Below are 67,483 nucleotides of genomic sequence, written 5' to 3'. Positions count from 1 at the left end.
TATCAGACAACAGCCCAAGGCGGTTAGCTCATCCAGTGCTTTGTCGCTGGATGAAAATCTTATCTGCGAATGCATTAAGCGCTTAAAACCATCCTTATCATGTGGGCCAGATGGCATCCCCTCCGCCATACTAAAAGCTTATGGTAGCATATTTGTCCCAGTACTAACTACGATATTTAATAACTGCCTGGACACTTCCACATTTCCAAGCATGTGGAAAACTGCTCGTGTTTTTCCAGTATTTAAGTCGGGCTCTAAAACAGATGCTTCTAATTATCGCCCGATTTCTCTACTATGTGCCACATCAAAGATCTTCGAGCTGGCTCTTCACAAAATATTGTCTTTTAGTGTGAAAAACTCATTGATTCCTAATCAACATGGTTTTCTCGCTGGCCGCTCAACTACCACAAATCTTGCTAGTTTCATGACGCAGATCTCCACACCTATTTCTCAGAGAGGACAGGTTGACGTAATTTACTGTGACCTGAGCAAGGCTTTTGACGTAGTCAGCCACACGCTGATTATGGTTAAACTTGCGCACTTTGATGTTGACTTGTCAGTTGTGAATCTCCTGCAGAGCTATCTGCTCAATAGATATTGTTATGTTGCCGTAAATGGCCAAACGTCTTCTTTGTATAAAGTGACTAGTGGGGTCCCTCAAGGGTCGGTATTAGGCCCACTCCTATTTTTAATTTACGTTAATGATGTTTATTTTGCCATTCGTAATTCTTCTTTCCTCTTGTATGCCGATGACATCAAGATTTTTAAGGAAATTCATTCAGTTAACGACTGTCGCTTGCTGCAGTCAGACTTGCGCTCTTTTTCCGAATGGTGCGACGGTAATAACCTTTCTCTGAATACCTCGAAGACAAAATTCATGTCTATCACTCGCAAAACATCTAGCGTGTCATTTCAATACTCTGTCAATTCTGTGCCGTTATGCAGGGTTTATGAAATCAGTGATCTTGGTGTTGTTGTTGACAGCGCGTTAAACTTTTCTTCTCACGTTAAGCGTGCTGCTATGCGGGGCCTTCGTTCTCTCGGATGTGTTTGTAGAATATCTCGAGAATTCAGGTCTCCCATGGCCCGACACAAATTGTACACGGCAATATGTCTTCCGCAACTTGAGTATGCGTCCGTGATATGGAATGGCATTGCTCAATCCAGCGGTAACACCATTGAACGAGTCCAGAAAAAATTCCTCAGCATATATAACCATCGCTTTGCTAAAAATGACTCTGGATCTCGTTCAAGTACTGCTGAATTATTATCACTGCCATCACTTCACTGCCGACGAAATCGTTCTGATCTCTTGTTTCTTTACAAGCTAGTCCACGGTATCATATCCTGCCCTGTACTTCTCAATTGTGTAAATTTTCGAATTCCGCGTAAGTTAACCAGAGAGAACAGACCGTTTCATGTACCCGCCTGCTTCTTCCAACACTCTACCGTTCACAGAATACAAAGTCTCTATAATGTTAATTTTCTTGATCTTGACGTTTTTCATAGCCCACAATCATTGTTTTTATCCGAGCGTTGCACTGTTTTGACATAGTGTGGCACAATGTACAAAGTCTTCCCTTCTCAGTCTTTCCACATAGTTGTATATATGCAATCTAATTTTTTATGCCCCGTCAATATTTCTCGTGTTGTCTTATTTTACTCCTCCCCTTTTGTGTTCATTTCTCTTTGTCTACGTGTTTTGCTCTTTTTATTTCTGAAAACTTTCTGTATTGTATTGTTTATTTTTATTGTTTTTTTTTTTGCGTGCGCCAGCACAAAGACCTTACGGTTGTTCCTGGGCACGTTAAATAAATCATTGATTGATTGATTGATTATTATTATTATTATTATTATTATTATTATTATTATTATTATTATTATTATTATTATTATTATTATTATTATTATTATTATTATTATTATTATCATCAAAATTTGCGCGATACACGCCGCACGATGTCGAGTACGCGGCACATGACAGTGGCTAAGAGCAAGTGTCGCGGCATTGGCGCAACTAAAAGGAAAAGAAATCGAGAAAACAAAGGGTACGTGGGCAGGGAGTAGACGTCCGCGTGCTTGTCTTCCTGATATTCTACCCTCACTGGATGAATCTGGCGTAAAAATAAAACAACGATACTGCCCTTAGACTTATTCAGATGGCTTAGTGGCACCAGTACCAGCTTGAGAAGCGGAGCTTGGCCAACGATTACTGTTTCGCACGGTTGTGTTGCGATAGAAGTATCTTGTATCTTAAGATACACGATACATTATCGAATGTATCGGAAATACAGATGCAGATACTCGTATTTCGAGACGTATCGCGATACAGATACAAGATACCCATAGAGTATCGAAGATAGTATCTAAGATACATGTATCTTCGATACTGCCCAGCACTGTACACAGCGAAAAGACCGACAAAACAGTTAGGTTGTAGAGTTGCCAGATCACTAACAAACACATTAGGTGCTGGGTATAAAGTGACTAAAACGGCTAGTGGAGACCTTCTTCTCGAACTCCATGACAAGGTACAATTCGAAAAACTAAAAACCTCGCAACGTTTGGGGACATCCCCATAACTGTAACATCCCACAGGTCGATCAACTCTGCACGTGGAATCGTATCAGACACGGATCTCCTAGACTTAACCGAGACTGAACTCCTCGAAGGATGGAAGGATCAGAATGTCACAAACGTAAAACGAATTGTCATCCACAGAAACAATCAGGAAATCTCAACCGAACAATCGATACTACCCTTTGCCACTAGTGAACTTCCTCAAAGCATTGAAATTGGCTACACAAAGACACCTATCAGACCATACATCCCAAAACCTCGCCGATATTTTCAGTGTCAAAGATTTGGCCATGACTCATAGAGCTGCCGTGGTCGACCTACCTACCCAAAATGCGGTGTCCAAGGCCATGCGTCGGACACTTGTGATGAAACTCCACACTGTGTGAACTGCGATGGCGACCACGCTGCGTATTCACGTTCTTGCCCAAATTGGAAGAAGGAAAAAGACATAATTTCATTGAAGGTCCGAGAGAACATCTCATTTAAAGTAGCACAAAGAAGGTGTTCGGCCTTTCACGGTTCAACCTATGCTGATGTGGCGCATCAGCATAGGTCTCGGCCCACGCAAAGTGAGCCACAGGCCGTGGCGGCTGCCCCCGTGGTGGCAGCAGTCAAGACTGCTCCACCTACCAAGCCAGAGATCCCGGCGACTGCGGGGTCGTCGGGTCTCACGACCACGCCTCGCCAGGCGAGGTCGGACAAACGAACCAGCAGCTCGCCTACGCGGGCGTCCAGTGCCTCAAACGAGGAAATGGACACAACTCCGATGCCCTTGGTACCAGAGTTGTGCCGCTCTTTCGGTACCCCTGGTGCCGAAAGAGCGGCGTAGCTCCGTGGAGCGCGATAAGAAAACAAAGACACCGATAACGGGGCCCGACGACGGCCCTGCTACTTTATTTATTTATTATTTATTTATTTATTTATTTATTTATTTATTTATTTATTTATTTATTTAGACGATACTGCGGTCACTGAAGACCAGGCAGGTGGGGAACATTACAATAAACAAATATGCAAACATCGAGAAAAATTAAAAGGAATAGTCAACTTTGCAAGAATCCAAAATGGATGATACAACAAATATAACAACTTGAGCTCCAACTACAATTATACAATGGAACGTCAGAGGACTTTTTAGAAACCTCGACGATGTCCAAGAACTTTTACACAAACATTCACCAAAAGTGTTGTGTGTACAAGAAACACACTTAAAATCCAAACACACCTACTTTCTACGCAGTTACATTATTCTCCGAAAGGACCGGGATTATGCCATGGCGTCATCCGGTGGTGTAGCCGTTGTAGTTAATCAAGGAATAGCATGTACACACTTACCTCTTCAAACGTCCCTTAAGGCAGTGGCTGTTCGAGCGGTTCTTTTGAATAAACTCGTCTCCATTTGCTCTCTCCACATACCTCCGCACTACCACTTTAAAAAACATGAATTGCAGTCCTTAATAGATCAGCTTCCAGAATCTTATCTGGTAGTACTTGGGGACTTTAATGCACATAGTGGTCTATGGGGTGACTGTCGCTGCGATGCGCGAGGTCGTCTAATTGAACAGTTCCTTTTCTCTTCAGGCCCATGTCTCTTGAATCAGAAATAGCCTACATATTATAGCCTCGCCAACAATACGTACCCGTTCATAGACCTCAGTATTACATATCCATCACTTCTGCCCCTAGTTAAATGGAAAGTCATTAATAATCCTTACGGAAGTGACCACGTTCCTATAGTTATGAGCTCACCAATCGCGAATGAATGTCCTCCACAGGCTCCCAAATGGCCCATTGACAAAGCCGATTGGGAACAGTTTAGTAAAGTTGCTCTCTTAAGTTGGACTGGTATGTATAGTTTAAGCATGGATGCAGCCAAAAAGCCCTCCTTTCCCTGTATAATGTTGTTTGGTTTTACGGCGAGATCTCCTCGACCTGGAAAGAAGACATCATTATTCCGATTCTAAAATAGGGCAAGGCCCCATCCTCAGTTTCCAATTACAGGCCTATAGCCCTAACAAGTTGTCTGTGCAAGGTTTTTGAAAAGATGATAAATGGGCGGCTCCTACATTTCCTCGAAGCAAACAACTCACTTGACCCATACCAGTGCGGTTTTCGAGAGGGTAGATCTACCTCTGGCCACCTTGTACGCATCGAGGCACAAATTCGCGACGCTTTTGTCCACAAGCAATTCTTTCTTTCGGTGTTCCTGGATATGGAAAAGGCCTACGACACATCACGGCGCTTTGGAATATTAAGAGACCTGTCCCACTTAGGTGTACGCGGAAGAATGTTAAATATAATGGAAAGTTACTTGCCAAATCCAGCATTCCGTGTTCGAGTGGGCAATCTCTTGTCCCGAACATTTGTCCAAGAAAGAGGAGTGTCGCAAGGTTGCGTACTGAGTTGTACACTTTTTATTATCAAAATGAATTCCTTGTGTCTGTGCATTCCGCGTAACAAGTTTTATTGCACATAGGTCGATGACGTGCAAGTCGGTTTTAAATCTTGCAATCTTACAAAGTGCGAGCGGCAGGTTCAACTTGGTTTGAACAAGGTAACCAAATGGGCAGACGAGAACGGGTTCAGCCTTAACCCGCAGAAAAGTACTTGCGTCTTATTCTCATGAAAGAGAGGCCTCCATCCTGATCTGGACATTGACTTGCACGGTGAGCGGCTGCCTGTGAAAACGGAGCATAAATTCCTAGGCGTAATTCTAGACACACATAAAGTATATAAAGAACAAGTGCATAAAAACCATGAATATTCTAAAAGTATTATCACGTACTACGTAAGGGTAGTGACAAGAAGTACATGTCTGATAAATCTCCATAAAAGCCTCATACGCACGCGTCTAGATTATGGGGCGATAATTTATCAGTCTGCGACACCAAGCGCGTTTAAGATGCTTGACCCTGTCCACCACTCGGACATTCGTCTTTCTACGGGTGCTTTTCGCACCAGCTCCGTAGAAAGCCTCTACGTCGAATCAAACGAGCGGTCGCTCCCATAAGCGTGCGCAGGGTTCCCCTTCAGGGGGGGGGGGAGGCGAAGGCGGGCGAAGGTTCTTCGCAGCGCCCCCCTCCATATTAAGTCAAAGTATGGGGCAGACTATGCGCCCCCCCCCCCCCATCTTAGGTGACTAGGGGGGGGGGGGGCTCCCCTGCACACGCCTATGGTCGCTCCACCTGCAGAGATCTTACATGCCGTTTCTATATTATCTCAAAGTGAATGCAGACAAAGAACACCCCTCGCACCCCACAATTAATGATTTGTCCAGTTCTGCCCTTTTTGACAACCGTCCTTCGGTGAGACAGCCCTGCTCATTTTGTTTTATTTTTTTATTTTATTTAGTACATACTGCAGTCCGTAGACCAAACAGGAGGGGCGAAAAAAGGGAGCATAGCGAAAAAAATCGAACAAATTATACAGCAAGTTAGAATACACAATACTACTGAAAAGCAAGTCTTACTAACTAGGATGTTTAGTTATACATCTCTAGAAGAAAAGTGAACAAACTTCTCGAAACAGTTTCAAGCACAAAGAAGTAAAGCCACACAGCTGAAATAATAAGATGAGATAATGTAGCATTGCAATATCAACAGTGTTGATTACACAAATAGATGCATGCGTTTTTCGAAGTCAGGAATGCCACGTTCAGGAAAAACATTTGAAGGCAGTGTATTCTATTCGCTAATGGTTCCCGGAAAGAAGGAGTGTTTGAAAAGGTTAGTACGTGCAAAGTATGGCGTCAGATCATGATTGTGAGCATGTCTGGTTTTCCTGGAAGAAAAGGGAGAGATGTATTTACTGGGATCGATAATGAACTGCCGATTACGAAGCAGGAAAAGAAACTTGAGTCTGGCGATAGCTCTACGCTGTTTCAGGAGTGGAATGTTGTTAGTAGCCATAAGTGATGAAGGTGAATCAAGATTCTGATAGGCATTATAAATGAATCTTACCGCTCTCCTCTGGACCATTTCAAGTTTATGAACATCCTTTTTAAAATACGGGTCCCAGGCTACGCATGCGTACTCTAGACGGGGCCGAATAAGTGTATTATATGCAAGAAGTTTGATCTGAGATGGCGCGTTTTTTTGTGTCTAAGAAACCCTAGTTTTCTAGAGGCGGAGGAACAAGCGTCGTCAATATGTTTACTCCACGACAGTCGATTGGTAATATTGATTCCCAAGTATTTAAAACTGCACACTTCGATCAACGGATTATTATTTAAGGTGTAGCGTGATGTAAAAGGGGTAATTTTATTTGAGATACGCATAAACACTGATTTACTAATGTTAACTCCATCGACCAGGTATGACACCAATCGGAGAGAGAATTTAGGTTGTTCTGCAGGCACTCTTGGTCCCTATCACTTTTAATTGGCTTATAAAGAATGCAGTCATCTGCAAAAAGCTTTAGGCTTATGGCGGAGGTGTCAACTGATGAAACGATGTCATTGATAAAGATGAAAAACAAGACAGGGCCAAGGACACTTCCCTGTGGAACTCCCGAGGTTACAGGCAGAACCCCAGAGCTGCCGCCCTCGACCTGGACAAACTGTTTCCGGTTGCTAAGGTAGGAGCGGATCCAATTAATTACATTAATGGGTAGACCAATGTTTGAATAGTTTGGTGAGTAGTTTACCATGGCAGACACAGTCGCGTGAGGGGCCTAGCAGAGGAAACGGGTGTGCCACTTCTTGAACACTGTCTAATGGCTCCCGCTGCACATCTACCGCCGTGGCAGTGGCAGCTTATAGATTGCGATGTATCTTTCGTGGAAGTTGCAAAACACGCACCTATTGCACATATCCGTACATACTTTCTCGAACTCCAGCATAAATACACTTGTCCAGAATTCTTCACAGATGCCTCAAAGTCCAGTGCTTCTGCGTCCTACGCAGCGGTTGGCCCATCCTTTTCCGATGCCGGCTTTCTACATCCAAGTACAAGCATCTTTACAGCAGAGGCATACGCGATATTTGCGGCCGTCGAACATACCAAAGAATTAAAACTAGAAAGTGCAGTGGTGTACACCGATTCTCTAAGCTTTGAAAAGTCTGAAAAATCACAAAAACCCTGTCCTTGTCTCCCTCTGCTCACTCCTATGCATGGTCTACGCGCGCAAACAGCATGTCGTAGTGTGCTGGGTGCCAGGGCATCGCGAGATCCAAAGCAACGTGTTGGCGGACCAGCTAGCAGCATCCGCCCACGAAAATAGTCCCAATACATCCATAGCTATCCCTCCACTAGACCTGAAACCCCTCCTCAAAAGAAAGCTGAGAGCCTTTTGGTAGAGCACGTGGGATAGCCACACGTACGCAAAATAAACTGGACGTTATCAAGCCACAACTTGGTAATTGGCCGCCAGTATCAAAGTCACGCTGCACAGAAGTAACACTTACCAGGCTAAGAAAAGGACATACACACAGTACACATTCATACGTTTTGTCCGGTGGCGATCCACCTTTGTGTGAGAGATGCACTGTAAAGAATTAGACACGCTCAGAAAACAGCACTTTCCATTTCCCTACCGTCAACAAATACCATTTCACCCATCAATGTTCATCGGTAGGGAACCGGTTTTTAAACATCAGTCACTATTCGCGTTTTTGGAAGAAGTTCATAGCTTTCACGTCATTTACCAAGGCATTCCGTAGCACGGCCTCCTAACAGAGGCTGCTGCTGCGGTAATTGCACTTTAAGAAAGCACCTGCCTCGCAGCCCTTGGACTCAAGGGCGTTGACGAGGCAACCGTGCCCATGCCGTTTACCCGCAGTTTTATTATTAAGACCACTCGCCATTCATTCTCACTACACACACATTTCACGTCATTCTCATTATATAAATGCTTGTATGTTTTATCCGCCTTTTGCACGAGGAATTATAAGGCCCTTTTACAGCCACTTACCATAATCATTGTGACATTCGTTATCGTGTCCTGGCGCTCTTTGGCCATCAAATGGCACTTGCGCCATAAACATCATATTGCATCGTCATTATATATATCGAAGGAAGGAAATTTTCGAGGCTCGTTTCTTTGTTTGACACAACCTTAATGAAAACCAGCAGATAATGAAGCCAAGGAAGATATAGGGAACGTTAATTGTACTGTTTTAAGCATATTGTAATAATTGTGATATACGTGCGAAGAAAGTAAAGTGGACGAAAAGACAACTTGTCGCTGGCAGGGACCGAACTTGTCACGATTAATATGGACAGGGAGAAATAACACGTTTTCAGCTCAAGCGCGAAAAAAGCAAAATCGTATACAGAAGGCAACGCACCATGGCACAACGCTCGGAGTAGTTGTGTGGATCCAATGCGTGAAAATATGGGAGCAATATTGCGATCATCGTCATCTTACTTTTTTTTTCCTTCTGCTCAATAGCTTTTCTTTGTAACTTGTTAAATACCTTCTTCTGTAGAAGCTGTATAATAATGTTGGCTCATATGTGCTGTATTGTGTCCTTTATATTTGCTTTTATCTTTGCGATACTTGTAAATAATAGTTGTCATACAGTTATGTGCCTACGGTTAAACTTCACAAGATGGCGTTTTCCGCGTGCACTGACTCGTGTTTTTCAAAATTCTAGTTGCCGTAATCCACAGGTTTCACCTCCACGTTGTCTGATGGTTATGAATTGTGGCTGGTCGTTTAGAATCCTGCGGGCATAGCTGCAGTGTGTCCTAACCGAAAAATTGGCATAAAAAGGAACGGGTTGCAATGCACGCTGTGAAGATGGTCGGCTAGCGAAACTCGGGTATCACCTGATGCGATAGGCAAATGTAGCGTGTGTACACACACACACACACGCGCGCGCGCGCGCGTGCGTGTGTGCGTGTGTGTGTGTGTGTGTGTGTGTGTGTGTGTGTGTGTGTGTGTGTGTGTGTGTGTGTGTGTGTGTGTGTGTGTGTGTGTGTGTGTGTGTGTGTGTGTGTGTGTGTGTGTGTGTGCCCTTTTTGACATATGCTCCGTCAAACTTCCACTAAAGATGTATTGTTGTTATACCACTTACTATTTAAAGAAAACGCCATTTCATGCATTCAAGCACAACAACGACTGGAACGCCAATGTATTTAGCAGCACACTCTGTAAGCTGGTGTAATTTCATATCTAAACTGAAAATGACGTAAGACCGAAATACGGCCCCGCCACGGTGGTCTAGTGGTTATGGCGCTCGACTGCTGACCCGAAGGTCGCGGGATCGAATCCCGGCCGCGGCGGCTGCATTTTCGATGGAGGCGAAAATGTTTGAGGCCCGTGTACCTAGATTTAGGTGCACGTTAAGAACCCCAGGTGGTCGAAATTTCCGGAGCCCTCCACTACGGCGTCTCTCATAATCATATGGTGGTTTTGGGACGTTAAACCCCAGATATTATTATTATTATTATTAAGACCGAAATACGAGCTAGTTGGTACATGTATACATCTTAGAAACATCATATACATCTTTTCTGATACGGTCGCTCTGTTTAAATACCGTGATCGCACCACACGAGAACTTGCAGAGGCATTTCACATGCACATCAGGGGGTCATCTTGTATCAGTAACCCGTCATCAACGATTTCCAGCCAGGAAGTGTCGCTCCTAAAGGAAAGGGGTTAGTACGTAGATAGGGTGTGATAGTTTAGAATAACAGAGAGCTGAGCTAGTTGGTAAGTATTTATTCTAAAAAGACGGGGCGCGCAAACACGGACACAAGAAAGAAGTCAGGACACCACAAACCCCGGCTTTTGTGGTGTCCTGACTTCTTTCTTGTGTCCGTGTTCGCACACCCCGTCTTTTTAGGGCGATAGTGCCTGGTATTGCACATAGGACCGTGCGCATGTGCAGTGGGTGACGTGCTCCGGTTGGGTACATATGTTTGACCTTGCCTAATAAAGCTTTCAGTTGATAGTAGCGCTGGTGTCGTTCCCTCCCTCTTTGTCCCTGTCAAAGTTCGCGCTCGACGTTTCTAAGAAGCTGAAAACGATGTCATACTGAGAATTCGTTCAAACTGGATACGCTTTGCGAACTCACCGGATGTACTAGTCGTGAAATGCAGTGTGGACCGTAAAGTAATCAGCTGAAGACATAGCTTTTGAAGTTTTGTTAATTAATCGAATATCTATATAGATTTCCTGCGAAAGTAACGTCATCTTCTTCGAGTCATCTATAGTTTAAGGACTAGGATTGCGTTACGTGCTACGGGTCATTTTTTAATTCCGCTGCGCTTTAAACGAACATCAGTGTCGGTCGCGTGTAATAGCATTGCCCAATACATTCGCACGTGACCTGTATGACATATTGCGGTCACACTCTGAAGGGAGTCGAAGGGGAAGACCCATCCTCTCCACGAGCTACAGTGCTGCCGACCGGAAATCCCCTGTGTAAGGCGACGACTTACGGGGAGTGCTGGTGGCAGTGCAGCCACCTACGTAACTGAAGCTTCTCGATCGATGTGCGTCTAGCCATGACGGCTGCGCTTGTTTTGAGAAGCCAGCGAGCCCTTCATTGGCGAGCGCAAAACTGGTTGTCGCGTCTCGTAGCGGTTGTTCGTCGATCGAAGCCAACCGAACTGGCAGCGCTTCTCTCCACTTGCCCCGCAGGTCGGAACCGCTGCGCAGAGAAGCGCCGTCGTGCAAGGAGCATACGATCTTCGCCGTAAAAGCTGCACGCGGTACAAAGATCCATTGTGCGCCTGGGCGGATCATGGAAAGTGCGGTGCCCCCAGCGTGGTGCCCCATGAAGCGGGTCGCCCCGCAGACGGGAGGTGGAGTTGTCGAAATGACCCGGAGGCTATCGCGAAGCGCTGGGTCCCAGAACAGCGCGTCGTCGCCGTCGCATTTTCGGTCGCCGCCGATTACTCGACCATGGACGTCGGCTCCGTTGTGCGTGGAGGCCTGCATGCGGGGCCTCTCGCGGCCTTTTGCTTTCCATGCGAGCGCAGTTTCACCTCTGCACTTGGCCATGAATACATTAGGGATACATACTAAGCCGAGGACGTACATTTAAATCTACTGTAATCTCTCTGCGTATAGAAAACCACGTAGTCAGTGGTGAATAATGTAGGACTCCCTCTTCTTTCGTGCGCGGAGCTTCATTTATGGCGGGACGAAACAGGTGTACGGACGAGGAAACGAAGCTCTGAAACGAACAGGTGGAAAATTTATTTGGAGAGAGTAAAATGCCTGCGGGGGTAGAGGGGAGGGGGAGGGCATGGGTTTTACTCCTTTTCCTCTTGAAATTACGTCTAGACTTAACGCTCTCTTTACACTCATTGGGGCTCGCTACTTTCCTGTCAAGAATGCTACGTTAGAAATACAACCTTCATGCCATTCTTGACCTGGAAATACCCGGAACGCACTGTGCTAACGAAAAAAAAAAAAAAAAAGGCTCGAGTAATGAATGACTATTATTGGTCGGTGAGAAGAAAAACCCCTAAACGGCGCAAACCTAAACGCATGCGACAAGGCTTGACAGATGAGCAATGCAATGGCTGAATTCCTGAAAGCGGCGTAATTTGGCTAATGCATCAATGTCTGGCACGATATTTTCGACAACCTCCTACCACCATCTCCCACACATACTTCTTTTTATCGCAGTGCAAACAAATAATGATGTCCTCGAAAATGATAAACAAGATTGTTCTCCCCGAGAAAACTGTTGACAACGCCAGATGCCTGCTCCCTATCGTTCCGGGCCTGTGGCGCAACGGATAACGCGTCTGACTACGGATCAGAAGATTCCAGGTTCGAATCTTGGCAGGCTCGTTTTTTATTTTTTGTTATTTTTTTTTTTTAGTTTCTTTAACGTCAGCTTACCAGAAATGCCAGTCTGGCGACCATATGTATTTATTTCTCATTAGGAGCAAACAAAGTTTGACATAATACCGAGAACAATACGCGTTGCATTTGTACTTTTGTGGAGTGCTTTTCACACCTCCATGTCGCTGTGGGCAAATACTACCGTATTCCCTCGAATCTAGGCCGGCCCCGATTCTAAGCCGACCCCCGAAATTCGCAAAGCCAGAAAAAAAACAACTAATCATTGTAATCGAATGTAAGCCCCCCCCCCCCCTTCACTATCGCACATAGTTTTTTCGAAAAAAAAAAAAACAACGCCTTCGATTCGAATAAATACGGTAGCTCTACCGTATACGTCTTACCGGAAACTACACGTATTGGGTATAAGTGTTTTTCTTTTTTTTACCTACTGCTACGGGTGTACCGGCCGAGACCCAGTGCACACTCTGCGTATATAAGGCGGCCTGTACACGCGTATTACTAAAATCTCATTTTCTACTGTACTGCGGAGTGCGGACACTATCTGCGACACACACGGACAAGGCAATTTGCAATGACGTAATGCCGAGAACAATATCAACCAGACAGTGCCTTCTTCTGAAATCAACAACCCGGCACGCTGGCGAAGCCTGTCCCCGCATCGTCGATCGACGAGAACGGTAGCTAGAACGAGTACGCGTATGCGAACTATTTCACGTGGCTTTCACTCGGCAGCGATGTGTTTGAACTGGTTGTCCTACCGGTGCGAGCCGCTCTGCTCGATTTGGTGCACGTACGCATGTTTAGATAATTTCTTAGGCCACAGCATTTGAAACTAGGACTGGCAGCTTGTGAATATATGCTACACTGGCGTAGCCAGAGGAAAGGGGCGGGGGCGGTGGAGGAACATGCATAAAGTATGGTTGAACACCCCCCCCCCCTCCCCCCGAAAAAAATTTCTGGCTACGCTACTGATATGTTATATTTTTGGCACCTCCGTGCCATTCAAGGTGAGAGTATTTTTGACGTCCGTGGTGTTTACACCACGACTCCGCAGCACTGAAGACTTAATATGAGCTTCACTCACTTCTTGGCTCAGAGTCAGCTGCAGTCAGTGGCGTAACCATGCTGGGCATCCAAGGGACTGTGGAAGAGGGCGCAGCTCTCGTGATTGCCTCAATAACTGGCTCATGTCCGCGTGGGTGATTTACCACAGCGTCTAGTTCATAAAGATTGTATATAATAACAATTATTGTTGGGGTTTTACGTCCGAAAACCACGATATCATTATGAGGGACGCCGCAGTGGAGGGCTCCCGAAATTTTGACCATCTGATGTTCTTTAGCGCGCTCCTAAATTTAAGTATACGGGCATTTCGCCTCCATCGAGGTGCGGCCGCCGCGGCCGGGATTCGATCTCTCGACCCATAGGCGTGCGCACGGGGGGGGGGCTGGTCACCTAAGAAGAGGGGGGCGCAAACTCTGCCCCATACATTGAAATAATGTGGAGCGGGGGCGCCGCGATAAACCTTCTTCCCCCCCCCCCCCCCCCCCGGATGGGAACCCCTGCGCACAGTAGTAGAGCACCATAACCACTAGGCCATCTTGGCGGGTCTGAAAGACTGTATATAAACGAGTGACCAAAGGGAACAAGACTATCCCAGCTGAAATAATGAATCTTGGCGAACTCTCATGGGACTTGTTCAGAAAGGAACGGATAAAAAAAAGAATTCAAGCAGCTTCGCACTAGTGGTGCCAAGCCTGAAGGAAGAGTAGAGCTGGGCGGCCTTCCTTGTTTCTCATGCAAATTGAGCTAGGGTGAGCTCAACGAAGCATTTTGTAGAATTTATTGGCTATTGATCGATTATCGATTAATATGACTTGTAATTTCCATGCATTTTGAGCTAGGGTGAGCTCAACCAAGCATTTTCTAGAATTTATTGGCTATTGATTAATTATCAATTAGCTATCGATCGGCTATCGATTTTCCATTACACGGTATTGACCACGCATTTTGAGCTAGGCTAAGCTCAACGAAGCATTTTCTAGAATTTATTGGTTATTGACTTATTATCGATTAGCTATTGATTGGCTATTGACTGACTATCACAAAGTGTCGATTGCGAAACTTAACTAGTCTCAATCATGTTCAGTTACAATTAGGCAGGCTTAACTAATCTTGACTGAGACTATGTAGGCTATGCAAAGCCAGGCCGAGTTTTTGCGAACACCGCACGGACCAACGGCGAGGTTAAACAGCCCCGCTGTTAAAAAAAAAAAAAAAGAAAACAGAAAGGAAAAAAACCCCGCAGGGTCCCCCATGCATTCGCCTAAGACGACTCGAAGGCAAAGCCATCCGGTGTGGCTAGTTCACCGTGCACTTTATATCACGCGAACGCCGCTTACTTTTTAATAACGCGAACACGTATCGCAAAGACGAAGTGACCGTTCAGCTCGCATGCCTGGAGCCACGAGACGCGCGGCTGGGGTTTTTTTTTTGTGTGTGTGTGTGTGATTCATGTTATTTTTTGCACAACACGGCAGCTTTTCGCCACGTGACCCCTCTCATGAGGCACTTAAGGGTTTCGCCTTAAAATTTCAAATAATTGTACTATACAGTCGATAACACCAACACTACAACCTTGTTACAGAATGAAAAAAAAAATCTACAAAGTTACAAAATCAAGCAAAATACACAGACAAGACGCAATACAAAATACATTAAGCAAATGAAAAATAAAGAAAAATATAAAGTTGGCTGATAAGACATAAATTGAAGGAACTAAATAGCTACAATTCATATACGAGGAAAATATGTAAAACGAGGTCTTGCTCGGAAACTACGCAAGTTCGCACTAAATAAATGAAACATGTAAATAGAACTGTGCAGTGTGCGCGCACATCCTTAACAAATGATCAGATCGAGAAATATATACACTGAACAGCATATGAAGAAACGTTAAAGGAGTGCATGGTGAATATTTACACGGAAATATTGCGTAAAAGTTGCGAAATCGTTTTGAGTAGCAATGTGTGATGGCAAGTTCTCTTTCACGATGGTAACGAAAGAGTTAGCACAGTGAGCTGAACGACAACTTATGCGTTTTATCTTGCAGATATGGTCCGCGCGTGGAAAGGCGTCTGTAGGCGGTTCGAAGATCCGGTGAAGGTATCGATGATGATCAAGTGTCTGGAGTAGCGAGATGCGGCACTATAATTACGAGGGCGTAATTTTTTGGGTCGTGCCATAAAAGCCATAGCCATCATATTACAAAATTACTAGAGGGGAACCTGGTGCGGTGATAGCATACAGCTATCATGGATATTGTGGGTATAGTAAATAGGATTTATCTACTCCTCCGGCTTATGACGTCAGACACTCTGGTGGCATTATCCAAATTTCTTTCTCTAAACTTCTAAGCGGCCATGTTATTAAAGATAACAATAATAGCCCTTAATAATAGCTGCATTTAAGACGCGGTATAGTTTTGAAGCTTGCAAAGTGACACACTCGTTCTTGGCAGGAAGGACGAAGTTTAGACAAATCCTTATAACAAACTTTGCATCTATGCTGATTCAACCGCTATGATTGCTCTTATATAGATCGGCACCTTATTTCCCTCTAGTGATTTTTGTAGGAAATTGTATGGGTCAGACTTAGCTTCCGAGATCGCACGGGTACAGGCACGTGCGCCGGTGCAATTTTGGACGCCGCGGGACAGGCCACATCAAAATATATGATGATGATGGTAACGACAATAATCATTATAATGATTATGATTGTCCTAGCCAATTCCCCCAAAAAAAAGCAAAAAAAGGAAAAGGTTAAGATAAGAAATCAAGCAAATAAGCAAGCAAGACTACTTGATGTCACTTCTTAGTGCAGATAATCAGAGCTATTATGGTTCGAGTCGCAGCCGTTTTCAGCACCATTGTTTGTGCATTCAGGAAAATTTGTAAGCAAAAGTCAACGCTTTCGTATATACCGTGTAGTTCGAAGACTAGTCATCAAGCGTGGCAACACTGTATGTTAACCAAGAGTGCCGTGGGCCTGTGGCGCAACGGATAACGCGTCTGACTACGGATCAGAAGATTCCAGGTTCGAATCCTGGCAGGCTCGCGAGAATTTCTTTTTTAGTTTTTTTTTGCGCTCTCTCTGAACATTCTTCAATTCCAAGGCTGTAGACACAATTTATTTAAGTTACTTACCGACATTCTATACATGATAGGGGCTAGATTGCTGCCGTTTTTGTTGATTCAAAAAAAAAAAGCTGTCGACATAGTCCCTCACGCTCTACTAATCAAAAAGCTTACCAGCCAAACGCTCACGTAATCAATTGGATAATGTAATTCCTAACTAGCCGCTGTAGTTAACGACAAGCACTTCCCATTAGCGCACGTCAAATCGGGAGTGCCTCAGAGATCTGTGCTCGGACCTAGTCTATTTTCTAATTTACATTAATGATATAGCTAATTTTATGACTTCCATGGTAAGGTTATTCGCGGATGACTGCGTGATATATAGAAAAGTGACTAACAGTGAAGATGCTAATCACTTGCAGAGAAATCTAAACACGTTAAAGGAGTACTGACACGATTTTGAGACATCGCAATAGGGACATATCTTTCTTTCCTTGTTATGTAGTGTCAACGCTCTCCACAAACCATAGTCAGACAACACGTATTAAATATTTTACTTTGATTTTAAGGTTTCCGTCGCTGAGGATCTGCAAGCCAGCGCCACCACAGTGGATATTATACCGTCGAGTCAACACAGTTCCACTGAGTTTGTGAACTCTGCGTCCTGCATGCAGCCTAAATCGCAGAAATCACTGTCGCGGTCGCTGGACGACGATTTACGCGCACCACGAGCAGATGACAGATCTGTCGCTAGTACGTCGCGAGTGTCGCGAGTTGCTGTCTCCCCGTGACGTCACACTGCGATGGCACGTCACTGAGAATCAGCCCCCTCGATATCGAAACCGAAAGTGTTTTTTTTGAGGTAGCGGTATTAAAAATATATTCGATGCAGTCCCAGGCACCGTAATACTCTTATTAGTGTTCTCGACACTAGTGTTCTTATTTAGAGCAACAATCCGAAAATATTTAAAATTCGTGTCAGTACTCTAAGTAAATGGTGCCAGAACTGGCAGACGGAAAGTCAACGTAAACAAAACAATGTTTTTTTCTGATTCGCTATAAAATTAAACCCAATAACTAATCACTACACATTGAATAACAAATCAGTTGAAAATGTATCCAACTTTAAGTATCTAGGAGTTCATTTAGCGTCTGATTTGTTATGGAACTTACACATTGACACTATACACATTACACATTGACACGTACTTATAAGCAGCGCTCATAAGACGCTCTGATTCATCAAGCGTAACTTGCGTTTGGCCAATCCTGCTACTAAACTTTTAGCTTACTATACGCTAGTCCGCTCTAAACTTGACTATGCTCCACAAGTCTGAAGCCCTCCCCCGGCATATCTGGTAAATAACCTTGAATGTCTTCAGAACAAAAGTGCCCGTTTCATAACAAAGAATTACTCCCACACATCTGGCATTAATGAAATAAAAATGCCACTAAAGTTGTCTTCTCTGCAATCAAGCAGACTGCTGCCACTTCTGTCCCTTTTTCAGAATGTGTATCATGACGATTCCCAACTGTCTGCAATTATCGAACCTGGTCATCCAATATTTGCTCGTCAGGACTCAGGACCACGAATTCAAGTTAGTCTTTCTTCGCCCGAACTAACCTGTTTTTATATTCACCTTTAGCCCTTGCAGTTGATCATTGGAACCAACTACCAAGCGATATTGTTTGTATAATAAAAGACGACGAATTTACTCACAAATTAAAGCTTCATCTTGTTGTCTGAGTGACATTGTATATCTGCCTCAGATTGGTATACGTGCTTATACTGATTTATTTAAGGCAGTGTATTACATGCACTAATTCAGTCATTTGGCTGCTGTTTCAGGAGGTGAATCTTCAGCCTCGTTAGCTTTTTCTGTTATGCTTTCTCTTTTAGTGGAATTTCTCGTTACAGTAGCTTTTCTACGTTATTTTCTTATTTTTCAAAGCAAATTTTTGTACTTGCTTGTTCGCATTGATTTTATGTATGTATACTACTCTCTCTCCTTCCCCCCTCCACCCTCCTCTCCGTAATGCCCTCGGGCCTTTAGGCCACACATGATAATAAATGAATGAATAAAGGGACAATGAGTTCCGGTAAGGCGTTGTCTGAGTTGACATACCGTACGCAGAAATGGATCACTGACATCACGGAAGAACAAAAATCTATTCGCGAACTGGCTTACAAAAAGGCGCGCTAAACCTAGGCCCTTCACCCGCCTTAACAAATTGGTTCCGCTGTACCTTTCCCAATCCGAGCCCCATATAAAAAACCGCGAGCACTCTGTGCAGCCTTCGTACGTTGATCCTGGAACAATTCAGCACCTGCATCACGTACCGCAGCTTAGTGATGAAAAATGTGTTACACACAGAGCCACGCGCGTGCTCTAAATTGCTTCGAAAAAAAAAAAAAAAAACACTATATATGAATGTTACACTGTAAACCACTTTGCACCCTTAAGGGGGTTTCAAGCAAGCAAAACACCCTTTTGGCTAACCAAAATTTGCAAAAATTAGGGTGTAAGGGTGTTTTCCTTCCCCAAAATAGCCTTTAAGGGGTAATGCTCTAACCAAACACCCTTTAGGAGTTAAGGATGTCATGTGTTATTGAAACACCCAAGCCCATACTACAGCATGTCAGATGATAACTGGGACTCGCTGATTAAAATGTCGTTGGATCTTAGGCGAGTTTAGATTCAAAGATATGTCTTTTTTAGGGCTATCTACAAGCGTACCATAAATTTACGCCTATTCTCTTAATGTTTAATGTTCATTTATATGGAACAGGAATATCTCCACCGGCACTGAACGGCGGCTTAAGATACCATGGCTATATACACCAGATCGTCAGTGTAAGGCTGTGTAGCACGAGCGCTCCGTCCATATGGTACTTTACAATACGCTCTGTTGTGTGTGCGGTTTCGCGCGTGCGTACACCTTCTATTCTATTGTCATCTATAATTGCATGTTCCCTGACTGATAGATTTTATTCTTCACATTTTTCAGTGATAAGGGTGTTTAGGCCATTGGAAACACCCTATGGTATGGATGTTTTGATACGTGAAACACCCTTTTCCTAGGGTGTAAGGGTGTTAGTTATAGACACGGCAAAACCCCCTTAAGTGTGTAAAGTGGTTTACTGTGTATGTAGTTATATTACATGTTAACCCAAAATTACGTGTTAACCCATGTAATATTGCGTGGCAGAAGCGTAGAATCGCACCAGGCGTGAAAACATGGGAATTGCGCAACGTGTGGTTGGTTTCAAGGCTCATCAATTACAAAGCACGCAGATATAATTAATTATTAAATGCGAAGCATTTCTTAGCGAACTTCTGCGACTTTGAGCGTATCTATCTATCTATCTATCTATCTATCTATCTATCTATCTATCTATCTATCTATCTATCTATCTATCTATCTATCTATCTATCTATCTATCTATCTATCTATCTATCTATCTAGCCGCCTACGACTTTGTGCTCTCCTGGTCGCTTGGTTCATCGAATGTGCACCAAAATTGGTATGGCGTAACATGACTGTATGACGAACATAAATGACAAGTCATAACATGAAAATCATGACACGCATGTCATGTACAGCATGATTTACATGCTACGCTCATGGTGCGCTGGCGGCCGTTTCGCTAGTTTGATATACACCAAAATTGGTATCTTGCCACGTGACTGTGTGACGAACATAAATAACACGAGTTAACATGAAAATCATGACACGCATGTCATGCACAGCATGACTTACGTGCCACGCTCATGGTGCGCTGGCGGCCGTTTCACTAGCTTTATATACACCAAAATTGGTATCTTGCGACGTGAACGTGTAACGAACATAAATAACACGAGATAACATGAAAATCATGACACGCATGTCATGTACAGCATGATTTACGTGGCACGCTCATGGGGCGCTGGCGGCAGTTTCGCTAGCTTGATCTACACCGAAATTGGTATTGCGCGACGTGACTGTATGACGAACATAAAAACTCGAGTTAACATGAAAATCATGACACGCATGTCATGTACAGCATGACTTACGTGCCACGCTCATGGAGCGCTGGCGGCAGTTTCGCTAGCTTGATATACACCAAAATTGGTATCTTGTGACGTGACTGTGTAATGAACATAAATAACACGAGTTAACATGAAAATCATGACACGCATGTCATGTACAGCATGACTTCCGTGCCACGCTCATGGGGCGCTGGCGGCCGTTTCGCTAGCTTGATCTACCCCGAAATTGGTATTGCGCGACGTGACTATGTGACGAACATAATAACACGAGTTAACATGAAAATAATGACACGCATGTCATGTACAGCATGACTTACGTGCCACGCTCATGGGGTGCTGGCGGCCGTTTCGCTAGCTTGATATACACCAAAATTGGTATCTTGCGACGTGACCGTGTGAGGAACATAAATAACACGAGTTAACATGAAATTCATGACACGTATGTCATGTACAGCATGACTTGCGTGCCACGCTCATGGGGCGCTGGCGGCCGTTTCTCTAGCTTGATCGACCCCGAAGTTGGTATTGCGCGACGTTACTGTGTGACGAACATAAATAATAGGAGTTAACATGAAAACCATGACACGCATTTTCCTCAATGACATACAAGACGATGTATGCAGCTCTTTGCTGGCTGCTTCGCATTACATCGATTCCCACAATGCGTGGGATCTGCCGGGTTTTATTATAAAAAATGGCATCAACAACGTATGCGGCTGCGCAGGTGCACGTGTTACCTTACGGACCTGTAGAGGGTAAATCGCCTACTCGCAAAGGGAATAATTACTCAGTAGTGGGCATTCTGCCACTGTACTTGCAGTAGGCATGCTAGGATAGTTTGAAAGGGCCGATTTACAGACGCACAGAGGTTCATTTCCTTACTGAGAAGCGATGCCAGTTTAGCGATTGAGAAGGCGATGCGAACAGAGTCCGATAAAAGCTATCGCGTTCTACTCTTGATGGCGAAGCTCAAGCGTCCTCCAAGTTTTAATGTTGGCAACTTTTCCTGTTTAAGCCGGTGCATCGTGGGCCTGTGGCGCAACGGATAACGCGTCTGACTACGGATCAGAAGATTCCAGGTTCGAATCCTGGCAGGCTCGAGCATTTATTTTTTTCGCTCTCTACGAACGTTGTGCAATTCCAAAACCATATTTTAATGTTGGTAACTCTCCCAGTTTATACTGGTACATCGTGGGCCTGTGGCGCAACGGATAACGCGTCTGACTACGGATCAGAAGATTCCAGGTTCGAATCCTGGCAGGCTCGAGCATTTTTTTTTTCGCGCTTCGCTCTCTACGAACGTTGTGAAATTCCAAAACCATATTTTAATGTTGGTAACTCTCCCAGTTTACATTGGCACATCGTGGGCCTGTGGCGCCATGGATAACGCGTCTGACTACGGATCAGAAGATTCCAGGTTCGAATCCTGGCAGGCTCGAGCATTTCTTTTTTCGCGCTTCGCTCTCTACGAACGTTGTGAAATTCCAAAACCATATTTTAATGTTGGTAACTCTCCCAGTTTATACTGGCACATCGTGGGCCTGTGGCACAACGGATAACGCGTCTGACTACGGATCAGAAGATTCCAGGTTCGAATCCTGGCAGGCTCGAGCATTTTTTTTTTCGCGCTTCGCTCTCTACGAACGTTGTGAAATTCCAAAACCATATTTTAATGTTGGTAACTCTCCCAGTTTATACTGGCACATCGTGGGCCTGTGGCGCAACGGATAACGCGTCTGACTACGGATCAGAAGATTCCAGGTTCGAATCCTGGCAGGCTCGAGCATTTATTTTTTTTCGCTCTCTACGAACGTTGTGCAATTCCAAAACCATATTTTAATGTTGGTAACTCTCCCAGTTTATACTGATACATCGTGGGCCTGTGGCGCAACGGATAACGCGTCTGACTACGGATCAGAAGATTCCAGGTTCGAATCCTGGCAGGCTCGAGCATTTTTTTTTTCGCGCTTCGCTCTCTACGAACGTTGTGAAATTCCAAAACCATATTTTAATGTTGGTAACTCTCCCAGTTTACATTGGCACATCGTGGGCCTGTGGCGCAACGGATAACGCGTCTGACTACGGATCAGAAGATTCCAGGTTCGAATCCTGGCAGGCTCGAGCATTTCTTTTTTCGCGCTTCGCTCTCTACGAACGTTGTGAAATTCCAAAACCATATTTTAATGTTGGTAACTCTCCCAGTTTATACTGGTACATCGTGGGCCTGTGGCGCAACGGATAACGCCTCTGACTACGGATCAGAAGATTCCAGGTTCGAATCCTGGCAGACTCGAGCATTTTTTTTTTCGCGCTTCGCTCTCTACGAACGTCGTGAAATTCCAAAACCATATTTTAATGTTGGTAACTCTCCCAGTTTACACAGGCACATCGTGGGCCTGTGGCGCAACGGATAACGCGTCTAGTCACAATGGCATCGTTTCCATCACTCAGCATAGCAACGCTGAACGTGAGAGGGTTGGCGGCTAGGCGTAGGCAAAGTCAGCTCCTACGGTTGGTCACCGACCAAGATATCGACGTCCTAGCCGTCCAGGAAACTAAGGTTGACGGGGAGGAGGAGACCGGGAGCATGGTGCGTCGTTTCACTGACAGATACTATGCAGTCGTGAGCCAAGCGTTAGGGACGTCCGCGGGATGTGTTCTTTTTGTAAAAAAATTGCAAGGCCTTCTTGTTCAAAGTGTATATTCATGTCAGTCAGGAAGAGTTGTGTATTGTGATTTTGTGTTTTGTGAAACTGAATTCCGAGTAATTGGCATATACGCGCCGAATGGTGTAGAAGAGCGTACCCTTTTTTTTCGAATCTTTTCCAGTGGATGAAATGTGATAAGCGGGTTGTGTTGTTAGGGGATTTCAATTGTGTTTTAAGTGCACGGGATAGAGTTAACAATATGGGCATTCGCGACAAAAGCAGTGACGTGTTGTATAAGTTAATTAGCGAGAATGACCTGGACGATGTGTACGAATGTGTTGAAGCGGGCCGCGAAGTGATGTACACGAGATTTCAAGGCACTAGCCATGCGCGGTTAGACCGCATGTACTTATCGCTAGACATTATACCATTGTGTCGCGGTTACACGGTTGTGCCAGTGTCTTTCTCGGATCATTGCTTGGTTGTATGTCGCTTAGGTATGAAGAAACAGAGTAAGGCTTTTAACTGGGATTTATGGAAACTGAACGCAATGTTACTAAAAGATGAACCATTTTTAGAAGCAGTGCACGAGACCATTAATGAAGTGCTTATGGAAAAAAACGGAAACTGTAGCAGAGAAATGGGAGTGTTTAAAGCAAAAGGTGAAAATGAAAGCGATAGACAGATCAAGCACGCTAAAATTCGAAGCGCAAAAAAAAGAAAGAAGTCTGAAGAAAACACTGCAGCAGCTGATAGCCCTAGAAAGTCGGGAGCCTGGGACTTGTAAAGACGAGGTGCGCAGTGTCAAGGAAAAATTAGAACAGTATGACAGAGAGCGTTACCAAGGCGCCTGTGTTCGCGCCACTGACCTCCATTAAAAAAGGCTGGACGGCGCATCCCCGCACTGCGAGGCGGGCGCTTGTGAAGCCACCGGAAGGTGCCCTGTTTGTCCCGGAAGCCGGCGTCTTCTGTGCGTCTCAGTCGCGCAATTCAAATATTCTCGGGTGGCAGCTGTTGTTATGATCGTTTTTTATTTTTTATTTTTTCAAACTCTGCGATTACGCCTCACTTTAGACGCCGCCGAACGCTACACGAAAGATGACAGACGCCGTGCCGACACCGTCCAAATACGGCGGAGTGCTGCAACGTACAAAATGCGTAAAAAGTGATGCAACTTTGAGGTACTTACGCGTGAAATGTCTTCCCTGACGACTTTTCCGGTCGATTCGCACAGTTTACTGCGCTACAAGCAGGTATTTCTTTAAAAAAAGAAGAGAAAAGCTCTTTTCCGGGACAAAAACGGCGGCTTCCGGTGGCTTCACGCCCGCGTGCTCGATGCGCCATCCAGCTCCTCCTAGTGGAGATCAGTGGTTCGCGCTCGAGCAAGTGATCTTGCCGCGGGTGAGACGCCCACTAAAAGGGCGCTTGGTCTCGAAAAAGCGCAAGGACGCCGAAACCATATCGATAAGGTCTATTGCAACGGGACTCTCGCGAGCGACAATGAAACCATCGATCGGGCCTTTTTTGCGTATTATCAGTCACTATTTGCAGTTCGAAAAGCGAATGTACAGGGTTTTAAAGAAGAGTTTCTTAAGCGCATGCCGCGGCTTAGTGACGACACAAAAAAGCTTTTAGAAGGCAAAATAACGGAAGGCGAAGTGGAACGCGCGATTGGTCATCTGAACCCTGGAAAGTCACCGGGACCCGATGGCCTAACCGCTGCGTGGTATAAGACGTTTAGAACAGAACTGTCCCCGGGGTTAGCTGAGCTGTTCAATGAGGCGTACGAACGGAAAACTCTGCCGCCCTCCTTTAGCAAAGCAAATACGATATTAATTCCTAAAACGGACGAAGGGGAAAAACTTAAACTGGTGACATCGTATAGGCCCATATCGCTGACCAATGTCGACTACAAGATTTTATGAAGGTTCTGGCAGCGCGACTTCAAGGTGTCATTAAAGAAATTGTTGGAGAGCACCAAACTTGTGGAATCAAAGGCAGAACTATTAGCTCAAACATTCACAAGATGCGGTGTGTGCTAGAGTGTTGTGACGAGGAGTTACTTGGCGTTGCTGTGCTCCAGATAGACCTGGAGAAAGCTTTTGATTGTGTTGCGCATGATATTTTGTTTGTCATCTTAGATCATATTAATGTTGGTTCCATCATCAAGGAGGGAGTGGCCTTGGCGTACCAGAACTGCACAACACGTTTAATTGTTAATAAGTCTTTGGGGGCCCCCATTCACGTAATGCGTTCTGTGCGTCAAGGCTGCCCCCTCAGTCCACTTTTGTTTTGTATTTACATCGAAGCGATGTGCTTAGCGATAACGGAAAACGAAAAAATACGTGGCTTCAGCTTGGCGGCAGTGGAAGTTAAGCTGCTGGCATATGCAGATGACATTGCGGTGTGTTGTACGAACAAAGAAAGTGTAGAGGAAGCGATAAGTGTTGTGAAACATTTTTGTAGCGTCACAGGGAGTCGCGTAAACTGAGGGAAATCCCTTGGGCTTTGGCACGGAAGGTGGCCTTCAAAGCCGGACCATTTTGCGAATGTGTACTGGACGGAAACACCGACAAAGTACCTCGGTGTTCCCCTTGAATGTTATAACGGCAGCGAGGAGTATTGGTCGCGTCAAACAAAAGAGGCGAAGGAAAAAGCAGACAGGTGGAAAGGCATGAACCTGTCTGTTTTTGCTAGGGCTACTGTGTGCAACATGTTTTTTATCACTAAACTGTGGTATGTAATGCAGGTGCTACATTGTTCAAGGATCAACGTGCAAAGGCTGCACAGAGTGTGCGCAGTGTTTATATGGGGCTCGGAATGGGAAAGGTGCAGACGGACCAATTTGTTCAGGCGCGTGAAGGACGGGGGTCTCGGTTTGGCGCACCTATTTGTGAGACAATTAGTAAATAGATTTTTGTTTTTCCGTGACGTCAGGGATCCGTTTTTGCGTACGGTATGCCAGCTCAGGTTAGGCAGTGCCTTACCAGATCTTGTTGTCACTACGGATAGCCGGCCCGTGACGGTGCGTGGCTATCTCAAGGAAGTGGTAGACAGTGTACGTTTTTTATCTGTTCGTTTTTCTTTGGATTATCTAGGAAGTGTTAGAAGAAAAGAATTGTACAAAGATGTATGTGATATGGTTTTGCCAGTACCATTGTACAGGGCCATATACAGTGGAAGACCGGGACAAAATGTGCTGAAGCGGGTGAGAAACATGCAGGTACCTACAGGGGTGAAAACATTTTTCTTTAAGTTACACACAGGAACACTATCAGTAAAGACTTTCACAGAGGAACGGGGCTTTTTTACACCATGGGGGTCACACTGCTTGATATGTAAGAAACCAGAAACAATAGACCATGTTTTCTTGCATTGTTGGGAAGGGGTACATTTTTGGGACATTTTGCAGAGGACAATAAAGAAGGATTTTCCACTGGATCCCCACGGGATAAGGTATCTCGCAGTAAAGAATGATGAGGGGGTCCCATTTGATGTAGTGATGTTGACCGGTCTCCACTGCATATGGCGTGCGCGAATGGCCGGATACCACTTCGACCCGGATGCAAAACCAGCAGCAATTTATTTCAGGCAAAGCATGTCTGCATTCATTGAGTGTAGTAAAATACAGGATATCGAGCCAGAATGGTTGTCCAGGTTTGAACCTCTGGCAACCCTTAAGTATTTTTAAGAGGACAACATCAGTCCAAATGGGACTGATGGCAATGCTTGTTCCTTTTCCTTTGTATTGTATTATGTGAGTGTGATATGACTGCCCTGTACAATGTCCAAGCCAGGCAATAAAAAAAAAAAAACGGATAACGCGTCTGACTACGGATCAGAAGATTCCAGGTTCGAATCCTGGCAGGCTCGAGCATTTTTTTTTCGCGCTTCGCTCTCTACGAACGTTGTGAAATTCCAAAACCATATTTTAATGTTGGTAACTCTCCCAGTTTATACTGGCACATCGTGGGCCTGTGGCGCAACGGATAACGCGTCTGACTACGGATCAGAAGATTCCAGGTTCGAATCCTGGCAGGCTCGAGCATTTTTTTTTCGCGCTTCGCTCTCTACGAACGTTGTGAAATTCCAAAACCATATTTTAATGTTGGTAACTCTCCCAGTTTATACTGGCACATCGTGGCGCAACGGATTCCACTTCCGGCCGCGATAGCGAGCGGACGCATTTGGAATGGGCTCTGTCGGAGCGGTATCAGCGGCCGTTTCTGGCCGCGGAAACAGGGTGTCTGCTGCCTCGGATAACGAGTATCGCGTTGTTTTGCCTAGTCTGCCTTCAGGAAGTTTAGTTTTGAATACGGTTTTCATGCATGGGGATGTGAGGGCCCGGCCCTATCGTGTAGAAGACTTCAGGGATACGCTGAGTGACTTGAAACTGCTCCCCGAGGTTTCGTCCTTGGGGGCGTATCAAATGAATCACGTATGGGCAGTCACGTTCAAGTGTGCGGAAGGCGCGAAGAGGCTGCTCGAAAAAGCCGACGTGAAAGTGAAGGGCCAGCGTTGCGTCCTCATTGACCCGTCGAAGAAGGAGCTGCGGTTGAAGTTGCACTGGCTCCTGCCTACCGTTCCCGACGACGACGTACGGACGGCCTTGCTGAACTACGGAAGAGTGACGGATGTAGTCAAGGAACGGTGGAAGGTCAGCGGCGTGTCTGACAAGGCCTCAACGACACGTACCGTGACAATGAACCTGAAGGCAGGAGTCAAGCCAGAGGATATACCCCATCAGATAAGGATTGCTGGTGAGCTTGCCCTTGTGGTAGTGCCGGGAAGGGCACCACTATGTCTTCGCTGTCAGTGCACCGGGCACATTCGCCGGGACTGTAAGGTGCCGCGCTGCACGCTGTGTCGTCGCTTTGGCCACACCGAGACGGAATGCGTGCGTACCTACGCCAGTGTCGCGGGGCCCGTGGGGAGTGACGACAACTCGGAGCTACTAATGGATGAAGCGATGCGGAAGCAGCAGCGAGTGCTGAGACAGAAAGCGCTACGACGGACAGTGCACCGGCTGAACAAATCTCAAGCGATAAAGTTCGAGCTGGGCCGACGAACTTTAAAGGCGAAGGCGCACTACCGGTTACAGATGAAGCCTCAGAAGCAGCACTGGTGAGGGATGAGAAGAGCAAAGCGCCAGTGGCAGGTGGCAAAAAGGAAGCGGAGGAGGCAATGGACATTTCTAAGGAAGGCGCCGCGACTAACAAGCGATCACACGAAGGCGTCGAGGGAGAGGGTTCTTCTACTGACCTGATCAGCGCCGGAGAGCCACCACCAAAAACAGCCCCCCAGCGTCGGGCGACGTTGCGGCTAAGGCCGACCATCCCACAAGACCGGAGGCTGACGGCGTCGACACCATCGACGCCGCCACCACCGCCACCGGTTACATAGCAGTAAGCTTAGGAAGCCCCGTTCTAGGTATCGGGCCCCACGGTAATCTGTCGTCAAGGGTAAGCCCCATACTCTGGGTCTCTATTATACTATATTATTGCAATGGCACTGCCTGATAAACCCTTGCGCTTCGCCACAATCAATGTTCGAGGGCGCTTGTAGCTAGGAGAAGGCAATAGCAGTTGTATAGACTGACGATAGAACAAGATTTAGATATCACTGCCGTACAAGAAACGAAAATTGAAGGTGACGTCGAGACCAAGAGTATGGTGCTTCCTTTCACGTCAAGGTACTACGCGGCTGTTAGTCACGCCGTTGGGAGATCCGCGGGGTGTGTCCTTTTTGTGCGCCAACACCCAGGCCTTGAAGTGAAGGCTGTGAGGTCAGACTCGGCAGGTCGCATGGTTGTCTGTGATTTTGTTTTTGGTTCAGTAGACTGGCGAGTGATATGCCTTTATGCTCCTAATGCACTCGATGAAAGAAGACAGTTCTTCGAGAGTATTAGAAACTATTGCAATATTGAAGGGAATCTGGTGCTTATGGGAGACTTTAATTGTGTACTGGCAGCACGCGATAAATCGAGTGGTACAGCGTATAGAGACGCCAGCACGGCTGAGCTTCGCAAAATAATTGATGAATATGGGCTCGAGGACGTGGCGGAATGCTTGGATAGCGGCCGAAATGTGCGCTTCACGCATTTTCAAGCATCCAGCCACGCCCGGCATGACAGAGTGTACGTTCCGGGCGAATTGATAACGCTTGCGCAAGAGTACCGAGTGCAGTCTGTTTCATTTAGTGACCACTGCCTAGTCTCATTTGATATTAAAAGCAAAGCGGAAAGTAGAAATAAGTTCGCATGGGAATTATGGAAGCTCAATGCGAAGATTTTAGACGATGAGGTTTTCTGCGAAAAAGTGTTAGCCTCGCTTGAAGAGATTAAGAACCGAGCAGACACAACAGTAGGCGAACAATGGGAAACTTTCAAACAAAAAACGAAAACGAAGGCACTGGAACGATCCAGCGCTATAAAGCACGAGAAGAATAAATACGAGGCAGACCTGCGGAAAAGCTTGCAAATGCTAACATATGAAGAAAGCCTAGCTCCTGGGACGTTCAGGGACGATATCTGTGCGCTCAAACAGAAGCTTGAGCAGACGGATATCGAACGCTATTGCGGGGCGTTGATCCGAGCTAGAGTAGATGCAATGATAACAGGTGAGGCACCAACTAAAAGAGCCCTCGCAAAGGAAAGGAAGTGGGCCCGCAGGAACGTAATTTACGAAGTTGAACAAGACGGTGTTATCTTGAATGAACAGACAGACATAGAACACGTGTTCATGCTGTACTACAAACATTTGTTTGCCTGCAGCCCGGTTGACGCTGGAAGTTTCAAGACAGAATTCATGCCTTCAATGCCAAAGATTGATAAAAGTTCAAAAGAGACTTTAGAGCGCCCGATTACGGCCGAGGAAATAGCGTTGGCTATTGATGACTTGAAGCCGGGGAAATCTCCTGGGCCCGATGGGCTAGGAGCTGATTTTTACAAGGCATTCAAGTACGAAGTAGCCCCTATACTAGCTAATGTTTTAGAAGATGCATACGAACGTAAGCGATTACCACCTTCATTCCTGTCCACGCACACAGTTCTCATCCCCAAAACAGACGATCGTGACACGTTAAGGCAGGTAACGGCATATCGCCCTATCAGCTTAGCGAATGTCGACTACAAGGTATACATGAAAGTTTTGGCGAAAAGACTACAAGCGGTTATTAAGGATATAGTTGGGCCACACCAGACGTGCGGTATAAAGGACCGGTCCATTTTCACTAACATTCACACGGCGAGAAGCATACTGGAGTGCTGTGACGTATTATGCAAACAAGTCGCAATGCTCCAACTCGATTTAGAGAAAGCATTCGATCGCGTACCGCACGAAATACTATTTGCGATTCTGGAATATATAAACGTGGGATCCGTTATCACGGAGGGAGTCGCAATGGCGTACAGGGGTTGCACGACGAGGCTAATAATCAACAAGTCCGTGGGAGAGCTTATCGAAGTGCAGCGGTCGGTGCGACAGGGTTGCCCCCTCTCACTTCTACTTTTCGCTTTATATATCGAGCCCTTGTGCCTCAGTGTAATAAGAGCTAGCTGTATAAATGGCTTTAAAATACAGCAAGTTGAGGTAAAACTACTCGCATACGCGGATGACATAGCAGTGTTTTGCGGGGACCACGCCAGTGTCACGAATACCGTGGAAATTGTGAAGCGTTTTTGTGCTACTAGTGGCAGCGCTGTTAACTGGGGCAAGAGCCTCGGAATCTGGCATGGTGCTTGGCCAGTTACACCCAACGCGTTTGCCAACATGCAATGGGTTTCCACACCCACGAGATACCTAGGCGTCCCTTTAGAGTTTTATCGCGACAGTGAACCCTACTGGCAGGACCAAGTTTTGGAAATGCGCGCAAGGGCGGAGAAGACAAAAGGATCAGAATTGTCTATGTTTGCCCGCAGCACTGTGTGCAATGTCTTTTTTGTTACGAAATTGTGGTATGTGCTGAGCGTTTTGCACTGCTCTCGCACTAACGTACAGAAGTTGCACAGAATTCTGGCCGTTTTTGTTTGGGAGTCGGTTTGGGAGAGGACAAGCCGTACCAACCTGTTCCGACGTATACGTAATGGAGGCCTCAGCCTGTCGCATTTATTCCTGAGGCAAGTAGTGAACCGGTTCTGTTTCCTACGTGATGTGAAGGACCCTTTTTTACGTACTGTACTACAGCTTAGACTAAGTAAACTTGTGCCTGATTTTGTTGTATCCACCGAATTTATAGCAGGAGGGGTTTTCGGTTTCCTGAAGGAAGTTGTGGCGGCTTATAAATTCTTGCGTGCTCGATTTTCTTGTGAATATTTGTCGTAAGTGAAACGAAGGAAGTTGTACAAGGACCTCGTCGATGTACTTCTTCCTGTGCCTCTGTATCGCGCCATGTATAGTGCCAATCCAGGAAGCGATGTTCTGAAGCGTGTAAAACGAATGTATGTTGCTCCAGGAGCCAAGTCCTTTTTCTTCAGATTGCACACCGGGACACTAGAGGTTAAAACATGGATAAAGGAAAAGGGAATGAATGTACCTTGGGGTGTGCACTGCTTTATATGTAGAAAGCCTGAGACCACTGAGCATGTCTTTTTAGAATGCTGGGAAGGCGTGTTCTTTTGGGACATACTGCAAAGAACGCTGAAAAAAGACTTTCTCCTAGACCCGCGAGGAATCCGTTTCCTATCTGTGGAAAATGAAGACGGCGTCCCATTTGACGCAGTTATGCTCATGGGATTGCACTGCATATGGAGGGCCTGCATGGCCGCACGTCATGTCGATGTAGATGCAAGGTCGGCACAGGAGTATTTCCGTGAATCAGTGGGCAGGTTCCTGGAAGCACACAAATCTTTGGATCCAGTACTTGAATGGGTATCGAGGATCGAGCCGCTCATGTATATGAAACGATTTTAGCCACCACATGTCAGCCATAGTTTGGCTGATCGTTTTATCCATGCCCACTTTACGCACTTAAGTAATATGTATTCTTACGTTTGGCCCCTGATTGTGTTTGTGTTCCGATGTGTATGTCAAAGCAGGCAATAAAGAAAAAAAAAACATCGTGGCGTGGAGAAGAATCGGATGAAACTATGGGGATTTATGCGAGAAGTTTATTTCTCTGTTCGTTTTTTAACAGTTAGGTTTTCAAATGAGTATTTGTACTGTGTATCACGCAAAAATCTTTACAGAGATTTAATAGCGATGCTGTTTCCGCCACCACTTTATCGTGCAAAATACTTGGGACTGCCAGGACATGATGTCTTAGATCGAATACGTAAAATGCCGCTGACATCATCGACAAAAACGTTCTTTTTTAAATTACATTCAGAGACTTTGCCTGTGAAGACTTGGCTTCGTTCAAGAGACATTTTTGTGTCGTCCGTTGATTGTCCTCTGTGTGATGTGCCAGAAACAATTGAACATTGTTTTATAGACTGCAGAGATGCAATCTTATTTTGGGATGTGCTCCAACGAACTCTTCAAAAAGACTTTGTGCTAAATTCCCATTCCGTGCGATATCTCTTGCCAGCGAGTTGTAATGACGTACCATTCGACATGTTTCTCCTCATTGGAATGCATAGCCTGTGGAAGACGCGCATGTTGCAGAGAAACGCAGAGCCGATAGTTTCCTCAACAGCCCACTTCATTAGGTTGGTCACTCAGCTAAGAGATGTCTACGAGCAAATGGAATATCAACCAGAATGGTATACGGCATTGGTGAGGTGCTTATCCTTACCGCTGTTCTAGCACACAATTGAAAAATCAGTTATGTGATGTATCCGCTATAGAGGTGATTGCGAATTCTGTAGTGCCTTCTGTTCGTCATTGTGTTGCGATAAGAGCATAATCAACATATTAGTTCTTTGTCTGTATTCAATTGCTTTCAAGTGATATCCTATGTTGAATAAATACCATGAAAGAAAAAAAAAAAAAAAACATCCTGGCGCAACGGATAACGCGTCTGACTACGGATCAGAAGATTCTAGGTTCGAATCCTGGCAGGCTCGCGCATTTTTTTTTCGCGCTTCGCTCTCTACGAACGTTGTGCAATTCCAAAACCATATTTTAATGTTGGTAACTCTCCCAGTTTATACTGGCACATCGTGGGCCTGTGGCGCAACGGATAACGCGTCTGACTACGGATCAGAAGATTCCAGGTTCGAATCCTGGCAGGCTCGAGCATTTTTTTTTCGCGCTTCGCTCTCTACGAACGTTGTGCAATTCCAAAACCATATTTTAATGTTGGTAACTCTCCCAGTTTATACTGGCACATCGTGGGCCTGTGGCGCAACGGATAACGCGTCTAGATTCTACTTCCGGACGCGATAGCGAACGGACGCAGGATGAACGGCTCCGATGGAGTGGCGATAGCGGCCCGTGCCGGCCGCGGTAACAGGATGGCTGCCGAAGATGATAACGCTTATGAGATTGTTCTGCCTACTCTGCCCACTGGCCGTGTTGTTCACAACACGTTGTTTTTGCACGGAGACGTGCGTGAGCGGCCCTACAAGGTCGAAGACTTCCGAGACGCCCTCGCCGTTGCTGGTGTGCTCCCTGACGTCGTGGCGTTAGGGGCGTACCAGATCAACCACGTCTGGGCGGCGACACTGAAAACCGGTGAAGCCACGAAGAAATTAGCCGCGGTTAAGGAGCTGAAGGTCAAAGGCCGCCGGTGTGTGGTTTTCGACCCTGAGGACCAGCAGGTCAAACTGCGCCTGCATTGGATGCTTCACGGCGTCCAAGACGACGATATCCGGACCGCTTTCGCTGCATTCGGGAACGTCACCGAGGTTACCCGAGAGCGTTGGCGCGTACAAGACATGCGAGAAAAGGGCTCCACCACAAGGACCGTGTTGCTGAAGCTGAAGCCGGTAGTAAAGGTCGACGACCTACCCCACCAGGTTCGTGTCGCCGGCGAGTTGGCCCTCGTGGTGGTGCCCGGGCGTGCAATGCAGTGCTTGCGCTGCCACGGCACGGGACACGTTCGCCGGGACTGCAGGGTGCCCCGGTGTTCGAAGTGCCGGCGTTACGGACACGTGGACGCGGACTGCGTCCGTACCTACGCGTCGGCGACCGGGCGGCCAAAGGACGACGAAAATGAAGAGCTCATGGACGTCGCCGAGGCGGAGGAGGCTGCGAGGGGAATCGACGAGGCAGGAAAGCGGTCAGGGCCAGAGGACACGTCGACGCCTTCCAGCGGTGACGCCCCGAAAGGAGACGGGCCGGTGGACCAACCAGCTGCAGGCGACATGTCTGGGACAAAGGGTTACCAGCCAGCAACACAAGTCGTCCCAGCGGCGTCAGGAGGCGATGCCCGAAAGGGCAAGGCACCAACGCTTCATAGAGGGGCGGGCGAGTCGAGTGTGTCAACCGACGCGACGCCGACAGTCACGTCGAGTTCACCAGCACCCAATGTTGGCGAGCCTACAAGCTCGAACGAGCCACAAGCGGAGAAGAGCGGCGTTCATACGCCGCCCAATCTCACCGCGGCCTCCAAGCGCCCCCACCCCCCTACCAGCAACGATGGTACTGAAGCGACCGTAACCGGCAACGAGGAACCACCCGCAAAGACTGCCCAAGTACGGCGGTCAACCATGCGACCGCGCCCCAACGTTCCGGCCGACAAGCGCGGCGGCAACGCGGAGCACGTGGGGCCAGTTCAAGTACCTGCGCCGGATGACAACGCCGGCGACAGCATCGTCTAGCCACGTGCTAGACGCGAGAGGTAGGCATTGTGCTGCTGGTCCCTTTTCTTTTCGTTAAAATGGCGCCTGACTGCCCGTTGAAGTTCGCGACCATAAACGTTAGAGGACTGGCAGGAAAAAGAAAGCAAAGCCAGCTTTACCGACTTCTAACGGAACGAGAGATAGACGTGCTTGCAGTTCAGGAAACGAAAGTCGACGGCGAGGAGGAGACCTCCTCGCCCTCGGTGCAGACATGGTGCAGCGTTTCGCGTCTAGATTTTTTGTCGTCGTTAGTCATGCAGTGGGCACATCGGCTGGATGCTTACTTTTTGTTAAGAAGTTGCCGGGGCTTCAGGTGAACGCTCACATTTCGTGTGCGTCGGGCCGGTGTGCCTCTCTTGACTTCTCAATGTAGTACAACACCGAGTGGCGTGTCGTATGCGCATTGTTGTAACCGGCAATACAAGGAACCGGCCTGCAAGGGACGCTCATCAGCGTACCTGTTATACGCAGTCGGCGTCTAGCGCGTGCTCGGACCGAGATAAAAGGAGCGCGTAGGGAGTGCGCTAGGGACTCACTGGCCTTCGCTCGCCCTCTCGTCTCGCTCTGGGCCCTTGTGATGTCAAGGCGCGTCTCTATGCCTTGGTTCTTAAACCTCCTGTAAATATGTAAATAAACAGGTTTTCTTGTACGTGTGAAGCGTCGCAAGAGTCCTTCGTCGCCGGAACCTGGGTGGCAGCCTCAACCCCTCCTCGGTCACATCAACTGGTGGCAGCGGTGGGATCCGTTCGTGTTCTTTCCTGGTGCCGATGCTGGTGAGTGCTCACTTTCCGTAGAGATTCTACCAGGTGTTTTGGATAGATGGTGATGTTTATCCAAAGGCGTAGATTAGTTGCTGCTTTGTGAAGGCTTGGGTTTATTAGAGGTACCTTCACGGCAGTTTGAGCAACGGAAGTCTGCACGGGGTGGCCATGGATTTGAACAAATTGAGAAAACCGGATTTAGTGCTTCTGTACGAGGAGCTGGGGATTGAGGTGGCGACTATACATAGAAAGCCACATTTAATACAGGCAATTAAGGATTCTGGCGCGGATGAGGGGGAGCTTGCCGAGTGCTGGGAGCTAATTGAGGAGAGGATAAAAAGGGTACAAGAAGACGAAGAGCGAGAGACCGTCAGGCGTAAAAAAGAAGCTGCAAGTCAAGAAAGAGAGCTGGAACGACTGCGGCTTGAGCTGCAGATCGTGAAGGCGAAACGTGCCAGTAATCAGGATGCAGAAAATGTAGGAATTCAGGATATACCGTGCGAGAGTAACATTAAATGCGCGGCTGAGCTAGGTGATGAGTACAGCGTCCGTCGCCATTCAGAGAAAGCACGCGTTCGTCCACATAGCAAACTGCCTCACAAAAATTGCCCTGAACGTCAGAACGATTCCTACAATGGAGAGGTAGAATTGCCCCTGAATAGCTGCACTGAAGGAGTACAGAAAGGTTTCTTGGCTACTGCCGGCCACTTTAGTAAAGAAAGCTTTGAGCTGGTGGCCGCCGATTCCGGTATACCGCCAATTACGGTAACAGGCGTCACAATCAGGGCCGAAGACCAGGTGAATGACTCGCTGGTAAAGAACGACAGGTTGACTTCTCGGTTTAGTGCAGTTGCCATTTTTTCGAGTGAGCAGAAAAAGAGCGCGCAATCACTCGTCAATGGAGAAAGTATACAGTCGGATCTGCTGTCGTCAATATACAGAAAGGTTGATGGGCAGGACGGCCAAAATGGAACGGTCAGTTGTAGGGAGCACTATGATAAAGCTGGAGAAAGTGACATATGAGAAAATAACAGATTGTCAGTGCACAGCTGCTTGAGCGGCGAGGAAGCTGATGCATTTTCTGTGGTGTCTGGGGTTTAGATATTTTGTCTTTTATATTTTGAGCCAGAGGAAGGCGTTCGCATGCAGGTAGGGGTCGTTCGGACGCTCCTGTCTCCATTGGACCGGACACAAGTCCTTCGGTTTGGATCCCCTCTTTCCTGCACCGAGGATAGAAATTGTGTGAAGCGTCCGGCTCTTTTCATGCGGACTTGGAGACACACGTCTCAAAGAGCACACTTCAAAGCGTCTTTCTGTCTCGGGTCTGGTCAGCATGTGAAAAGTTCCACCCGTCTGGTTTGGGACGCTATCACCTAAGCGTGATAGAGTCAGCTGGTCACCACCATGCAGGCTTCTGCTGTGCAACGAATTAAGATAGGAGCCTCGCAGTAACGCAAACCTGGTGGATCTCGGGAGAGCTGAGTGTTCTCAGCGTTGGTGTTGGGTTTGAGCGCGTCGCTTCCCGCTTAAGCCAGGCAGAAGTCCAGCTACAACTACTGAACTCACAGCGGAAGATAGAGGACACGATGAACTAGCCACTGCGGACTGTGGCCTTTCTGCAGCGCTTCGTGCCTTGATCAGTGGATAACCGCGGGCAGCGGCGACCGGGCCTCTGCAGCTGTGCACAGTCCCATGCTGTGACCAAGCGTGTGTTTGCTGTGGTTCGTTGCGACGTCCAGGTGCCTTCCGTAACACGGGCTGTGTGGTGCGCGTCTCTGTGTTGTGGTGGACAATCAGTGTGACGCCTATGGAGATGTGCAACGGCCACTTCAGGGAGCAGTGCCACTGCAGCCCTTACGTGACCTCTTCGGGCGGCGGACGAGCTGTTGTAACCGGCAATACAAGGAACCGGCCTGCAAGGGACGCTCATCAGCGTACCTGCCATACGCTGTCCGCGTTCCACAGGAACGCGGGAAATCACTTGGTGCGCTGCATGCGCTGGGGTCTCGCTGGCCTTCGCTCGCCCTCTCGTATCGCTCTGGGCCCTTGTGATGTCAAGGCGCGTCTCTACGCCTTGGTTCTTAAATCTCCTGTAAATATGTAAATAAACAGGTTTTCTTGTACGTGTGAAGCGTCGCAAGAGTCCTTCGTCGCCGGAACCTGGGTGGCAGCCTCAACCCCTCCTCGGTCACATCAGCATATGCGCCCAACAAGGCTGAAGATAGGGCCCTGTTCTTTGGTAGCCTTGAGCAACGGCTAAGTGCAGGAAGGAAGTTAGTACTGTTAGGGGATTTTAACTGCGTCCTCAGTTCCCATGACAAAACGAGCGCTCGGTCTTTTAGGGATCAGAGCACAGCTATGTTGATGAGAATCGTCGAGAACTGGGACCTTGAGGACGTTGCCGAAAGTTTCCAATGTTCGGGTGGACTGAAGTACACGCGTTTCGAAGGCCCAAGCTATGCACGACTCGACCGCATTTATGTATCGGTCGACGTACTTCCTGAATGTGCTAGTTACGAGGTAGAGCCGGTGTCCTTTTCTGACCACTTCTTAGTTCAGTGCTCTATCGGAATTACCAAAAGAAGCAACTCTTTTTCGTGGGAAACCTGGAAATTAAATAGCAAGCTCCTGGAGGACGAAGAATATAATTCGACTGTAATGGAGGAAATTAACAAATTAGATCCTAGTGAAAGCCTGCACATTTGGCAACAATGGGAGCTGCTTAAAGAAACTTTAAAATTAAAAGCAATTAACAGGGCTACGAGCATTCGGTATAACGAGAAGCGGAAAGAGGCTGAATTAAAAGCGCTGCTTGATATACTCAAGCAGGAATGCCGAGCCCCCGGGAAATGGATAGAAGATATCAGAAAAACAAAACAAAAGTTAGAGCAGCTGGACGAAGAACGTTATCGGGGTGCGCTTCTGAGGGCAAGGGCAGAGGACACCGCTGCAGGCGAAACGCCTACGAAACGCGCGCTATGCTTAGAAAAAGCACGTGCCGAAAGGAACCGCATACACGAAATAGAATGGGGTGGTACCTTATCAAAAGATACAGATGGCATAAGAAGAGCTTTCACGGAACATTATCGGGCGCTGTTCGCATTGCACGACGTAGACCTTGAAAGCTTCAAAACTGAATTTCTGTCGGGTTTATCCCGTCTGGACGACGAAAGGAAGGAAAGTTTGGAGCGTGCAATAACAGTGACCGAAGTGGAGCATGCTATAGACAAGTTAAATCCTGGAAAGTCCCCAGGACCGGATGGATTCACTGCCGCCTTTTATAAAATGTTTAAACACGAGATTAGCCCGATTCTGACAGTTATATTTAATGAAGCGTATAAATTGAACACATTGCCTCCATCATACAGGTCTTCCCACACTGTTCTCATACCCAAGACCGATGATGTACATAAACTCAGATCTGTAACAGCGTATCGACCCATAGCCCTAACCAACGTTTAGTATAAAATTTATATGAAAGTATTGGCTCGAAGATTGCAGACAGTCATACAGGACATCGTCGGGCCTCACCAGACATGTGGCATCAAAGGGCGATCTATTGTCCTAAACATTCATAAAGCGCGGAGCATACTGGAATATTGTGATTTTTCGTATGAGCAGGTTGCCATATTACAGATTGATCTGGAAAAGGCTTTTGATTGTGTTGATCACAAAATTTTGTTTGCTGTTTTAAATCACGCTAACGTCGGTTCTGTCATCTGCGAGGGAGTGGCCCTGGCGTACCGAAACTGCACGACCAGGTTGATAGTAAATAAGAGTGTGGGGTAGAGCACTGCACGGGCTCGGGCCTACCCTAAAACCCGGGCCCGGCCCGGCCCGTGGGCCGGGCCGGGCCGGGTAAAGTAGTTCTCACGGCGGGCCCGGCCCGGGCTCGGGCCTGAAGCTCCGGGCTTGAGGTGGCGGGCTCGGGTCGGGCCGGGCTTGGATTTTGCTGGGTTCATAATGGACACTATAGTGAAGCACTGAATCGGTTTAGACTGATAAAGTGAACTCTAAGAACTCGAATGTCATTCATTCCACCATCATAAGTTTATTACCAGACGAGAAAATCAAGGTCAAAATTCTATTTTTTAAATTTCGCACGGAAATCTCTCAGCCTGACGTCACGGATTTCAAACTGTATTTGTCGTATTTGGGGACATTGGCTCTATAAAATTTCCTTAAATTTGGTATGTTAAGTCTCAGAGGTCTCTCAGAGGTCAATGTACTTCATCTTTAGTGATTAGGAACTACGTAGGCCCCATTAGACGCCGTCAAAATCTAAGGTCTCACGGTGTCTGCTGCGCGAATTTAAAGCGGGCGTCGCCACCGCATTTACCTTTTTGCGCGTTTTCTCACTCACCAAGTGTATTGTCCCGGCGAGCGGGGTGATTTAGGAATCGCATAAGAGTAATTTACCGATAATGGAGAAATTGTTTTTCTTTCTAGTGCCCCGTCAAGTTTGTTCCACATACGTTGTGCATGCATACATATATGTTTCACATTTTCTCTCTCTCGAAAAAAAAAAACCCATTTTTTACGTGGGGCAAGCTTTTTAGAGAAATTTTATTAGAGACAGGGGCGTAGCCAGAAATTGTTTTCGGGGGGGGGGGGGGGGGGGGCGTATTCAACCATACTTTATGTACGTTCGTGTGTGCGTTTGTATGTGTACGTGTAATATACACATGCAAAATTGAGAAATTTCGGGGGGCGTTTCAACCCCCCCCCCCCTTGGCTACGCTCCTGATTAGGCAAGTACTGAACTTCTTTCGCTCCTTGCATATGGGGCTACTTCATTTATCTTCAACGGCCGAGCTAAAGGTAGATATACCAGGCGCTTATATATCACATATGTGTTGTTTCTGAAGGGTATTTGGCGGCAAGATTCCAACAACATATCGATACCTATCTTCAACATGACTAAAATCTGGACGCCGATTTTGAAATATAGAGTTTTGTATCATGGTTAGGTATCAACTAATGGTGGCAGCAGGGGATGCCTCACGACAAAAAAGCTTTAGAGCTATGATGCCTGTGTAGCTTAAGAACATACTCATAAAGAAAATGAAAAAATGGGACGAAGACAGTCATGTGCGGGCCGCGGGCCTTTAGGGAGAGGCACACAGACTGCGTGTTTGGGTCCCCTGCGCTATACAGGTACAGTGTGAGAGCTACGTGACGCTGCCGCAACCAACGTTGGCCGCAACACCGTTGGAATGTGCAGGAATAGCGTAGGTTCAAACAGCATAAGGCTTGAGGCAAATTATATTCGCTTGACGAAATATCAGGCTTGAAAAAAGGCAATTACGAATTCCGTGCCGGGTGACGCCCCTTTACCTCGAACCATAGGCATCCAATGAGTAAGCGTCGAGAAGCTTATTCGTGCCTTTATTACCAAACTGTAACGAACACCAAAAATAGATCGAAATCGCTTCGTCCACCTCCTGCCAGTCCTACCCGCGTAGTGCAGTGGTCACCTTCTACCAGTACGACATCGTTAGGAAGACACAGAGGATTATGATGCGGAAAAAAAAGAGTGCGGTGCAAGCCGTGCATAACATACACTCCTGAAAACTGCAAACAGAAGCCCTCAAAGAGGAGTGTCACTGAATAGTGTCACGACGTTCGGGAACGATAGAAATGAAGGGATAAGCTGCAGAGCTACGTTCATTCTGTAGAGGTCCACAAAGACATCCTAAATTTGCTCCAGTGGTGGAAGTTAAGAACAATGAGTGCCGACACCTTCACAATTCGCAAGACAAATGTGCACCCCTGCGGCTAGCGTATGCAGTGCGAGAAACTTTAGCGCGGCAGGATATGTGATGCAACGGTGGATGGCGTGCTTAAAGCCAGATTCTCCAGATAATTGGGTTTTTTGCACAATAACACGTGAAGAAATAAACGATAAAATATGCCACAAAAGACTTATGGACTGCATATAGTAGCAGTGGTGATATATGAAATATATATAATACCATGAAAAGAATGCTAACACAAATACTTTTTTCGTCTTTTCGGCTGCCTATACGTATTTCTAAAAGTACACGTGGTGCACACGGTTCGTTATAATTTTTATCTAGGTTAGTGTATTTACAGTAAGATAATAAACTTAGCTTTCTTCCTCCATCTTGCTGTGGCAAAGTGCTACCACGCTGAAGACAGGAGTTACATATCCAGAAGGGTGCACGATTGGCTTTGTCGTTAGAGCATGTTTTTTTAAGTTTCAGTAAAGAGCGCAATAAAAACAAAATGAAGAGGGCGTTCTGTTCTCTGTCTCCTCTCTTTTTATTGCACTTCATATCGAACCTGAACTCACGCTGCAAATCACTTTCCTTGCTGCAATATCTGCTACAAAACGCTCTTGATGATTCCCACTGCATTAGCAAAAAAAAAAAAAAAAAGAATTTATAGGATACCATTCCCGAACAAACGTTCATTATACCCAGTACGTCCATTCAACTGTTTCTACCGTGAGCCCCTTTTTACACGAAATTACCGTAGGTTAAAGTAGAAGTGTTAGCGAAATCTTCGCCAACAAAGCGTAGATATTTCCTACTTAAAACAGTTTGCTGTAGATGCTATGTTCCGGCAACACCACCTATATTATTGACTCGGGCCTCTGTCGGGCCTGATCTTTCGTCGGGCCGGGCCGGGCCGGGTAGGCGAAACTTTTTCTCGGGTTCGGGCCGGGCCCGGGTCGCGTATTGAATCACCGGGCCGGGTTCGGGCGGGTAAACTTGAACGAGTTCCGGGTCCGGGCCGGGCCCGGGTCGAAAATGACGGCCCGTGCAGTGCTCTAGTGTGGGGGCCCCCATTAGTGTGCGTGCAACGTTCGGTTCGGCAGGGTTGCCCCCTCAACCCCCTGTTATATTGTATTTATATTGAAACATTGTGTTTGAAGGTAATCAACAACAACAGAATCAACGGCTTCCGGTTACATGCAGCTGAAGTCAAGCTGCTTGCGTATGCAGACGATGTAGCCGTTTTCACAAAGGATCAACACAGTATAGAACAGGCTGTCAAAACTGTGCGTGATTTCAGCCAAGCTACAGGGAGCGGTGTTAACTGGTTCAAATGCCTAGGGCTCTGGCACGGATCGTGGCCAACGAAACCAGACCACTTTGCTAACGTGCCCTGGGTGACGACCCCGGGCAAGTACTTGGGCGTCCCGCTGGAGAATTATCGCGACTGCGATCACTATTGGAAAAGTCAGGCTAAGGATACGCAAGAGAAAGCAGAGAAGTGGAAAGCAGGCGCCCGATCGATCTTTGCCAGAGCCACTATTTGCAACCTGTTTTTCATCAGCAAGCTCTGGTACGTTATGCAGGTGCTGTACTGCTCACGCACTAACGTGCAAAAGTTCCACAGGATATTTGCCACTTTTGTCTGGGCTTCTGGGTGGGAACGGTGCAGCCGTACCAACTTGTTCCGACGGGTAAAAGACGGCGGGCTCGGACTGGATCACCTCTTCTTACGTCAGCTGGTTAACCGGTTTTTGTTCTTTAGAGATGTCACCGATCCTTTCCTGCGCACCATATGCCAATTGCGACTAGGTAGACTGCTGCCGGAGTATGTTGTCTCGACTGAAGAGTGTGTAGGAGGGATTGGTGGCTTTTATAAAGAAATAGTGTCGAGTGTGAGATTTCTTACCGTACGGTTTTCGAGAGAATATCTCGTCAATGTGAAACGAAAGGAACTTTACTTTGCTCTTTGTGATGTTGTCTTGCCTGTGCCGTTGTATAGGTCATTGTACAGTGGAGGCCCAGGTGGCAATGCGTTAAAGAGAGTGAAAAAAATGCACGTGCAGCCCGGAACAAAAACATTCTTTTTTAAGGTTCATTCAGGAACGTTACCGGACAAAACTTTTTTGGAGCGAAAGGGATGCTTTTTGCCGTGGGGTACACACTGTTTAATTTGCAAGGTACCAGAAACAATAGATCATGTTTTTTTTGCATTGTTGGGAAGGGGTTTATTTTTGGGATGTGTTACAAAGAACTATCAAGAAAGACTTACCTCTGGACCCGTACGGCATTAGGTTCTTGAATGTCGATAATGAATACGGGGTTCCTCTAGACACCATCATGCTCTCGGGCCTCCACTCTTTGTGGCGATCGAGAATGGCAGGTTATCACTTCGATAAAGATGCGCGGCCTGCACGAGCCTACTTTAGAGAAAGTATTCATTTGTTTCTAGAAATTCATAAGGCAGCACCGGAACCACCAGAGTGGCTCCGAACAGTAGAGCCGCTGGTGAAATTACGCGAATTTTAATATGACGACACCAGCGTGACGCTGGTTGACAGCTCAGTCACCGTATGTACTGTGTACATTGGGTGGTTTTACAAGTATTGATTGTAATATATGTTGTGTACCTAAGACAGGTAATAAAGAAAAAAAAAACGGATAACGCGTCCGACTACGGATCAGAAGATTCCAGGTTCGAATCCTGGCAGGCTCGAGCATTTTTTTTTCGCGCTTCGCTCTCTACCAACGTTGTGCAATTCCAAAACTATATTTTAATGTTGGTAACTCTCCCAGTTTACACTGGCACATTGTGGGCCTGTGGCGCAACGGATAACGCGTCTGACTACGGATCAGAAGATTCCAGGTTCGAATCCTGGCAGGCTCGAGCATTTTTTTTTCGCGCTTCGCTCTCTACGAACCTTGTGCAATTCCAAAACTATATTTTAATGTTGGTAACTCTTCCAGTTTACACTGGCACCTCTTGGGCCTGTGGCGCAGCGGATAACGCGTCTGACTACGGATCAGAAGATTCCAGGTTCGAATCCTGGCAGGCTCGAGCATTTTTTTTTTTCGCGCTTCGCTCTCTACAAACGTTGTGCAATTACAAAATTATATTTTCATGTTGGTAACTCTCCCAGTTTGCACTGGCACATCATGGGCCTGTGGCGCAACGGATAACGCGTCTGACTACGGATCAGGAGATTCCAGGTTCGAATCCTGGCTGGCTAGATAGAGCATTTCTTTTTTCGCGCTTCGCTCTCTACGAACGTTGTGCAATTCCAAAACCATATTTTAATGTTGGTAACGCCCCGCCACGGTGGTCTAGTGGTTATGGCGCTCGACTGCTGACCAGGAGGTCGCGGGATCGAATCCCGGCCGCGGCGGCTGCATTTTCGATGGGGGCGAAAATGTTTGAGGCCCGTATACTTAGATTTAGGTGCACGTTAAAGAACCCCAGGTGGTCGAAATTTCCGGAGCCCTCCACTACGGCGTCTCTCATAATCATATCGTGGTTTTGGGACGTTAAACCCCAGATATTATTATTAATGTTGGTAACTCTCCCAGTTTTTACTGGCACGTCGTGGGCCTGTGGCGCAACGGATAACGCGTCTGACTACGGATCAGAAGATTCCAGGTTCGAGTCCTGGCAGGCTCGAGCATTTTTTTTCGCGCTTCGCTCTCTACGAACGTTGTGCAATTCCAAAACCATATTTTATTGTTGGTAACTCTCCCAGTTTATACTGGCACATCGGGGGCCTGAGCCACTTCGCTCGACACGGTCTGTCTTTCGGGAAGAAGCAGCTAACGTGCGTAGTGTTGCTGAGACTTTTGACCCGCTTCCGGCGTGGCTTGGCCTTCTGGACGTTTGTGTCTGTTTACCGGACTTTTGAAGATTCCTTGGACTATGTGAAATTATGTGTGTTTTGTGCATATGTGCATGTGAGTGTAATTCTAAAGCGATGAATTATGTTGTAATAGATGGCGACATTTGATGACATTATTACCATGCATTAAAGAGAAAAAAAAAAGTGGGCCTGTGGCGCAACGGATAACGCGTCTGACTACGGATCAGAAGATTCCAGGTTCGAATCCTGGCAGGCTCGAGCATTTTTTTTTCGCGCTTCGCTCTCTACGAACGTTGTGCAATTCCAAAATCATATTGTAATGTTGGTAACTCTCCCGGTTTATACTGTCACATCGTGGGCCTGTGGCGCAACGGATAACGCGTCTGACTACGGATCAGAAGATTCCAGGTTCGAATCCTGGCAGGCTCGAGCATTTTTTTTTCGCGCTTCGCTCTCTACGAACGTTGTGCAATTCCAAAATCATATTGTAATGTTGGTAACTCTCCCGGTTTATACTGTCACATCGTGGGCCTGTGGCGCAACGGATAACGCGTCTGACTACGGATCAGAAGATTCCAGGTTCGAATCCTGGCAGGCTCGAGCGAATTTTTTTTTTTTTTTGCCGTTTCTTCGCTCTCTTTAAACGTTGTGCAATTCCAAGGCTGTCTTTGAATGCTCTACTACTTCTTGCGCAAAAAGTGTCTTAGAGGAAGGATGAAAAAGACACGGACAGGCGAACCCACGCCTTGTCTTTTAACGTTGGCAACTCTTCCCGTTTAAACTGGTGCATCGTAGGCCCAAGGTCGATCCAAATAGGTCGCGAAGCTTCGGCCGATAAGCGGTTCAGAATCTATTGCAAGCGACATCAGCGGGAAGTTATGGGCACTGCGATTGAAGGTGGACTAGATGTGAAGGGAACGAACACTAATAGCGAAAAGCGAAGCTTTATTCAAGGGCGAAGCAATCTCTGTTTTACAAATGGCTTTTCTTCCCCGACGAATATTACGTAAATGCAATGTGCATAGAGTTCATGGCAGTGTTTAATTATTATGAAAACCTTTTTCTTTGTGCCCTCTGAAGAGAGGCGCCCGCCATCCCTTGTGGTGCAAAGAAAGGCGCGCTCGTGAAGTTCGTCTGCGACGACACACCCCCTCGCGTGGGTTGGTGTTTCGCACTTGCATGCGTTCTCTGAGTTATTGTGGTGAGAATTTATTTTTTCTCTTGGCGGAGTTGCGAGGTGCGTTTCATCGTTGGTTAAGGTGTTGACTACGGTGTCCAACCGGCAACAGGATGATGCGGCTAACGTTTTCCTTGGTACCCGCGGAAACGACGTGCTGTGCAACGATGCAATAGCAACACACGTGCGCCTGGCGACCCATGTCTTCTCGACACGGCACCGGGGTGACGGTAGTGCATTCGCTGGGTTTTAATGAACCAGTATTCCTGCTGCGCGGTTTCCTTAGTGATCAGGCATTGTTTGTTATATATTCTGCTATCAGTGAACAGATCGCTAAGTTATCTATCGCGCTACAATTCAACGATAATAATTGTTCGGGTTTAACGTCCTAAAACCACTATGCGATTGTGAGAGACGCCGTAGTGGAGGGCTCCGGAAATTTTGATCGTCTGGTGTTCTTTAAAGCGCACATAAATCTAAGCACACGGGCCTCAATCATTTTCGCCTCCATCGAAAATGCAGCCGCCGCGGCTGGGATTCGATCCCGCGACCTGCGGGTCAGCAGTCGAGCACCATAACCACTAGACCACCGTAGCGGGTCTAGACCACCGCGCTACAATTCGTATGCCTCTGTACGTTACACCTAAAGTTAATTTATCGGAGCATGGCAAAACATAGTACACGTAGTGTCCAGTGCGCACTCTTTGTACTTATTACCACACTTGGTGTTCATTGTGTACAGTGTAATAGAATCGCGTTATTGTGACCATTGAATAAAACTGAAACATCACAATTTTGGCGTGACTAGGCGTCATTTCTTCTTCTTAGGACTGAAAAAAACGTAATTGAAAGAGAGAGTGTCTATACTGAGAGGTTTGAATATTTCTTTCAACCTAGTAAGATTCATTTCTTGGTCAACTTAAACACTGGAAGACTTCAAAATGAAATGTCCTCATTAATGTGATCTTCCGTACGTGGGAGGGGAATGGGGAGCGCAGTCAAGAAGAGCGTTAACTGTCAGCATTACACGATGAACACCTTGCCGAAGGTAGTTTTTTACGTACGCTACGCACGGTGTCAACTGTCGTAAATCGCCGTATAAGACACGTCGGCACCGGCCTCCTCGAGTAAGTTATCTTCTCAAGTAAGCGGATAAGCACGATGAGGTTTTCTTCTTAAAGGGACACTAAAGGCAAATATTAAGCCAATGTTGATTGTTGAAATAGCGCTCCAGAAACCGCGTAGTGCTATTTTTGTGCCAAGGATGTGCTTATTTTGAAAATCACGTTTTAGTGGTCTGTACCGCGTTAGCGCATTTCAAATCGCGCGCCTGAAAAGGCCTTCTGACGTAGCAGTTGCCTTGCCCAATGTTGCCCGCCTTTACTGCCCGGCAGCCGACGCTGTGTTTTCTTCTCTGAAGGGCATATTACACAACATCACATGGACACGGTATTTTCTCGAACTTTCCGTTAGAGCAACTTTCATGAGCGTGCAAGGCACACTCAGCAGTGCACCATCACGAAACTACCACTGAGACGCGACGGCGCGAGCGGAGCGCAGCCCCGCGAAAACGGAACTTTTGCGCAACCCGCGCCGTTCTCCACTGTAACGTCAGGTTCATTTTTTCCATGAACCAAACAGAAACGCATAAGCAGCATTTTATTACGCCTTGCAATGCTCGGAATGTGCTTTTTTATCATAAGTAGCTTGAATACTACTGATAATTTGTACTCGGGACTCTCGACATCATCGGGCTCGTTCCAAAACGTCCCACTGGTGGCGCATATAGTGTCCTGCATTTACCTTAATTTCTCGATTACTAGAGCACTGTTATTGATAATATTGACGTTTTAGAAGTTCTCGAACATTGACATTTCATTCTGACATAAATTTTTATTTGCCTTTAGTGTCCCTTTAATAATACAAAATAAAACGAAGGTTAAATTTTGTTTTTTATATTGCGCGCAAGCAAATAAGTAACGCTGCAAATATCAGAGGTATGCTGCCACTTACTTTAATCCAGGTGTGGAATATGCCATGTGCGCAGAATAAAAGTACCAAGAATAAAGTTTTCTAGTAAAACCAAGGCGAATTAAACGGCAGTACACTTAAAGGGGTACTGGCACGAATATTTTTAGTTGTCGTTTTTTTGCGTCAAGTGAAAGGTCAAGCCCTCAAGAGCCTAGAAAAGGTAGTGCTAAGCACGAGTGCGCCCTGAAAAAGTAATTACAGTATGTTTTTCAAAGCTAGTGTCGGTTCCTACTGTAACCTGACGTCACAACACGGTATGAGCTTCTCTTCACGTGCTCGCACAATATATAGTGACGTTTCCACGGCCGCTCCGCACCGTGGCTCCGTTGGTGACGCACAAGCGGTCATTTTGGAAGTTTTGATGACGCACAAGCGACCATCTTGGAAGTTTTGGTACCTAACGTCATCACAACTAGCCAGACTGCTGCGTGAAGTCACCGAAATTTGTACTGTAGCCTGACGTCAAGGTAGTGTCGATGTCAGTAGGCTTTCCATGGAAACATTGACTTTAATATCAAATTAAAATATCTTATCAGCATTTGCTGAGCTTCACACTTGCTCAGAGTCGTCTCTGCATATAGGAGATTTGTATGGCAGAGTAAACTCGCCTTCGAAAAAGGGTGTCAGTGCCCCTTTAAACACCACTGTCTAGTCATGAGTCGACATTAGTTTAGCTGGCGTTGACTTGAAACGCATCGCCAAGGACTCGCCGGCTCGCCTTAGCACGAGCGCTTAGCGATAAGCGCCTACGAAAATATTTTAGGTCAAATTTCGTGCTAGTCCAGAGAAAATGACGTCACTTTATTACCAGATATTACGTCTCATCCGCTTTATTTTTTTGTTCATCCGGAAGTGTTCCCTCCTCACAAAAATGGCGCTAAGCCCCATGAACAGCTGATGAGCGGCCATTTCCTGAACGTATTGGCTTCTATGGAAGCGTCGCTACTGCAGCTACATTTACTTTGGTGAGCCTGTAGCACAGGTATTATAGGATTATAGTTCCGGCCGCCGTAGAGTGCGGGCGTGGCTGACATGAGCTCCGTCGGAGCGACTTCAGCGGCCCAGCAGTGCCGCGGTTTCAGGTTTTTTGCCAACGAGAATTTGGGTTATCACGTACTATAATAATTGTTGGGGTTTAACGTTCCAAAGCCACGATATGATTATGAGAGACGCCGTAGAATTTCGACCACCTGCGGGGTTCTTTCACTTGCACCTAAATCTATGTACACGGGCCTCAAGCATTTTCGCCTCGAAAATATTACGTGCTACTGCGTCAACTACCAACAGGGCGACTTTTTACAAATACGCTATTTTTACACGGTGATGTGTACATACGTGCAGGGCTATACAGGGCGGGACATTTCCGTGATATGCAGTCAAGTATGAAGCTGCTTACTGACGTGGTTGGGGCGTATCGAACGAGTCACGCATTTGGGCCCTGACGTTCAAAAGCGGTGACGCAGTGAAAGTATTGGTACGGGAGAAAGACTTAAGGACAGTCGATGCATTGACACTGGCAATCAGGCATTGCACGTTAAGCTACACTGCATGCTGCATAATGTGCCGGAATAGGACATTCGTGAAGCCCTGACGCCTTACGGCCGAGTCACTGACATGCGCGCGTCAGGCCAAGCACCCGCCACCATTTCGAAAAGGTGGCGGGTGCTTGGCCTTCAGGATAAAGGTTCTATCGACACGACTGGCCACACTGCTGCCGAGGGAGGCCCTGGCTGCGGACGGCGTACCCCATCTGCTACGCATAGCAGGTGAGGCAGCTCTGGTAATGATTCCTAGAAGAGCACCACTCTGCCTTCGATGCCGCAACACAGGACACATCCGACGCGACTGCCGCGTCCCGCGCTGCGCACATTGTCGCCGTCAAGGCCATGAAGAGTCGCAGGGCGTGAGGACATATGCAAACGTAGCAGTGCCGATGGCCGCGGACGAAAACGCCGAACTTCTTACGGATGAAGTGGAAGCCGAGGAAGCTTCTGCGGGAAGCGTCAAGGAGGTGAAGGTCGCAGCGACGAAATCACCGAAACTGCAAGGGCAAACGACCGCCGGAGCAGCGGGTGTGACAGGAACACCTGCCAGACCTCTCTGCAAGGACTCGGCCGCCGACGTTCGTAAGACACTGCGACCAAAAAAAAAGCGCCTCAGATCTCGACTAAAGAATCAGCTGACAGAGAAGCTATGGACATATGCCCATACCGGCGGCGTCGTGCGAGTAGTCAACAGACGGCACGAAAACCGACGCAACGAGCGGCAAGGAACCATCGCAAAAGTCTGCGGGAATGCGCCGGTCGTCAGTACGGCCAACTCCCATTATCCCGCCGCACAAGAGACTGGCGTCAACGGCACCTAAGTAGCCTAAGCGACTTATGCCTGCGAAGGCACTCAGGTGCCAGTTCTTGAGTGCTAACCACTACCGAAGGGTCGGGGAGGACAGCTGCTTCTCGAGCAAGGTAGCACGTTATGGACTGCATTGTTTCACAAACCAGCTTAATTAACACTTGTTGACATAACTATGAGTAGAGTTAGAGGTGCTACGTGGTATTATCTATTATGTTTTCTGATTAACTTTTCCAAGTGTTAACAATGGAGTTGGAGAGGGGAATACGAGCTGCTACTATTAATGTACACAGGCGTCCACTGTTAAAGGGAACATCGTAGCGTGTGGCGGCAGCTCGGCGCCACCGCCGGCCAGCGGCTGCAACGAGTTTCGCGCAGGCGCAGTGCGCGCTGTGAGTCGTGCTCTTTCGTCGTCTGCTTCCGCGCTGCGAATCGTCGCGAAGCGAACCGCTGACTCGAGCCCGGTGCTCACTGCGTCTGCGCGAACCTCGTTGCAGCCGACGGCCGGCGGTGGCGCCGAGCTGCCGCCACACGCTCCGATGTTCCCTTTAGCAGTGGACGCCTGTGTACTTACGCGGCCTCGCAGCAAGGCAGAGGCAGTACCAGCTGAGCCGGCTATGCGTTGAAAATGGTCTCGATATTATCGCCGTACAAGAGACGAAAGTTGAAAGTGAGGAGCAAACAAACGAAATAGTAATGCCCTTTAAAACATATCACAACTTATGCATATATATGTTACGCTGTCGGCACGTTTGGTGGCTGCGCAGTCTTGGTTCGAAGGAGCATTGGCATCAGCTAAGAGGCCGTCACTGTGAGCGAAAACGGACGATTGATAGTCCTCGAGCTTAATTTTATTCTTGAACACTATAATAAACGATTGCATCATGGAAGACGTAGGTCACCTTATGGCCAGTATAATGCACGTGAATTACGCACTATCAGCGAGATAGCCAGGCAAGACTCGACAGAGCCTGGATATCGTTAGATCTAGTGCCTTTTTTTGATAGCTATGTTGTACAGCCGGTGTCTTCTAGCGGCTATATAGTATAGTGTGGTTAATACCCGTGCCACGCGGGCACAGAAAATGACATTCGGTAGTGAAGGCATTCAGTTCCCAAATGACATTTTTTTCGGCGGAGCTGCTACACGTCCAAACTGAATGAGATCAGACTTGTTGATGTCAATCGCAGAATCTTCTGTAGTGAGCAATTGTTGAGTAGTAATAAAAAAATAAACATGCATTTACAAGCTTCATATACCTCCGCGAATAATTAAATGTAGGAATAAGCATATTACGCTGCCGTAAGCTTTAGTTCGTTGCTTTATTTCACGACGTTGCAGCCGACCGCAGCAACGTAAGACAACGCTAGTTAGATCCACAGCGTAAAAAGAAAATGGCGCCTGTCGCATCCTAAATACAGCGTCTCCCAGCTTGTTTAAATGATTAGTGTATATAAAAGATGTGAAAATTTTATTTTCAGCTGAATAGGATGTGGTTTTATATAATTTAGGTATATCGCACTTGGTCAGCTGTGCCGTCGAGAGTATGCATTTCTCAGTCGAATGAGTTCTGGCGATGGCATTAGGTAATGAATGGCATTTGGGCGAATGCCATTTCGTTCGTCCGTGTGGCACCGCGCGAATGGCATTAAATCCGAAGGCATTATAGGGTAAACGCCATTTTCTGTGCCCGTGTGGCACGGGTATTACACTGGGTACGAAGTAAAAAAGCTGCAGTTTGATTGAGCGCTTTGGAAATTTAACTAAAAGCACCTGAGTGATGACAAGTTTGTGAATGACGTTAAGAGCCAGATTAGAAACTTATTAGGAAATGAGGTTTTACATTACATGGAAGCATGGGAAGGTTTCAAGGTCCATGTGAAGACGGTCGCGATTGAAGCAGGAACCGCTGGACGCTATAAAAAAAAGTGAAAGAAAACAAGCTCCAGAAGGAACTAAATTTTCTTATTTCAATGAACAGTGTGGAACCGGGACAGTTTTGCGAAGAAATTGGAAAAATATAAGGCGAGAGGGAAGCCATCGACACAGAAAAATACAGAGCAGCGTTTATTCATGGTTGTGCTGAAAGACTGCGGGTTGATGGAACGCCGAACAAACGCGCCATTGCTGATGAAAAGCGGTATGCGAGGAAAAATGAGATATGACGGATTAATTATCGTGATGGTGTTACTTCCGACAAGAATATGATAGAGGAGGCCTTTATAGAACATTACCGCAAATTGTTCGGTGTCCCAGTTCACGCAGGAGATGAGTATGAAGGACGCTTCTCGAATTTTATACCGCGTGTTGATAACGAGGTAAAAGCTAGCCCGGAGAAACCGATAAGCGCGCAAGAAATAGAACGCGCAATCGAATAACTTCCTGCAGGCAAGTCGCCAGGTCCCGATGGCTTAGGAGCCACTTTCTACAAGACATTTGCACCTGGGCTCGCTTAAGTGTTGGAGCATGTATACGTAGAGGCATACGAAAAGAAAAGAGTGCCGCCGTCTTTCAGGAATGCGCACATGGTTTTAATACCGAAAACAGATGACCACACGGCGCTTTTGTCGGTGGGAGCATACAGGCCAATAAGCCTAACAAATACCGATTACAAGATACTCATGAAGGTGTTGGCAAAGAGACTTCAAACGGTCGTAACACAACTAGCAGGTCCGCACCAAACTTGCGGCATTAAAGGTAGCGCCATTGCTACAAACACCCGTGTAGCACAAAGTGTTCTAGAGTGTTGCGATGCTTTCGCTGGGCGCGTTGCTTTGTTGTAGCTTGACCTGCGGAAGCCTTCTACTGCCTGTCACACAAGGTTTTTTCTTGTTCTAGACTATGTGAATATTGGAAAAGTAATTTTAGATGGCGTTAGAATGGCCTACGAACAATGCACTACACAGATTATAATTAATAAACCTCTCAGCACAAACCTTTCACTCATGTGTTCCCTGAGACAAGGGTGTCCTGTAAGCCCATTTCCTTTGGCGCTATACCTCGAGCCCTTTTGTGTGGCAGAGGTACGCAATGAAAACATCCGAGGTTTCAAGTTACAACTTGCTGAAGTTAAAATGCTGGCATAGGCTGAAGATCACGGTCTTCTGCGATGATCACGACAACGTTCTTGAAGCTGTAAGCCTCGTAAAGACATATACTGTGAGCAATCTAGAGCTCAGATAAATTGGGAGAAGAGCTTCGTCATTTGGCGCGGTCACTGGAACAATACATCAGCTCATTTTGCAAACGTCCGTTGGTCAACAACGCCGGAAGTATTTGGATGTGCCGCTCGATCACTATAAAGAGTACGCATTATTGGTGTGATGAAGCAGAGACTTGGCAGGGACGGGATGTATCAATGTTTTGATACGATACCGTGTGCAACCTTTTCTCAATAGTAAAAGTGTGATACACGTTACAAGTTTTATCTATGTGTCGTTCGAATGCGCAAGAAATGCACCATGTTTTTGCCGTATTCATTTAGGTTTATAGGTGGAAGACGGTAAGCAGAAACAATTTGTTCCGTTCAGTCCGCAGTGGCGGGCTAGGTCTGTCACATTTCTTAATCAGACAAATTGTGTCCCGTTTTCTTTTCTTTCCTTTTTTTTTGTTGTGCGAGCAGACAAATGATTTTCTGCGCACAGTGATAAAAGTTTGATTGGGGATAAGCACAGCTGCACTTTATACACAGCCGGCCGTTTACTTATTGGAGCCTCCCAGCTATATTTTTCCACGTGAATACCGCTCTCTCTGCGCCGTTACCCATGAACCCTTTTTTCATAATGCTTACCGTTGCATTCAAGTAAACCTCGACTTGAGAAAGTTGATGGGTGCTCCACCCCTCGGCAGAAATAAGGAAGTGCTGGGTCATTCTAGTAATCCTCGACTCGAGAAAGTCCTGAAGGAATGTTTGAGTACGGGCTAGTATGTGTTCCATTTCGAGAGTGACTGCTGCTCATGTGAAGACAACAGACCGACGAAGAGGAGAGGCAGCGCTCGTGTTCCTCAGTATGTCGTCTTCACATCACATTGAAGAAAGTCGATGCAAACGCCACCGCTCGGCAGCAATTCTTGAGAAACGCCGAGTCATTTCCAGTAGAGCGGCACGCTGTGCGTAGCGGAGGGTTGCTTGAAAATAGTGGAATTTTGCTTTTAGCTCATCTCACTTCAACGCTTTCCTAGCTCATACTGCCTAGCACAACAACGTTTGCAGTCCTTCCGTTAGAGCTTCCAATGACAACTTGCCCACAATCCTTGCATTAGCAACCAGAACTGCCTGAAAATTTGCCTGAAATGCCACTCAGGCATACTAATAAACAAACTATAGCCACCCACCTTTACTACGGGTATGACGTACAGCGTGCTCACGATCAACAGGTGTACTAGGAATACTCCTAATTCTACTGTACGGAAGAGCGTGTAGATATCACTGTCCCCTCTATACTGTTAGGGTTCACACCTTATCAACAACATAGCCAAATCGACCTCTATTGAGCCAATCGAAATATGGCATATGAACGCAGAGTTCTAGTCCACGTACACCGCAACACTTGACTCATGACCTCCCGTCAAGCGACCGTAGGTGCACAAGCGTATGACAAGCATTACGTAAATTCATCGCAAAGATAAAAGGCTGCAATGCTGCAGACAGGAAACAAAAAAAACTTTTTGGGCAGCTTCTATAGAGGAAGGCTTTTATATTAATAGCATAGAAAAGCTATCCCCCCGTCATAAGAATCGGTATAACACGAAAGTGAAACGCGTCTTCGCAGAGGTAGTTGAGCGTTTATTGTGCATTGATATATGAGGGCTTGTGCAATGTCCATTGGTGTCTGGCAGCTATAGCACCGTCAAACACGAAGAAGGACGCACTAAACGAACGCACACGTATACTCAGGATGAACGCCAACTAACAACTGTCACAGTTGTCACAAAATTGCAAGATAACATTTTGTAAACACACGTTACTCATAGTATGCCAAGAAAACTTTTTAGACTCACAGCTACAATAGTTATCTTGTAGGACCTCGTGAAAATCCCATTTTCGCGCAATTCGCGAAAAGCGGTTCTGCTGAGTGGAGACTTCCGATTTTTTTTTTCACTGAGGCAAACTTTTTTTTTTTCCGCAAAACTAAGAATTATTTCGTGGCCCTGGAGACTCGAAGAGCAAAATATTTTTTTTCCCGGCGAAATTAAAGGGGGTCCGCGGACATGCACAGACGTTCCTATCTGAACACGCCCTACACTAACATGCCATGTCAAATGTAAAAGTCTTGCTTCAAGGAAAATTGCGGAAATCAAGCGAGCGAGCCACTCAGCAGCCGAAGCAATTTAAGAATTAACGTAGACGTTGACGCGACACAGGCGAATGTTTTGTTTCGTTGTAACAAGACGGTGCAAGAGGTGGCGAACGTGGGTTACCTATATGCTTTGACAGAATTGCAGGGCGCTGGTATTATTTTGCTTATGTGTTCGCTATTTTAATGTAATCCTGCTCCTGATTAAGTCATTACCTCCGAGGCACGCTCGTAATGGCGCCGTCTCTCGCTGAAGGGGCCGATCATGAGCACGTTATGTCGATCTTCGCGAAGCCGGAAGACTGAGCTGGCGCGTCCCGGAAGCGACGAGGACCACAACCTGTGAGAGGAGCTCCACCAGCACACCCTCCACTGCTGGTGCTTTTGCCCCCAACCTTTTCTTCTCCTCCCAAAATCGGAGCACGAGAGAGCAGCCCGAACACAAAGGAGGAAAGTGTAGCGCAACAAGAGGAGGGCGGGGAGGGCCAAGGAACAAGAAAAGGAGAGCAAACAGGCCGCCGAAAACGCAGCCGTTTTTCCGGTAGAGCGCCACGCGGGCTATCAAGCCGAGTTCGACGTTTGTACTACACGCGACGATTGTTAGCCGGGCAGCAGTGGAGCGTGCGCGGGAGAGCAGCGCTCGTTGTGCGGCGACTGGCCAACCGCGTCGGATCGAAAACAAACGAGGGAAGCGGGAACGATCAGCGGAGACGACGGACCTCTTTTGTACGACCTCGCGCCCGTCTGTGAGAAGGCCAGCGGCCGGAGAGGGGTGCGGGCGGTCGCACGAGTGACCGGCGGAAGGGTCGTGGAGAGTGCCAGCGTGTGAACCGTTGTGACGACTCGACTCTCCCGTGCAAGCACCGAGAGGTGCGCCGAAAGACGACATATGCGTCGGCAGGATGCGATTCGCGCTTAGCTGTGCGCACGCATGCCAGGATAAAGGGGTTACATGATCTTTGCAGAGCGCGTTACGACAGGTCTGTGCTGGTCGAAGCGTCATTCTCCATCGATAGCTCCCGTGTATATTACTTACAGTCTGTGCCGATTTTTGATTAAGTAAGCGGGCTTTTAAAAAGACGGCCGATAGAGGGAGGCGTCGGGCTTGACGTTACGTCGCACACTCATGAAAGTAGCCGCGACCAAGAATACGTCAAAAGAGAACAAATTGTCTTTATGCGTGTATGTATACATTATACAGTTATTTACTGAGCACACTGACATAAGGTTAACGTAACTCGCCACTACATAAGCTGCACTGCATACCTACGGTCGGGTACGCGAGTGTGTAACGGGCTATTGACTTGAACAACTCCATCCCCAAGTGTTGGGTAGCAAACAGGCCAAAATCTAGTTACTCACCCCGCTCTTCCTTCTCCCCATCTCTCTCTCCCTTACTCGACACCATGTGCCCGTTAAGCGATTACACGCAGGGTTGCCAGGTTCGGCTACATTGTGCTAATTTGGCTGCCTTTCTAGACCAGTGGGGCCAGAAAAAACGTCGTGGCTACTTGGCTACTTCCTGGCTACCTCTTAGTTCTCTCGACTGGAGCCGAATTCCGAATATCTGGTGACGTCGCAGCCTCTGGCGTTCGAGTATGTGGGGCCACAACATGGTGGCCAAGGTGTGTTTCCTGCTCCTAAAATTGAATTTGTCGCCTGCAGTATACAAAAGCAAAGGCTTTCGGATGTGTAGCTGGAAGGCAGTGAAAATTGTCGCATGGGGCCTGAATTTTCACGCCCCCTCTTGCTGAGCACCACTTTAAACCGAAGTTGCAAGTGAACAGGACAATCGAAATCGTTCCGTATTCCGCATCAAGGGCGCTCTGCACACAACGACATTAGAAATCGGATGTGCGACAAACTGCCTGTGTCATTTCTTGGAATTAGGTACGGTCTGCGACACAGGAATACTAACTACTCGGATTCCGTCATCACGCAAGTAATTATCGTGAAAGTTAATTTGGGAACCACGCGTCGGCTATCTCGATATAGTGCTGCGCAGTGGCGGTGCATTTTTTAAAACCTGTTTCAATATACCATCACCCTAAGCAATGTCGCAACAAAGAACTTTAAGCGCAAGAGGGGAAGATGTATTCTATAGGCGGTACGAACAAAAAATTCAGGAGCCCTTCCCCAATCGGGGAACAGCATGGGGGCAAGCGAAGTTTGGCGTGGGAGTGCCCGACGGTACTGCTTTTAATTACTTTGTCTTTCTTTCGGGCGGAATCCGCGTGGCGTCTTTCATGTTCTTTCCAGCGTTCGTCAGCCTCTAGACGGGCCCAACGAAAGGACCATCACGCAATCACTGAAGCATGATTTAGGAACTGAATTTGCTCGAAGTTGGAATTTTCCTGAAATTTGCAATTCCTGATATCGACCTTACGATACCAGACCTTACGCACACTTTGGCCTGATATCGACCTTACACGTTGTCCAGCAGATAGCGTTTAGTCCTCCAACACAAAATCTTGCAATGAAGCGAAGCAGAGCATGTGCACTGCATCCCAATCGTTTTTTGCATTGTCGGTAGAACTCATTCATGCGGTTCAGTTCAGTTCACATTAGGCACGCATGGACGCGTGGCCTAGCGTTCAAGGCCCTCCGCAGGGGCGTCCGCGCAAGCAGGCGTTTGATGTGTAGCGACACTACGGACCCGAGCTAACGGGGGGTTTCGACCCCTCCCACGCCTCGACGTGCGTGGCTTTGCCGTGCCCGGGGAAAAGGGTATCCGGGGGGTTGAGCCGACGCCGGGTGATTGGACCTTTAAGGCCCCCCGGCAGACGCAACACACCCCTTTGGCCCCGGCTTCACGTAGACGGCACCCCTGGGCTGACCCACCCAGGGAAAACGGCAGTCGCCTTTTCCTGTCTCAATCTCCCCTCATCTTCGTCTTTCTGTCTCACTTCTAATCTTTCCTGTCCTCTCCTCTCTTCATTTACTTCACTTTTTCCTGGCGCCTTGGGTTAACCTTGTGCAAATAGCCAACCTTGGCCTATGCACATTTGGTTGTAGTAGCGGTGCACGGCTGGCGTCTCCATGTTTTCGATACCACAATTCTTGTAGCGTCCCCATGTTGGGCTGCGTGGTGGGTGGCCGCCATCGCTGCCGAATCAAATTTCAGTATCATGCATAGAGCATTCCCTTTAATAAGTGATCGTGCCGCTTCAAAGCGCGTACGCACCGAAGAGCTGAATTTTCTGAGCCGACCAAAAGAAATATTCCCCCATTACGATGTTGTACACAATGAGAAGTCTGACAAATCAGCAGAACAGTGTCCCCTTTCATAGTATCCAGATCCCTGACAGACACCTTAGGTGCTGGCTATAAAGTCACTAAAGTGCCTAGTGGAGACCTCCTTCTAGAACTCCGTGACAAGATACAGTTTGACAAACTAAAGAACCACATGACTTTCGGCGAAATTCCTATCACTGTAACACAACATTGATCCATGAACTCCGCACGTGGAGTCGTATCAGACACAGACCTCCTTGACCTATCCGAGACTGAACTCCTCGAAGGGTGTAAAGATCAGAACGTCACAAATGTAAAGCGAATTGTCATCCTAAGAAACAATCAGGAAATCTCAACTAAACACTTGGTACTGACCTTTGCCACTAGTGAACTACCACAAAGCATTGAAAGTGGACAAATCAGACCATATATCCCGAACCCTCGCAGATGTTTCCAATGTCAAAGATTTAGCCACGGCTCCCGGAGCTGCCATGGTAGACCTACCTGTGCAAAATGTGGTGTCCAAGGCCATGCCTCGGACATCTGCAATGAGAGGCCACACTGTGTGAACTGCGGCGGCGACCACGCTGCGTATTCACGTTCTTGTCCATGCTCGAGGAAGGAGAAAGAAATCATATCCTTTTTTTTATATCTGGAGTTTAACGTCCCAAAGCCCCGATATGATTATGAGAGACGCCGTAGTGGAGGGCTCCGGAAATTTCGACCACCTGGGGTTCTTTAACGTGCGCCTAAATCTAAGCACACGAGCCTCAAACATTTTCGCCTCCATCGAAAATGCAGCCGCCGCGGCCAGGATTCGATCCCACGACCTTCGGGCCAGCAGTCGAGCGCCATAACCACTAGAGAAACCATATCCTTGAAGGTGCGAGAAAACATTCCAGCATGCCAAGCTATGCTGATGAGGCGCGTCAGGGGGCAGCATCGCGTCGGCCATTGCCACTGTCCCAGCTCGCGCAAAGTGAGCCATCGGCCGTGGCGGCTGCCCCCGTGGTCGCAGCAGTCAAGTCTGCTCCACCTACCAAGCCGTAGATCCCGGCGACTCCAGGGTCGTCGGGTCTCACGACCACGCCTCGCCAGGCAAGGTCGGAAACACGAACCAGCAGCTTGCGTACGCGGGCGTCCAGTGCATCACACGAGGCAATGGACACAACTCCGATGCCCCTGGTGCCGAAAGAGCGGCGTAGCTCCTTGGAGCGCGCTAAGGAAAACTAAAACGCTGATAACAGGGCCCGACGACGGCTCTGTTACTTAGGTTCCAACTTTCCGTTTGAACAACAGCCACTTCCTTTTCGTACACACAGCACCACTTTACTTCCAATATGGAAGCACAAATTAAACAATGGAACGTCGGAGGACTCCTTAGAAATCTCGACGACGTCCAAGAACGTTTACACAAACATTCACCAAAAGTGTTGTGTGTACAAAAAACACGCTTAAAATTGAAACACACCAACTTTCTACGCAGTTACGTTATTTTGCGACAGGACCGGGATTATGCCATGGCGTCATCCGGTGGTGTAGCCGTTGTAGTTAATGAAGGAATAGCATGTACACACGTACCTCTCCAAACGTCCCTTGAGGCAGTGGCTGTTCGAGCGATTCTTTTGAACAAACTCGTCACCATTTGCTCTCTCTACATACCTCCACACTACCACCTTCAAAAACATGAATTCCAGTCCCTAATAGATGAACTTCCAGAACCTTATCTGGTAGTACTTGGGGACGTTAATGCACGTAGTGGGTGACTCTCGCTGCGATGCGCGAGGTCGTCTAATTGAACAGTTCCTTTTCTCTTCCCGCGCACGTCTCTTGAATAAAAAAGAGCCAACGTATTATAGCCTCGCCAACAATACCTACTCGTCCATTGACCTCCGCATAACATCTCCATCACTTCTACCCCTATCCAAATGGAAAGTCATTAATAATCCTTACGGAAGTGACCACTTTCCTATAGTTCTGAGCACACCAATAGCGAATGAGTGTCCTCCACAGGTTCCTAAATGGCAAATTGACAAAGCCGATCGGGAAGAGTTTCGTAAAATGGCTCTCTTAACTTGGACCGACATGCGTGCTTTAAGCATGGATGCAGATGTAGACTACTTTACAGCTTTTTTGATTGATGCTGCAATGAAGTGTATCCCACAAACAACTGGACTGCCCGGCAAACGACGTGTGCCATGATGGAACACTGAGTGTCGAAATGCGGGCAAGAAACAAAACAAAGCAAGGAGGCTGCTTCGGGACTCTCCGACAGCCGAGAATCTTGACAGTTTTAAAAACATAATGTCTCAAGGCAGAAGAACGCTCCGACAGTCAAGAAGGGAAAGTTGTCAGAAGTTTTTATCGGGCATCAATTCATGTGCACAGGAGGCTAAAGTCTGGAACATGTTTAATAGGGTAGCAGGACGACAAGCATATTCACTCCTTCTTTTAAACACACAAGGCGACATCTTGGATAACCAGGCAAACTTCCTCGGCGCACACTTCGAACAGGTGTCGAGCTCGTAGCACTATACTGAAGCTTTCCAACGATACAAAACAAGAATCGAAAAAAACAGAAACTAGAGCGTAAATCCACAAAACACGAGGCACACAATGAACCTGTCTGCATAGCTGAGCTACAAGCATCGCTCAACTGCTGCAATAAGTCCGCCCCAGGCTCTGACCGTGTAGTATATGAAATGTTGAAGCAACTGCCCTCTGAAACTAAAAAGAGCCCCTCTTTCCCTGTATAATGCTGTTTGGTGTTCTGGCGAGATCGCCTCTGCCTGGAAAGAAGCCGCTATTATTCCGATTTTAAAAGAGAGCACGGACCCATCCTCAGTTACCAACTTCAGGTCTATAGCCCTAACAAGCTGTCTATACAAGGCTTTCGAAAAAATGATAAACAGGCGACTCCTACACTTCCTTGAAACAAACTGTCTATACTTGACCCATGCGCATACCACATGGCGCTTTGGTATACTTCGAGGCCTCTCACATTTAGGTGTATACGGGGTAGGATGTTTACCATAATCGATACTTACTTGTCCAATCGAACTTTCCGTGTTCAGGTAGGCAATGTTATGTCCGGAACATTTGTCCAAGAAACAGGAGTGCTGCAAGGTGGTGTATTTAGTTGTACGCTTTTTATTATCAAAATGAACTTCTTGCGACTGTACATCCCGCGTAACATGTTCTATCTACGTACGTGGATGATGTGCAGGTTGGCTATAAGTCTTTTAATCTTGCAGTGTGTGAGCGGCAGGTTCAGCTTGGTTTGAGCAAGGTTTCTAAATGGGCAGAGGAAAACGGGAGTTCCGACTAAATCCACAAAAAAGCACGTGCGTCTTAGTCTCCAGAAAGAGAGGCATTCATCCCGATCCAGACATTGACTTGTATGGTCAACGTCTGTCTGTAAAGACAGAGCATAAATTCCTAGGGCTAATCTTAGACACGAAGCAGACCTTCATATCATACATCAAGTATATCAAAAACCAATGCATAAAAACAATGAATGTTCTGAAAGTGTTGTCACGCACTACTTGGGGTAGCGACAAAAAGTGTCTGATGAATCTGTATAGAAGCCTCATACGCACGTGCCTAGATTACGGGACAATAATCTATCAGTCTGCGACACCAAGCGCCTTGAAGATGCTTGACGCTGTCCATCATCTAGGCATTCGCCTAGATGATGGACAGCGTGGAAGTTACTAAGCACTTCGTGGAATTACTAATTACTTCGTGGAAGTTACTAAGCACGCGTCTACTGCACGTATCCGTACACACTTCCTATAACTCCAGCACAAATACACTTTTCCAGTATTCTTTACCGATGCCTCTAAGTCTCACACTTCTGTGTCCTACGCAGCCTTTTCAGATGTAGGCGTTCTGCACCCCAATACAAGTCTCTTCACAGCAGAAGCATACGCGATATTTGCGGCCATCAAACATATTAAAGAATTAAAACTACGAAGTGCAGCGAAATGCACTGATTTGCTAAGCGTGGTGAAAGCTCCGAAAACTCTTAAAAAGCACAAGAACCCTGTCCTATAGTCTCGGTCTACACACTTCTGTGCACGGTCTACACACTCAAACAGCATGTCGTAGTGTGCTGGGTACCAGGGCACCCGCTAAATCCAAGGAAACGTGTTGGCCAACCATCTAGCTGCCGCCAGTACATCCATAGCTGTCTCTTCACTTGACCTAAAACCCTTCCTTAAAAGAAACCTCAGAGATCACTGGCAGCGGTCATGGGACAGGCAAACACAGAATGAACTTCATCTCATCAAACCACATATCGCGTATTGGCCGCCAATATAAAAGTCACGCCGCGCAGAAGTACCACTTACCAGGCTAAAAACAGGACATACACACAATACACAGTCATACATTTTGTCCGGTGGTGATCCGCCTTTTTGTGAGAGATGTGGTGAAGCGCTAACCGTGCTTCACATTTTAATCCAGTGTAATGAACTAGAAACGCTCAGAAAACACTTCCTATTACCCTACCGACAACATTTACCATTTCACCCGTCAATGTTCATCGGTAGGAAACCTGTTTCTAAAAATCACTGTTCGCATTTTTGAAAGAAGTCCATAGCTTTCACGTCATAGACCCAGGAAATCCGTAGCACGACCTCTAAAGAGAGATTGTTGCTACGGTAGCTACATTAGACAAATCACCTACCTCCCTGCCTTTGACCTCAAGGGCTTTGAGGACGCATTCGTGCTCACACCATATCCCCATTGTTTTATCATCACGACCACTTGCCATTCATTCTCTATGCACATGTTTCACTTTACTCTCATGATTTTATTACTTATATATTTTACCCGCCCTTAGCGCGAGGAATTTTAGGCCCCTGTACAGCCGCTTAATATAACCATTGTTCACATTTGCTATCATGTCCTGGCGCTCTTTGGCCATCAAATGGCCCTTGCGCCAATATACATCATATCATCATCATCATCATCGGTGTTCAAGGCACTCGCTTTCTAACTGTGGGGACCCGGGTTCAAACAACTGCCCCGGGAAGAAAGTTTCTTTTGTTTCATTTGTTATTTCTCTGGTGCACGCGCACCAGCTGTGGGTCAGGAGGATTTTTTAGAACACCACCACATACACAGGGCAGTCATTACAAGCTCCGCTTGAAAAGCTACGTAAAGGGTGAAGACGAAATCAGGAAGGACGAAGGGTCGAGTTGGAGTTTACTGTACGTGATGATGTTGTACTACATATGGAGTAAGACATCCGGGTTAGTGTGAACACTGCAATGGGGACCTCTTGTTATAATTCACAGTAAAGCCAACCAATGAAAACAAAAGCAATTTTGAAGCATGGAAAGCATATTTGTTGCTGCATAGCTCTGCAACATAACATGTTGAGATTAGAAAAAAAAAAAAAGAAAGGGAACGCCCGAGTCGGGCACTGGGGAGAGTGAAGAATTTTGAAATCTCAAGGGCAAATACAACTGCAAGAACAACTACTCGGGGTGCGTATCGCTGTGTGATTATCTATTTGTGGGAAGCTAGAATTTATTGTTTCATTTATATCCGTATGTTTAAATGATGTGTCTTGCTTCGTAGGTGAGGTACCGAATTGCCTGTTTGTTCTGTAGAAATAAGTTGCTAATTCTGACAAATGCGCGGGTAGTCCTTTCACATCATTTCCCTTGCTTCGTGCAATATCTGTAGGGGGCGCTACCGATACTTCGTCCATGCAAACATATTTGCGCTTCTCCGTGAAAGACCTTGTTAATAGGAGAGCATTACTTGGCTCATTGGGTGACACTGTCGTCATCGCAAAGTCATGGCAGAAAGACGGCGCACCAGTTACGTGATATTCGAGGCTGCGCGTGCTGTTGTTCAAAAACCGAACGTTCGGAATGCGAGCGTTTGGGAAGCGAACGGGTTTGGTTTGGTTTTCGAAAGCCAAACATTGGCGGGCGATTCGATAACAGGCGTAGAAGTCCCCGACAACTCGAAAGGCAGAGCGAGTGGCTGCTAAGCGAGCATGATATTACAGGCACGGCAAAAGAGTGTGAAATTACGTTGGTACGTTCAAGCGGCTTTGTTTAATGCCTTGTTTGTTTTTTAAACTGATTCGAGCTGTGACACACTGGGGAGAGGCAGAGCGTGACGCAAAAGCGTGGAAGCCATGTTAAGCCAAATCACCCTGCGTGGAACTACCTCTGATAATCTGATAATCTGTGGGTTCCTAGTATTACCTATTTCCGTCTAGCTCATAAATAGGTTCGACGAGTCCTGCGAGTCAAAACTTCGGAGGAATCCACCAAAAACTCGAAGACTACTAATGTAATTTTTATTTTGTAGTTCGTGTCGGTGGCATCTGTGTGCCATAGAATTCAGCACACAACCAGGAAACGTGAGATGGTCTAAATTTGAGGGGGAGTTTGACAACGCGTGACGACTTGGATTAGTAACTGTGGATTCATTAGAGAAACCGATATACCGTGGGGGGAGAGGAACTTTGTATTCTTTGTCATACGGAGGGATGACGTTGGGGAGCTCTCTGCTGTTAAAAAACAGCGATATACATTAAGAGAGGCTCTACCAGTCGAGTACCGGACGTCATCATGCAGTGGCGTAGGCAGGGGGGGGGGGGCACACTGGGCCCGTGCCCCCCCCCCCCTCTTCCGAAAAAAAATTTTTTTTGCTATGGCATACAGAGCCAAAAATGACACTTGACCACATCTGCCCGCCCGGCCCCCACTTCATATCAAGGAAATGCCCCCCCCCCTCCCCCACCGAAAAAAATTTCTGCCTACGACCCTGTCATCATGCCTGTGGCAGTGTGTAACTGTAGCTTTGTTAACCTCCTGTAGCTTCCCACCATTGGATAACATCGATCGGGGTAATGTAATTGAGATCCATTAACGACGCTTAAGCGTCCCTCGACTGGTGACCGGTAAGAACCGCAGCTCTAGTATTAAGTTCATTTAATTCTTTTACATATGCTATTTAAAGAGTTTTGGAATTTTGACACAGATTTGGTAACGTCCCAGTTCATTGAAATTGCCCTTGAGATATGGGAATTACAAAAGCTAATTTCGCACTACCTACAATTTTCGTATATTTGTAGTTTAAGTCAAGTTTTCTGTTTCTATAAAACAAAAATAATAAAAACGCTTGCTTCGAGTTCTCCCAGGTGATAGCTGAAAAAGTACGCATATATTGTCATGTAGCTGTCTCTCAGGAAGCGTCGTTGCTATGGCGAAGACGCTTTCATTGTGAAGTTAACTACATATTTTGTTGGTGACGACGATAACAAAAAACAAAAACAAAAAGGGGCAGCTTCGCACTGCTGATGCCAAGCCTGAAGGAACAGCGGTGTTGGGCGGCCTTGCTTAGCATACCAGCCAAACGTAGCCTAAACATGGCCAGTTAAGCCTAAATATAGCCACATGAGCATAGAGAGAGGCAGTTAAGCCTAGCAAAGCCAAGTTGAGGCTTTCTCTCTCTCTATTTATTTCTCTTTCTTTCTTTCTTTCTTTCTTTCTTTCTTTCTTTCTTTCTTTCTTTCTTTCTTTCTTTCTTTCTTTCTTTCTTTCTTTCTTTCTTTCTTTCTTTCTTTCTTTCTTTCTTTCTTTCTTTCTTTCTTCTTCTCGTTCTATCGCCCATAGCTACACAATCACATGGTTCCTATAAATGCTTGTTCTCCTAGCGTGCCTGGATAGCCAAGTGGTTACGACGCTGGCCTTCGGACTGCGGGTACTCGGCTTCGAATCCTGCCTCGCTGAGAAATTTTATTTGTTTATTTATTATCCTCTCCCTCTCCACTTGTCTTCTCCTCTCCTCCTCCTTTCTTTCCTCCAAGGCGTTGCTAGGCGACGCATGGTGACGTCACCGTTCGGCGAGGTATTCCTGAGCACATCGAACGGCCTAACCTCCGGCTTAAACAGCGTCGCTGTTAAAAATGAGCCAGTCTCGAGAAGATACGCTCTGAATGACTGAAAATATACGGCAGTAGAATCATTTCACTTGGTGAATTACGGGATCGCGTTCTCTGTACTACCAATAAATAAGTAAGGATAATTGGGGCCATTTCACTTGCTTATTAGTGATTTCAATTTTAGCTTGTCGTACCTCCTTTAACGCTGTGCATGAGACCTTCATGCAGGAAAACTCCGA

At 46.8% G+C, this 67,483-nt stretch overlaps 1 protein-coding gene and 18 non-coding genes across 19 annotated transcripts; all 19 read left to right on the top strand.

Annotated features, from left to right (window-relative positions):
• Nucleotides 1–12,263: 12,263 nt before the first annotated feature.
• Trnar-acg (transfer RNA arginine (anticodon ACG)) lies at nt 12,264–12,336 on the top strand. Its single transcript has one exon. It is a non-coding gene; the product is annotated as a tRNA-Arg (tRNA).
• A 4,058-nt stretch (nt 12,337–16,394) lies between these two features.
• Nucleotides 16,395–16,467, top strand: Trnar-acg (transfer RNA arginine (anticodon ACG)). Its single transcript has one exon. It is a non-coding gene; the product is annotated as a tRNA-Arg (tRNA).
• Nucleotides 16,468–21,545: 5,078 nt separating this feature from the next.
• On the top strand, nt 21,546–21,618 carry Trnar-acg (transfer RNA arginine (anticodon ACG)). The gene has a single exon. It is a non-coding gene; the product is annotated as a tRNA-Arg (tRNA).
• Nucleotides 21,619–21,711: 93 nt separating this feature from the next.
• Trnar-acg (transfer RNA arginine (anticodon ACG)) lies at nt 21,712–21,784 on the top strand. The gene has a single exon. It is a non-coding gene; the product is annotated as a tRNA-Arg (tRNA).
• Nucleotides 21,785–21,883: 99 nt separating this feature from the next.
• Trnar-acg (transfer RNA arginine (anticodon ACG)) lies at nt 21,884–21,956 on the top strand. The gene has a single exon. It is a non-coding gene; the product is annotated as a tRNA-Arg (tRNA).
• A 99-nt stretch (nt 21,957–22,055) lies between these two features.
• On the top strand, nt 22,056–22,128 carry Trnar-acg (transfer RNA arginine (anticodon ACG)). The gene has a single exon. It is a non-coding gene; the product is annotated as a tRNA-Arg (tRNA).
• A 99-nt stretch (nt 22,129–22,227) lies between these two features.
• On the top strand, nt 22,228–22,300 carry Trnar-acg (transfer RNA arginine (anticodon ACG)). Its single transcript has one exon. It is a non-coding gene; the product is annotated as a tRNA-Arg (tRNA).
• A 94-nt stretch (nt 22,301–22,394) lies between these two features.
• Trnar-acg (transfer RNA arginine (anticodon ACG)) lies at nt 22,395–22,467 on the top strand. The gene has a single exon. It is a non-coding gene; the product is annotated as a tRNA-Arg (tRNA).
• Nucleotides 22,468–22,566: 99 nt separating this feature from the next.
• Nucleotides 22,567–22,639, top strand: Trnar-acg (transfer RNA arginine (anticodon ACG)). Its single transcript has one exon. It is a non-coding gene; the product is annotated as a tRNA-Arg (tRNA).
• A 99-nt stretch (nt 22,640–22,738) lies between these two features.
• Nucleotides 22,739–22,811, top strand: Trnar-acg (transfer RNA arginine (anticodon ACG)). Its single transcript has one exon. It is a non-coding gene; the product is annotated as a tRNA-Arg (tRNA).
• A 4,326-nt stretch (nt 22,812–27,137) lies between these two features.
• On the top strand, nt 27,138–27,210 carry Trnar-acg (transfer RNA arginine (anticodon ACG)). Its single transcript has one exon. It is a non-coding gene; the product is annotated as a tRNA-Arg (tRNA).
• Nucleotides 27,211–27,322: 112 nt separating this feature from the next.
• LOC125757411 (uncharacterized) lies at nt 27,323–28,294 on the top strand. The gene has a single exon (XM_049412997.1). The coding sequence runs from the start codon at nt 27,359–27,361 to the stop codon at nt 28,292–28,294; it is 936 nt and encodes a 311-aa protein (XP_049268954.1). The 5' UTR covers nt 27,323–27,358.
• Nucleotides 28,295–33,267: 4,973 nt separating this feature from the next.
• Nucleotides 33,268–33,340, top strand: Trnar-acg (transfer RNA arginine (anticodon ACG)). Its single transcript has one exon. It is a non-coding gene; the product is annotated as a tRNA-Arg (tRNA).
• A 10,864-nt stretch (nt 33,341–44,204) lies between these two features.
• On the top strand, nt 44,205–44,277 carry Trnar-acg (transfer RNA arginine (anticodon ACG)). The gene has a single exon. It is a non-coding gene; the product is annotated as a tRNA-Arg (tRNA).
• A 98-nt stretch (nt 44,278–44,375) lies between these two features.
• Nucleotides 44,376–44,448, top strand: Trnar-acg (transfer RNA arginine (anticodon ACG)). The gene has a single exon. It is a non-coding gene; the product is annotated as a tRNA-Arg (tRNA).
• Nucleotides 44,449–44,975: 527 nt separating this feature from the next.
• Nucleotides 44,976–45,048, top strand: Trnar-acg (transfer RNA arginine (anticodon ACG)). The gene has a single exon. It is a non-coding gene; the product is annotated as a tRNA-Arg (tRNA).
• A 375-nt stretch (nt 45,049–45,423) lies between these two features.
• Nucleotides 45,424–45,496, top strand: Trnar-acg (transfer RNA arginine (anticodon ACG)). Its single transcript has one exon. It is a non-coding gene; the product is annotated as a tRNA-Arg (tRNA).
• A 98-nt stretch (nt 45,497–45,594) lies between these two features.
• Trnar-acg (transfer RNA arginine (anticodon ACG)) lies at nt 45,595–45,667 on the top strand. The gene has a single exon. It is a non-coding gene; the product is annotated as a tRNA-Arg (tRNA).
• A 98-nt stretch (nt 45,668–45,765) lies between these two features.
• Nucleotides 45,766–45,838, top strand: Trnar-acg (transfer RNA arginine (anticodon ACG)). The gene has a single exon. It is a non-coding gene; the product is annotated as a tRNA-Arg (tRNA).
• The last annotated feature ends 21,645 nt before the right edge of the window (nt 45,839–67,483 follow it).

The sequence above is a fragment of the Rhipicephalus sanguineus genome, chromosome 1 (assembly GCF_013339695.2).
Source record: "Rhipicephalus sanguineus isolate Rsan-2018 chromosome 1, BIME_Rsan_1.4, whole genome shotgun sequence".
In the NCBI taxonomy this organism is placed as follows: Eukaryota; Metazoa; Arthropoda; class Arachnida; order Ixodida; family Ixodidae; genus Rhipicephalus; species Rhipicephalus sanguineus.
The sequence above is the reverse complement of the archived record's forward strand: the minus strand, read 5'-3'. Positions and strand labels throughout refer to the sequence as shown.

What these genes read in the sequence shown, in the direction of transcription:
- LOC125757411 (XM_049412997.1), top strand. Translation starts at nt 27,359, where the DNA reads ATGGGCTCTGTCGGAGCGGTATCAGCGGCCGTTTCTGGCCGCGGAAAC.